The sequence below is a fragment of the Apium graveolens genome, chromosome 2 (genome assembly GCF_009905375.1).
Source record: "Apium graveolens cultivar Ventura chromosome 2, ASM990537v1, whole genome shotgun sequence".
NCBI lineage: Eukaryota > Viridiplantae > Streptophyta > Magnoliopsida > Apiales > Apiaceae > Apium > Apium graveolens.
In genome coordinates, this window is record NC_133648.1 from 315,239,661 (window position 1) to 315,311,749 (window position 72,089).

Sequence of the window (72,089 nt, forward strand, 5' to 3'; positions counted from 1 at the left end):
TCAACGAATGCAGTTAGACACTAAAGATCAAGAAACTCATGCAAACGGACATACCGCCAGAAACGTGGTGTGTGCAAATGTTTAACAGATATGCTTCGGAACTAGACCAATTACTATGACTGGACTATCCTCAAGGCAATCCTACGATTATACAAAGAATAAAAATTCTAGGCACAAAGTGATATACAACACTACAAGAACTTTGGAGCTTACTACGGAATCGTGCTTTTTATTTACAACGCAAATGCTTATTTGACCGTGCAGTGAGTGAGGTCCACAAAAGACTTATACAATGGTATCCATGTAACGAGCGTTAGGTTAGCGGATCCCACACTCTAAAAGCCTTAGGTCACTATGCACAAAGTCCCCTAAGAACTTAATAACTCGAATACCAAAGAGCCCACTCTTGATCAATTACGCAAATTTTTTTTTTTGTTAACTCTGAGCAAGTGCGTTTCGCTCCATCTTGCTCAACCCTAGACTACTCGCATAACATGTGAGCCGGCTACTAGCCATTTGACGCCTAGCCACAACTAGCAACAAATTACATTTTTACTCCATTTTTTTTCCTTTTTCATGCCTTTACCACTAAGAACCTATTATCAAATTCTAAGCATAATAAATAGATTATCCTCGAAAATAATCAGATCATAACAACAATCTAGTCCTTCAGCATTCTCTAAGACTTAGTGACAATACAAGTGCTTCTAGCATGCATATCAACCTACACAACTTAATATCACTTTAATGCTATCACTACACTCGCATCAATATCACAATTCAGTCGATAAATCATTGCAAAAGGGATCATGGTATATGCATGAGCTATATGATATAACAACAAATAAAGCTATATATAAAAAAAACTATATGGCAAAATTTATGCAACTATATGAACTAACTATCATGAATATGCAACTATATGACACACACAAAATATTCCTTAACTACCACCCCCAAACTTAAAATCTTCACTGTCCCCAGTGAAGGTAGTAGAAAGGAACACAGGGTATACCTACTCGGAGTCATCATCATCATCACCCTCAGTGGGTGGAGTATCAGGCGGCGGGTATGCATAGTCCTCACCAAAAACTGGCCACTGGATATCAGCTCCAAGGCCTAGAAAAGCAGTCCCTAACGCAAGGGTGAGCTCCTGAGCAAACCTGCTCTGCGTCTCATACATGGCATCCATCCGCCGTGAAAGCCTCCTATACTGGGCATCACCCATCCCAGCACCCTCCTGAGCTCTCGAAGAACTAGCCTCACCACGCCCTGGCCTGGCCATAGTAGCACCTCGTGCTGGACGCCCTCCTGGAAGATGATAACCCAACCCATGCTCCTCAGGCTCACCACCGGTCCACTCCTGCATCCCATTCAGAGTGCCAGAATCTATAGGAGTTGTTGGCAACTGCAACTGCTCATGAGCCGGCCAGTTCACTCCTACTACACGGCATAGCTTTGTAACCGTGGATGCATAAGGGATGTTCATATGCTTTGCTCCCCTCAAAAACTTCAGAATTCCTTGGTAGATAAACTCACCAAGGTCCACATAGTATTCCTCATTCAGAATTCCCCACAACAACTGTGCTCTCTCAACTGTGACCTCGTGTGCATGTGAAGAAGGCAAAATATTAGCACATATAAATGCGTTCCATGCACGGGCATACCTGTTCATGGCGATCGCCGGAAAGTGACGATACTCATTATTGGCTGGACTGCGGTTCCAAACTGTGCCCGGTCGACAGAGAGTCGCACAAATCAAATCCAAGTCAAAATCCTCAGCAGTCTTTTCATTCCAGTTCTCCTCCTCGGGCTTCCTCTCTCGCTGTCCAATCACTCGGCGAATCGCCGCAGGATGATAATCAACCGTCAGCCCCCGAACTACAGAAAACCCATTCTTTTCAACCTTCGTGTTCGCGTAGAACTCGCGAACAACACTCATCGGTATTGCTTCGGGTGACTCACAAAAAGCTATCCACCCCTTCTCTGCAATCATGGGCAACAACTCACCATCCCTCCCTGATGGTAAAAACCCCCTCTCCTTCAGAATCGGCTTCCCCAACAGCCTAGTGTACTCCTCCTCCGCGGCTCTGTCAGTTAACCGAGGCCTCGCAGCAGTACCCCTTGATGAATCAGCAGTAGGAATTGTGCTGCTGCTGTCAATAGTGCGTGCTCTCTTGGGTGCCATTGATTTGTGAATAAAAGTGTGTAAGAACTGATTTTTGATGTTTATGAGAGGGTTTAAGTGTAGGAAGTTGTGGGAGATATGTAGGATAGGTGTATGTATATATAGGGTGTGGAGTAGGTTAAATTAGATTAGGAGTGGGGTTGAGGGATAAAATCATGGGGTAATGGGAAAAGAATTCGTGGGTTTATGGGCTGTAATGGGTTTTTGTGTTTTTTTTTTTTTTCTGAACTGTAAAAAAAATTCTGGAACTCGACCCCTGCGCGGCCGCTCAGCATTTCTGCGCGGGCGCGCAGCAAGCTGCGCGGCCGCTCAGCATAGCTGCGCGGGCGCGCAGAGGGTCTCTGGAATTTTTTTTTTCAGCCCCTGTTTTCTGATTTTTTTTGTGTTTTTGGATAGGTTATTAACTTCTAAGGGTTCCTGTAACAACAATTCATGGGTTGCCTCCCACGCAGCGCTTCTTTTTCGTCATTAGCTTGACGTTCCGTTCCTTTCTCACGTAGTCAACAAAATGGCACTAACCACCTCTCGGTTTGCCATGTCCCCATAGTAGTGCTTCAATCGCTGACCGTTAACCTTGAATGCTTGGTCCGAATCATTCTCAAAAATTTCCACCGCTCCATGTGGAAACACAGTTTTGACAATAAAAGGTCCAGACCACCTTGATTTCAACTTCCCAGGAAAAAGTCGGAGCCGAGAGTTGAATAACAGAACTTGTTGCCCTGGCACAAACAACTTAGGATGTAGCTTTCTATCGTGCCACCTTTTCACCTTTTCTTTATACATTTTGTTATTCTCGTACGCTTGAAGTCGAAATTCATCAAGTTCATTAAGCTGAAGCATTCTTTTCTTACCAGCTGCATCTAAATCCAGGTTCAATTTCTTCAATGCCCAGTAGACCTTATGCTCAAGCTCCGCCGGTAGATGACATCCCTTACCGTACACCAACTGAAACGGTGACATCCCAAGTGGAGTTTTGTATGCTGTTCTGTAAGCCCAAACAGCTTCATCGAGCTTTAAAGACCAATCCTTCCTTGATGGACAAACAACCTTCTCTAGAATGCGCTTTATCTCTCTGTTAGACACTTCCGCTTGACCATTTGTTTGCGGATGATAGGCAGTAGCTACTCGATGATTCACATTATAACGCTGCATCATAGAAGTGAACTAACGGTTGCAAAAATGCGATCCTTCATCACTTATGATTACCCGAGGTGTTCCAAACCTTGTGAAAATTTGCTTATGAAGAAAATTTAGCACTGCCTTTGCATCATTTGTCGGTAAAGCTTTAACTTCGACCCATTTTGAGACATAATCGACTGCCAGCAAAATGTACTGATTATTGCAAGACGAGATAAAAGGCCCCATGAAATCGATTCCCCATACATCAAAGACCTCGACTTCAAGCATCACATTTAATGGCATATCATCCTTCCTTGACAAATTTCCCACTCTTTGGCAACAATCACACCTTAAAATAAACTGATGAGCATCCTTGAACAAGGTGGGCCAGAAAAAACCTGCTTGCAGAATACGAGCTGCCGTTTTCTCACCTCCATAGTGTCCACCATAAACCGTGGAATGGCAGTCTCGTAATATCCCCTCCGTCTCACAGAACGGGATACATCTCCTGATGATCTGGTCAGCTCCCTGTCTAAACAAATATGGTTCATCCCACATATACCACTTCACCTCATGCAGAAACTTCTTCTTTTGTGCGGATGTCAAATTGGGAGGCATTATATTACTGACAAGATAGTTTACAATATCTGCAAACCATGGTTCTTCCTCCTGAATTGCAAACAACTGCTCATCCAGAAAAGATTCATTGATTAACGTCCTATCTTGTGAAGTAGAATCGGGATTCTCCAACCTAGAGAGATGGTCAGCTACTTGATTCTCGGTACCTTTTCTATCTTTGATCTCTAACTCAAATTCCTGAAGTAAAAGCACCCAACGAATGAGTCTCGGCTTCGAATCCTTCTTAGAAACCAGATAGCGAATAGCTGCATGATCAGTGAATACTGTCACTTTCGTACCAAGCAGATAAGATCGAAATTTCTCAAAGCCAAAGACTATAGCCAAAAGATCCTTCTCAGTAGTGGTGTAGTTCAATTGGGCCCCATTTAAAGTCTTACTCGCATAGTAGACCACATGGAAGAGATTTTTCTTGCGCTGTCCCAGAACTGCACCTACCGCATAGTCACTCGCATCACACATCATCTCAAACGGTTCTGTCCAATCTGGTGCTGTAATAACTGGTGCCGTGATCAAACTCTCCTTGAGAGTCTCGAATGCTGCCAAACATTCATCATCAAATTTGAAAGGCACATCTTTCTCAAGTAAATTGCACAACGGCTTAGATATCTTTGAAAAGTCCTTGATGAATCGCCGATAAAAACCCGCATGACCAAGAAAACTACGGATTCCTTTCACTGAATTAGGTGGGGGAAGATTTTCAATGACTCCCACCTTGGCCTTGTCCACCTCCAGACCTTTGCTAGAGACCTTATGCCCAAGGATAATGCCTTCACGCACCATAAAATGACATTTCTCCCAATTAAGCACCAAATTAGTTTCCACGCATCTTTTGAGTACGGCGCGCAGATTATTCAAGCATTCATCATATGAGTGTCCAAAGACGGAGAAGTCATCCACGAACACTTCGACGTTATTTCCAATCATGTCAGAGAAAATAGCCATCATACATCTCTGAAAGGTGGCCGGGGTGCCACATAACCCAAACGAAACTCTACGAAAAGCAAATGTGCCAAATGGACAAGTGAAGGTAGTCTTTTCCTGATCCTCTGGTGCAATACAAATCTGATTATACCCGGAATACCCATCCAGAAGACAAAAATACTCATGTCCCACCAATCTGTCAAGCATTTGATCAATGAATGGGAGAGGGACGTGATCCTTTCTTGTGGCTTTGTTCAATTTTCTATAATCCATGCATACTCTCCATCCTGTAACTGTTCGAGTAGGGATGAGCTCATTCTTTTCATTTGCGACCACAGTGATACCTCCCTTCTTAGGAACACATTGTACAGGGCTCACCCACGAGCTGTCAGAAATAGGATAAATGATGCCTGCATCTAGCCATTTCAGAATTTCTTTCTTCACCACCTCCTTCATGATTGGGTTCAGTCTTCGCTGCTGTTCCACAGTTGGCTTACTACCTTCCTCTAACAGAATTTTATGCATACAATATGAGGGACTTATCCCCTTGATGTCTGCTATAATCCATCCTATAGCCGATTTAAATTCTCTCAAAATCCTTAAGAGCTTGTCTTCCTCACTACCTGAAAGGTCAGCTGAAATAATAACAGGTAACGTAGATGAATCACCTAAAAAGGCATACCTCAAGTGTTCAGGTAATGGTTTGAGCTCTAAGGTAGGCGCTTCCTCTATTGATGGTTTGAGCTTCCCTTCAGCGTTCTTGAGGTCAGAAGTACCAAGAGATTCAAATGGTATATCTAGCTTTCGCTTCCAGGGAGAAGCGTTCAGATATTGTAATTACTCGTTGCTATCTTCATCATCACTGTCAAATTCCCCCACTAAGGCCTTTTCCAATGCATCAGACATTAGCATGTGATCGAGTTCCGAAGTAACCGCAGAATCAATCACATCCACTTTTAAGCACTCCTCATCTTCTGTAGGGAATTTCATTGCCTTGAATACGTTGAAGGTCACATCCTGATCTTGAACCCGCATAGTAAGTTCTCCTTTTTGCACATCTATCAAGGTACGTCCAGTCGCCAAGAAAGGCCTCCCCAAGATTATGGGAATCTTTTTATCTTCCTCAAAATCCAGAATAACAAAATCAGCAGGAAAGAAGAGCCTATCCACCTTGACGAGCACATCCTCAACTATGCCCCTTGGGTAAGTAATGGAACGGTCCGCCAATTGTAGCGACATGTATGTGGGTTTTGGATCAGGTAGGTCCAGCTTTTTAAAGATCGACAACGGCATCAGATTAATGCTTGCTCCCAAATCATAAAGGCACTTGTCAAAAGTTAGATTGCCAATGGTGCAAGGAATGGTGAAGCTTCCTGGATCTTTCAGTTTTGGTGGTAACTTTTGTTGCAGAACCGCGCTGCATTCTTCCGTGAGAGCAACGGTTTCAAGGTCATCCAGTTTCACCTTTCTTGAAAGAATAGTCTTCATAAACTTCGCATAACTAGGCATTTGTTCCAGAGCCTCAGCGAAAGGTATATTGATGTGAAGTTTCTTGAACACCTCCAGAAACTTCCCGAACTGTCTATCCAGCTTTTGTTGCTGCAATCTCTTAGGAAAAGGTGGTGGAGGATAGAGCTGTTTCTCCCCTGTTTTAGCCTCAGGCAGAGTGTGTTCAACAGTAGTCTTCCTTGGTTCCGCCGCTTTCTCCCTTTGCTTAGATTCTTCATCTCGAACTTCAGCTTCGACTTCTTTTGCCTTTTCAGCATCAGCTACTTTTCCAGACCTTAAGGTAATAGCCTTGACTTGCTCTTTAGCTTCCTTCCTGCCTGGTACTTCCGTGTCACTGGGAAGAGTGCCAGGTTGACGATTGAGCACTGCATTGGCTAATTGACCGATTTGATTTTCCAAGGTCTTGATAGAAACCGCCTGACTCTTGCACAACAGCTCAAGTTCCTCAAAATCAGCACTAGTAGGTGCAACTGCACTTCCCTGTTGAGGATATGATTGTCTTGTAGCATACTGCTGTGGTTGCTGAAATCCAGGTGGGTTAAACTGTTTACTCACTCCTTGCTGATATGGTGGCTGAATAGCATTCTGATTATTTCCCCAGCTGAAATTTGGATGATTTCTGTTGTTAGGATGATAGGTCACTGGCACAGGCTGCTGTTGTCGCTGATAATTATTCACATACTGAACAGATTCGTTGACAAGGGAACACTGATCCGTAGCATGAGAACCTGCACAAAGCTCACAAACCATATCTAATTGATTAACTCCATACGTAGCCAAAGAATCAACCTTCATTGATAGCGCTTGGAGCTGGGCTGCAATAGCGGAGGCTGCATCAACTTCCAGAATACCTGCTACCTTGCCTGATGTCATCATCTGAGTTGGGTTTTGATGCTCATTTGCAGCCATCGTCTCAATAAGATTGTACGCCTCAGTATAGCTTTTAGCCCATAAGGCGCCTCCAGCTGCTGCATCGAGCATGGGCCGAGATTGAGCCCCCAAACCATTATAAAAACCAGCGATTACCATCCAATCCGGCATTCCATGATGTGGACATTTTCTCAACATTTCTTTGTAGCGTTCCCAAGCCTCGCACATAGATTCTGTAGGTTGCTGCGCAAACTGAGTAAGAGCACTCCTCATAGCAGCAGTCTTTGCCATTGGATAAAACTTCACCAGAAACTTTTGCGCAAGATCTTGCCACGTAGTGATTGACCCAGCTGGTTCAGAATGTAACCAGTCTTTAGCCTTATCCCTCAGTGAGAATGGGAAAAGCCTCAACTTGATAGCCTCATCAGTCACGCCATTATACTTAAAAGTGCTGCAGATCTCGACAAAATTCCTTATGTGCATGTTGGGGTCTTCAGTTGCCGCTCCTCCAAAAGAAACAGAATTCTGCACCATCTGAATAGTGCCCTGCTTGATTTCAAAGGTGTTAGCTTGAATAGCCGGATGAAGGATGCTTGACTGAATGTCATCAATTTTAGGCCGAGAAAAATCCATAAGAGCTGGATCAGCTTGAACAATATGATCTCCCATGTTTACTGGTTCTTTCTGCTCAGTTCCTGAATCCGAATCCTCAAAATCTAACTTCTCCGGTGTATCAAGAACTTCGTCTTTCTCCTCAGCTGTATCTAAGGTCCTCTTGCGAGCACGAGAACGAGTTTGCATAAACGTTTGCTAAAGTACCTGAAACACAACCGAAAAGAGTAATTAACTACTACGTCCTAATCACTGAGTCCTAATGACCAATGATGGTAAGTACATAAACTAAACAAATACACCGAGTCCCCGGCAGCGGCGCCAAAAACTTGTTAGGGAGAAATCACGCACTAATATTCACGCAAGTATACGCGTTCGCAAGTAATATATAATACTTTCTAGTTCGTTCCCTCAGAGACTCAGACTAATTTATTGTCTAATTTAACTCACTCACCAATGTATGATTACTTCTCAATGTTAAGATAATAACACTTAAAATTGTTGATTAAATATTAACTATAATTAACTACTTAATTAACCACTTAACTAACACTTCAATTTATCAATAATAAAACACTCATGAGATCACAACTTCATTATTACTTCCTTCTATAGCCATAGTTATTACCTTTAGCATGTGACAGTGATGATATTAATCGAATAACACAAAACTGATAAAAGCCAATTTTCATTGTACTAATACCATTCTACCAAACATCCACAATTAAGATAGAAATTGAATAGTCATCAATTATGTTGAGTTCCTATATGTCTACAGAAATTGACAACACAACGATTTAAGCACAAGTTATTCCTTTTGATTACATAGGGCAAATAAAACTGTTAGAGTTACCCACTAATCATGCACAATGTACACGAACCTATGCTAGCATGGCAAGTTCTAAATCTCAAGATCCACCGTCGCTTCACAAGAGATTAACACCCTATCTTATATGTTTGCGACGCACATAAGACGAATACGCACAACCAATACTAGATATCATCCAATCATCACACACTAAAGTATTAAACAATTAACTAAAGAATTCCATAGTAAATCCGTTGCAACCCCATGATCACGATTAGCCCATAATAGAACTTATCGCCATCATGGGTTCATATGAAATCATGATAAACGAACACAAGAAAATAACAACTAAACTAATTATATTAAAACAGAGTATGTCACAAGAGTAAATAAGTCAAAGCAAGAAAACTAGCATCCAACGTTACAACGAAACAAGAATCACAAGAATATATGCTTCCTCTTCGTTGCTGTGTGCTAAATCGGTCTTCTTCCTTATCTCCTTCGCTTCTTGCAAAACACAATCTAAAACATAATCCCCTCTTAATACTCTGTGAAAAACGTCTCAAATCTACTTATATAATAGTCCCATAAAACTCAGATTACATAGAAGTTGGAAGCCAAACAGAAGTAGAAGTCTAAAACAATATATTATTTTCCCCGACCCTGCGCGGCCGCTCAGCATTTCTGCGCGGGCGCGCAAGGCTGCTGCGCGACCGCTCAGCATTGCTGCGCGGGCGCGCAGGACCCTACTGGAAAATTTCCAGGGTTGCTCCATTTCTTCGCCGTAATCTGCCCGTTCTTGATTTCAAGACACCAATTTAAGCCATTTTAAGACATTTTAAGTGGTATAAAATGCCACTTATCACTTACCCTTCAGTGGTTGAGTAGATTTGCATTTGGACTTAATCACTTTCTCCCCCTTTTTTGCATCAGCAGGTAGTAGAAGAGAGACAAGCAATTCCACTGAGGATTGGATCTCATTGAGTTGAGTTTGCTGAGAAACTTGATTCTTTAGAATTTCAATAATCTGATCTTGTTGCTTCTCCTGAGTCTTTTCAATATACCCAATTCGGTCAAAGGCTGGCTTAAAGAATCTGTTCTTTTCCAATTATATATATATATATCTTGCTGGATCAGTGATTCTTGAATTTTGTTCATCTTGTCATGAGTTATTGAGTGTTGACCTTGAAGATGCCTAGTACTCATTGCAGTAACTCTCAGCTGTGCCTTGAAATCATCATTTATCAGCATTTTATCAGCCTTAGCCAGGTGCTCAGCAAGAATTTTTTCAGTAGGAACAAAACTAATTGAGTTCCATTCCTTAGTCCACTCCCTTCCTCTAGGAGTTTCACTCCAAGGTACTGGTGCATCCTCTCTAACAAACTTCTTGATCAAATGAGCTTTATTAACTGTTTGTTGAGGTGCATGTCCTGAAGGACCAGCCGCATCAATATCTAGATTAGTAGCAGCTTCACCAGTAGATTCAACATTATCAGCATCAGAACTTACAGAGCCTGCAGTATCAACATCCTCTGATAAAATAACAATATGTGAGGCTAGAGAGGCTTCAACATCATCCTCTAAATTCTGATCTGCAACTAGGTTCTGATCAACATCCAAATTTTGATGCCCACCTAAAATCTGATCATCATCATCTAGATTTAGAATTGGTGTAGTTGGAATATTGGCATTGAAATCAACATCCAAAATAGGTGTTGTTGGTGGAGCGAGTTGAGTTGGTGGAGCTTCCAAGTACAGAACCTCAGGCACAACTAAGTTATGAATATCAATTTCAGCACTTGTACCTGAGTCTTCAGCATGTACTAGATCAACTATAGGAGACACATGAACTCTGTCCTGAGAAGTTTCTTGAACTTGAGTTGGCGACAGTGGTGGTGTAGATTCAGTGGCTTCAGCAAATTCTGGTTGTACAGAAGGAAGAGATTTAATCACAATTGGTTCTGTTGGGATCAGAGATTCCTGACCCCCTTTCTTAGCTACTACTTCATCATCTTTTGAATCTGACTCAACTGTGTCCCTGTGAGCTCTTTTTTTCTTCACTTTCTTCAAGGAGGAGACACTGTGGGAGCTTTATCATCATAATTTATCTTTCTAAGCCTTTTGAGGGGCCTAGAACTCCCAGTTTCAGTATCTTTCTGAGAAGAGATCTTCTCAGCTTGTACAACAACAGGTTCTGATCTAGGAACCTGTTCCTCATTATCTGACTCATCTCCCAGAATAATTCTCCTTCTCTTCTGCTGAGACTGAGGTACAGTCTTTGTCCTCTTGGGTTTGGAAGATGAAGGCTTCACTGGATGTGCTGAAGGTTGAGGTTGAGATGACTGTGTTGGTTTGTAATATGTCCTGATAGATGGTTGAGTTGGTTGAGGTTGAGAAGTTTGAGGTGTTTGTATAGTTGTGGTAGGTGCGGATGGAGATTGGGTTGGTTGTGATGAGTTGGTGGGTTGGACATCAGGATAGACAGATGTATATATTTGGGATCAGCATTTACTAAGATTTGTTTTATAGACTGAGGTATCTGTAAAGGTCTCAGCTCTTGTTTCTTATTACCAGCCTTTAACAAATCATTAAAAGCCCTTTTTGCAAGCTTAAAGGGTGGAATTAAATCACTTACAGGTTTGGGTTCATCAGCACAACAGAAAGTATATATAAGCTGATAAAATCTAGCAAAGTATACTACATTCCTATCCTCTGTCATCCTATCCCCTATGAAACCTAGCACAATATTTGCAAAATCAAAATGAGTTTGATGGATAAGGGCATACCCGATTTGCTGACTCATGATGGGAATATCATCAAAGTTGGAACATTTATTGGCGAATGCCTTGGTGATACAATCAAAGAAAAAGCTCCATTCCTTTCTGATATTAGATCTTTTTAGTTGACCTAGCTTTCCCAAACTTTTCTCATAGCCCAGACTGGCCATAAGCTGCTGTAAAACAGGATCCTCCACAGTTGAGAATGTACAACCTTCAGGTAAGTGGAGAGCTTTACGAACTGCTTCAGGAGTAATGATGTGGATCTCTCCACAAATAAAGAAAGAAGAAGAAGAAAAGGGATAAGAGAAGAAGAGGATATTTCAAAAGAACACGATCAATCCAGAAACGTGAACTTTGAATCTCAAATTGCTTAGATCAATCCAGAAACTAAGTAATTCGAATCTAACCTTCAAAACAATCCAGTAATTGAAGTTTAGAGGGAAGAAAAACTACTCATAGTTTATCTCAAAACAAAAGTTTTATATCATCCATTGTCTCTCTTAAAAGATTACATTAGAAGGGTATTTATAGGGTTAGACAATAACCCAAACCCAATAGGATTTCGAGAGAAATTCAATATCAGCTTGAATTAGCCAATATCTGAATTCTTCTAGGAAACAAATTTAAAAACCAAATCCGAATAGAAAAAAAGACAAAAACCAAATCCAAATAGGAAAATAAAATCCTAAGTGCTTAAAACAAGAAAAACCCTTTCAAGTGAAAGGTAAAAACTTGCAAGCAAAATTCGAATTAATAATTATATAATAATCAGCTACTTGTCCAACTTCATGCATCGCTCCTTTATTCCTTGTTGTCCAAGTAAGCTGCATAACTCATGTTTGCATCCTCTCCAATTGAACATCACCACGAGCACACATAACCAAATCCAAATTAACATATTCATTCCTTGATCCTCATCAAGTAACAACATGCTCAACATCATTTGCTGTAAATACGATGCTTGGAGTCCCATGAGCACCACCATTATCAAAAAGCCCAGTACGCCAAAATGTCAGCACTTGTTGGCTTGGAATAGTTTGAGGTTGGGTCAAAGCATACCCAATTTCACTAGTAGCTAATAAATCTTGCACAAAGTGCAGATCTGATGGAGCTTCGGCCTTATTCAAGATTACAACATAGTTATTTGGTACAAACTTGGCTCCATCAACAATTAAATCCTTGGGCGCCATCAGAAGTAAGTGAGAAATTTGTTTGCCTGAAAAGTGTTTGATGAAATGTCTGTATAGAAAATCGTTAGAAAATGTGAGAGAATAAGAAAAGAGAGAGAGTAAGTAGAATAAAAATGAAAATAAAAGATTTGAAAATCTTTTATCTCTTTTACTTAGACACCCCACGTGACAACAGTTAATGAGAAGTGGAACAGACCTTTACACCTGTCAGCCATGCAGCAGTTAAGGCAAAAGTTAATAGGCACGGTAAATAAGTAATGATTACATTGCACGTTCAGTTTTTTTTAAAAAAAAACTGTTCCCACTAAATAAATGATTATTACTGCTTTATCTCACATAAACCAATATTCTGAAAAATATAACCGTTCAAGTATGACTTAAAAATAAATCAAGTAAATAAATACTGCCACGTTAGCATCAGAACTTGATTATTATTATCAGAATTTAAAAGTCATCAGAATATGGCTTCTTAACTCGAAAAGTGAATGTTTATTCCTGTAATTCTTCACAGAAAAACTGATTTGGTTTCATCAGAACTTAATCATCATAACTTCCATCAAAACTTGTCCTCAGAATTTATGCAACTGACAATTAAACTGTTCATCTAAAACAACATTTATCACCACAGTAATTTTCATCATTCATATGGAGTGTATGTATGTGCAATAAGCTAAATATCAGACAAAGAGTAAAGTCTGATTCACTTCAGTACATCTTAGAAATAAGGCATAACTAAGAACTTTGCTCAATCTGTCACTATTCTGAAATCTACTGTAGAATGAGTTCATGCATGAGTCCACCTCAACTGTTTTGTGCTCATTTTATGCACCTTTTGAAATTCCATTTTGTAGTGACTTCTCAGTGTAAGTGAGTCATGATTGCTTATAAGGATTTATGCTATTATCAGAGTATTTCTCCAGTAATCAGAGAATGTGAAAAGTCACCAAGAAAAATTTATTTTGCTTTTCTAATGCATATTACTTAATACCAGCAACGCACTTGGGTCTTCCCTTCCACATATATTTTTCTCTAGATCTCAAAGGAGTACTTGATATTTATTTCTTTTCTTTTTCTTTTTCTTTTTATAAGTGAGGCTTATCAGCACTTAGTACATTCATAAGATTTCAAACATCAGAATTTAACAGATAAGAAGCACTATTCTAGTTTTTGACTTAGTAATAAGATACACAAAGTAAACATAACTAAGCTCAGTATCAGAATTTGCTTGTGTCAAAAGATTTCCACATAAACAATTACTTCAAATATGGGATCTTTAGTATATTTAAAGACTACTAGGTCATCATCTAGCACAGTTATCCTCATTGAATTGAATAGTCACAGAAACATTCATATCACTATTAGAGTTTAGAAATTCACATCAGATAACAATCAGCACTTGGAAAATTTCAATTTAAGCATAGAATATACAAAGATAGTAATATATGTAAATACTGATCATAAAGTTTGATGTATCAGAACATAAACTAAGCAGATTTAGAGAAAGAACCTGAAACCATTCCAAGTTCATTTACTAATCTTATAAAAGTAGCTTCACACAGTGGTTTTGTGAAGATATCTGCTAGTTGTTGATCTGTTGGAACAAAATGCAATTCCACTGTACTTTCATCCACATGTTCCCTTATGAAGTGGTACCTTATGCTGATGTGCTTTGTCATTGAGTGTTGAACTGGATTACCTGTCATAGCAATAGCACTTTGATTATCACAGTAAATCGGGATTTTAGAATATGTTAACCCATAATCCAGTAATTGATTCTTCATCCAAAGAATCTGTGCACAACAGCTTCCTGCAGTAATGTATTATGCTTCTGCAGTTGATGTGGAAATTGACTTTTGTATCTTGCTAAACCAAGAAACCAATCTGCCTCCAAGAAATTGGAAGCTTCCACTTGTGCTTTTCCTGTCAATTTCGCATCCTGCAAAATCTGCATCTGAGTAACCTATTAGCTTAAAGTCTGATTCTCTAGGATACCACAATCCCAGATCAGTTGTACCCTTAAGGTACTTGAAAATTCTTTTCACAACTGTTAAGTGAGGTTCTCTTGGATCTGCTTAAAATCTTGCACAAAGACAGGTAGCATACATGATATCAGGTCTACTTACAGTTAGAAAGAGTAGTGAGCCAATCATACCTCTGTAATCAGTAATATCTACTGATGTACCAGTATCCTTATCCAATTTTGTTGCAGTGGCCATATGAGTGGATGCACTAGAACAATCTTGCATTCCAAACTTCTTCAACAAATTTATGGTGTACTTAGATTGACAAATACAAGTTTCTTCTTCATTCTGCTTGACTTGAAGGCCCAGAAAATAGCTAAGTTCTCCCATCATACTCATTTGATATCTTGACTGCATCAGCTTGGCAAACTTCTTACAAAGTCTGTCATTTGTAGAGCCAAAAATGATATCATCAACATATATCTGCACCAAAAGTAAGTCCTTTCCATGGTTGAGATAAAACAATGTTTTGTCAATGGTCCCTCTGTTAAATCCACTTTCCAGAAGAAACTGAGCTAATATCTCATACCATGCTCTTGGAGCTTGCTTAAGGCCATAAAGTGCTTTATCAAGTCTGTAGACATGATGAGGAAATTTTGAATCTACAAAACCTGGAGGTTGTTCAACATATACTTCTTCTTCCAATTCTCCATTAAGAAAAGCACTTTTTACATCCATTTGAAAGACTTTAAACTTTTTGTGAGCAGCATAAGCCAAAAATATCCTTATGGCTTCCAATCTAGCAACTGGTGCAAATATTTCATCATAATCAATTCCCTCATATTGAGAATATCCTTTTGCAACCAGCCTTGATTTATTCCTTGTAATTATGCCATCACTATCAGATTTGTTTCTGAACACCCATTTTGTACCAACAACTGATCTGTGCTTTGGTATTGGCACTAGGGTCCAGACTTTGTTTCTTTCAAATTCATTTAGCTCTTCCTGCATTGCTTGCACCCAATCAGCATCTTGAAGAGTTTCTTCCACTTTTTTTGGTTCAGCCTGAGAAAGAAAAGAGTGATAGAAACATTCATTTGATGTAGTTGTTCTAGTTCTGACACCTGCATCGGGATTTCCAATAATCAAGTCAGGTGTATGTGCTTTTGTCCACTTCCTTGCAGATGGAAGGTTATCTCTAGAACTGGATGCTCCCCCATGATCCATGCTGTCTCCATCAACATTTTCTGATGTTCCCCCTAAAATTATGCTCTCTGAGTTGGATCCTTCAGAATTTGAGTTTTCAGAATTAACAGAACTTGACCCATCAGAACTTGATGAATCAGAACTTGATGAGCCTGTTCTAGATTTTGATGCTTCTTGAGATGTGGTTGAATCTTCAATATGCCCCCCTGCACATGTGCATTTTCCTTTGGCGTAGTTACCACAATTTCAATGACATCAGAGTTTAATCCATCAGAATTTGTAGTATCAGTATTTAGACTGTCAGGATTTAGAGAATCAGAATTTAAAACTTCATTCTCAAATCTCAGCTGATCATGATCATTGAAATCTTCGAGTCCAGTAATCTTCTTATCATCAAAAGAGACATTGATAGATTCCATGACAACCCTTGTTCTTAAATTATAGACTTTGAAGGCTTTTGTGGAAAGTGGATATCCAACAAAAATTCCTTCATCAGCTTTTAGATCAAATTTGGATAACTGTTCAGGATGAGTTTTAAGAACAAAATACTTGCATCAAAATACATGAAAATACTTCAGATTTGGATTCTTTTTCTTCACCATCTTATATGGTGTCTTTCCATGCTTGTTGATAAGTGTTGCATTCTGAGTAAAACAAACAGTCTGCATAGCTTCAGCCCAAAAATAGGTTGGTAACTTTGCTTCATCAAGCATAGTTCGTGCAGCTTCAGTAAGAGTTCTATTCTTTCTTTCAATAACTCCATTTTGCTGTGGAGTTCCAGGAGCAGAGAATTCCTGCTTTATTCCATGGACTTTGCAGAACTCTTCCATAATTAAATTCTTGAACTCAGTGCCATTATCACTTCTTATGATTTTCACAGAGTCTTTAACCAATTTATCCAGTTGTTTGACATGATCAATCAAGATAGATGTAGTTTCACTTTTTGTGTGTAAGAAATACACCAATGTGTATCTGGTGAACTCATCCACTATGACCATAACATATTTCTTCTTTGCAATAGACATGACATTCACTGGACCAAATAGATCAATATGTAGTAGGTGATAAGGCTCAAGAATTGAAGATTCAGTCTTGCTCTTGAATGAAGATTTTCTTTATTTTGCCTTTTGACATGAATCACAAAGGCCATCAGGAGCAAATACTGATTTTGGCAGTCCTCTCACAAGATCTTTCATGACTAGTTCATTTATATTGTTGAAATTTAAATGAGAGAGTTTCTTGTGCCAATTCCAGCTTTCTTCAGTTGATGCTCTACTTAACAGACAGATTGCAGAACCATCAGTACTTGTTGAAAGCTTGGCTTCATAAATGTTACCATGCATGTATCCTTTCAAAACAACTTTGCCTATAGATTTGCTTACAACTTCACAGTGTTCTTCAAAGAAATCCACATGATAACATCTGTCATAGATTTGACTAACACTCAGCAAATTGTGTTTAAGTCCTGAGATTAGAGCTATTTTTTCAATGATGACATTCCCAATATTGATATTGCCATATCCCAGACTTTTTTCCGTGTTGCCATCTCCATAAGAAACACCTGGGTCAGCTTTCTCCACAAAGTCTGATAGCAGGGCTTTATTTCCAGTCATATGTCCTGAACATCCACTGTCCAGAACTATGATGTTTTTCCTGTTGCCCTGCAATCACAAAGACCACTAATGATTAGTTTTAAGGACCCAGACTTGCTTGGATCCTTTGGCCTTATTAAGTTTGTTAACATTTGCAGCGGATTTAACATCAGAGTTTATGTTTACAGTTTTCTTATCAGAATTTATAATATCAGACTTTGCATCAGAACTTACACTAGAAGGAATAATGATAACTTTCTTTAAAGAAGGTTTTATTTGATAATAATCATAGTACAAACTATGATATTCCTTACAATTATAAATGGAATGCCATAAACTACCATAATGAAAACAAGGATTTTGTGGCCTATATCTAACAGACTGACTCTTAACTTCTGATTTTGAAGGTAAGGAGTTTATGTTCTTATTCTTCCTGCAAAAAGAAGCCAGATGGTTAGAATTTCCACAATTATAACATTTCTTTCTAGGAGCATTAGGAACATGCTTATAATCATTGCTTTTATTCACACCTACCTTTCCATTCCTATTTTTCCTAGGTGGCTTTACCTTGTTTACATTCTTAACATCTTTCAGCTTATGTTTAAGCTGCTTCTTTGTCATTAAGCCTATGTTAACTTCAATTGTATTATCTTGTTTCAATTTGTCAGAAGTTGAGTTTGCCTTAACTTCTGTCTCAGTATCTTTCATCTTTTCAGAATCAGACTTTACAGATTTAGCTACAAACTTAACATGATTTAACTTTGGCTTTTGTTTAACAACTATAGGCTCAATTTCTACACTTCCTTTATTATTCTTATAATCTCCATAACCTAAGCCCTCTTTCCAATTTCCACTACTTAACAGATTCTGAGTTGTTCTGCCAGAGTTAGTCAAAGTCCTGATAATCTCTCTTTTCTTTTCTAACTCAGTTTTTAGAGATTCATTCATTTTAAGCACTTCATCTCTAACATAGAAAGCATCATCTCTATCTTTCTGAGTTTGATGGAACATAACTAACTCTTTTTCTAAATAATCATTCCTTTTTTTATAAGCAAGATTTTCAGAAGTTAATCTTTCACATGTTAAAGTTTGATCTCTATAACTAATGAACATGGTTTAAGATATCTTCTCAACTCAGTAATATCATCAGTATGAAAAGCATAAGTTGTTTGAGGTACCTTTAACTCAGCAGCATCAGAACTGCTATCAGCATTTGCCATCAAGGCATAGTTCACCTCACTTTCAGAATTTGAAGTGTATGTCCGGCTTTTCTTCTTTGTGATAAGAGCCTTACTTTTGTCACTCTTCACTTTCTTGCAATCAGGAGATATGTGGCCTTTCTCACCACGGTTATAGCATTTGACATTTGAGTAATCTCCTATGTCAGACTTTCCTCCTTTGCCTTCAGATTTTCTGAAACCTTTCTTATCAGAACTTGCACCTTTCCTGGAAAATTTCTTTCCCCTTCTGAATTTCCTGTATGCAATCTTTGTGATTCATTTCACCATAAGAGCCACAGCTTCATCATCTCTTCATTAGGGTCCATATCAGATAGACTTTCAGTTTCTGAATCCTCAACACTATCAGGACTTGATGACTCGGTATCAGACTTTGTGATGAGAGCCTTTCTTTTAGACAGCCACTTTAGGGGATTCCTCCTCAGCCTTAAGAGCAATTATTCTTGATTTTCTCCCATGTCTCTTGCTTCTTTGATCCATCTCAAGTTCATGAGTTTTGATCATACCATAAATTTCATCAATAGTAGTTTTATCAAGAGTATAGTTGTCTCTTATAGTAGTTGCCTTCAAATCCCAACTTTTAGGAAGAGCTAAAAGGAATTTAAGATTAGTATCTTCAAGATCATATTCCTTATCCACCAGTGACAGATCATTCAAGAGTTTGACACATCTGTCATATAAACCAGTTAATGACTCATCAGGTTTTGAGTCAAAGTGCTCATACTCTTGAGTGAGTATAGTCCTCCTATTCTTCTTAATTGAATCAGTTCCCTGGCATCCCATATCTCCTTTGCAGTCTTGCAGTTAATTACCCTGTTTGACATGACATTATCAATGGAACTATGCAGCAAATGTCTTACCTTTGCATCCTTTGCAATAGATGAGAAATCTTCAGCTATATATTCACTTTTCTCCTTTGGTACAGTCTGTGCTAGCTGATCTGCAACTACAACAGAGAGCTTGGTTGGCTTACGTGGTCCTTCATTGATTCTGTCAAGGTATTCTGGATCTGTAGCTTCCAGAAACATAGACATCCTCACCTTCCATTTGAGATACTCAGAAGGTTTCAGTATGGGAATCCTAATAGTCTCATATCGATTATGGATTTGAGTCTTTGGAGTTTCTTCAGTTTTAGTGGGCTTGGTTGGAGTTTGTGTTTCTTCAGACATGATTGTTTTTGGATCTTTACTGTATGTATGTTAACAGATTGCTCTGATACCACTTGTTAGGTCACACACACTGTAGAAGGGGGTTGAATACAATGTTTACTACACTCAAATCGAATATAAGAACTCAAGTAACATAACACATATTTTATTCAACACAATAAATTTGGTTACAAAGAACTGTTCTCTCTCAGTGATGAACAAATTATCACGAGAGCTGCGAGGGTTACAATAAATAATATTCTCGATTAAAAATAACACATATAGTGTAAACCCTATGTCTGTGTTTATATACTACACAATTACAAGATAATCTTCTAATTGATATCGAATATGATTATGCTTCCTAATATATATCAATCAGTTATCTTCTCTTCCAAGTATTATATTCTTCATAGAATTCTTCTCCATGCATATCTCTTCTTATGTTTGTCTCGATCTTCTTTTCTTCAATCAGCCGCCTCCCTTATCTGAAAGTCTCCTTAAGTCCTAATATTATCTCTTGATAAATATCTCATGATAACTTAAGTTCTGACAACTTAAGTTTTGATATCTTAAGTTCTGACTTCAGTATAAGTACTGATTTTCAGTTAAGTATTGATTTGTCCTGTTAAGTAAGATCTGAAAAACTAAACACAAATCATATTAGTCATGACATCAAAAATATATCTAATAGTTTTTACTCCCTAATTATAATAATTAGATCCCAAAAATAATAATTACGGGGAATAATTTTAAAAATGATAAAGTACAAAATTAATGTCAAAATTTCCCAAAAATTGTGAATAATTCGAAAATGCAAAGATATTGGGTATTTGAAATACGAATAATTTTATAAAAATAAAAACACAGATCTTGTGGGGTTTGAAGTCCCGGTGGGGTCCCGGTCCATTGATTTTTGAAACATAGAAACAATCCCTAAATTACCAGAAAATCCCGGAAACACATAAAATGCATTCAAACACACACAAAACGAGGTAAAATGAGTACCTCGATAAAGACGCAAGTAAAATACGAGTCCCGATTACAAATCGATTCATATAATTGCAGTTTAAACACATATTAATCAATCGAAAAAAATTCTAAACCGCACAGAAACACAAATAACATTTTAAAACAAGTAGTATCATAACAATAAACATTTTAATTTATATAACCACATTATGTTTATTTATTTAACACAAAATATTCACATAATTTTCCCGGATATTACAGAACTGGAGATATCGACAAGTCATAACATTTGTAGAGAAGTGGAGATATCGATAAGTCATTCTACATGTCGATGTGAGAGATCTCTATACAATGATGCAGATCCCGAAAATAGCTTAAATTACATAATACAACCAACTTGAAGTTTTAAGATTATCAGTCAACGAACTATTGTATCACTGAAATGGAAAGTCTATAAATGCAGTTTGAGGAGTGCAAGATCAAAATCTAAGATGAACTGGACAAAGGAGGGTCACAAACCTAGAAGATTATATGTAGATTTGCTGCACTTAAAATGGATATAGACAAAAGAACTTTAAAAAATATGTTAGTATATTTTAGTGCAAGTTCTGTAAACTATACATGTTGATCTATAAAACATGTCACATGTCCTTTTTTAGAGTAACAAAAATAGATCTATAATTCTTGTATTCTCTCAAGAAGTATCCGTGTTCTAACATTTTCAAGAACACATCTTTGTAGCACAACTAATTTAATTTTAATATAAATCAAGTGAGTTTTGATAATTGTGTTTCTGTCTTATATTTATTTGATCATCATTAAAATTATTTAGTCTGTCGAGTTCAAATAGCCAGACATTCGGCTTGATTATCTTGAAAACATTAAAACATAGTTTTTAAGTAAGTAAAATCAAGAAAACACATTCACCTCCCTCTGTGTGCATTTCATACATAACAAGTGGTATCAGGACAAAATCTGAAAGTAAACAGATTAGATCCTGAAAGTACGAGTGTACAAAAACTTAGCAGTATCAAGATCCTTGTCTTTGACAAAGTAAACTACACTCTATGGAAGAAGGAGAAGATGTTGTTCATCATGATGGCTCATCCACTATATCTTGAAATTCTTAAGCATGGACCCTTCATTTCCATGATAAGGGTACCCGAAGCAACTGAATGTGATGTAGTCATTCTTGGTCACTATGCTTCTAAAGATCCATCTACATATACTGAACCATAAAAAGAGAAAGTTTCACTTGACAATAACTTGTAATTCATTATAATCGAATCTATTGATAATGTCATGTATAACAATATTATTAAATGTGAGTCAGCCAAGCAAATATGGGAGAAAAAAAGATTATATGAGAAGGTACTAAGGAAGTGAGCTCGAACCAGAGAATCATTCTGATATCACAATATGAGGGTTTCATGGCTAAACCTAAAGAAGGCATAACTGAGGTTTTTGAAAAGTTTAACAAATTGATAATTGACTTAAAGCTGCATGACAGGTTCTATGAAGACGAGGAGGTCAATCTGAAATTCTTACTCACTCTTTTTAACCATCTGGAACAAAAGATCTCTCCAATAAGAGAAGAAAGCAATCTAGGGAGAATAAATTTGGACATTTTATTCGGTATTCTTAAAACCTATAAGCTGGAGATGATGCAGAGAAAGTCATTAAATCTGAGTCAAGGACATGTTCCGGATGTGTCAAGTGCCTTGATAACTAATGATCAAAAAATATTTGTAAATGAAACTGAACATCAGACTCAAGTTATACAACCTGTTGAGCAGAAGAACAAATCATTTCAAAAATAGGTCATTTTGAAGTTGAAAGAGGATAAATATTACACCCTTGATGAGTTGTATGAAATTGACCAGTTTAGCTTTCAAACATAAGAGTTAAAAAGCCCAAGTTTTTCAAGGGTAAAGGTCAATTATCCTACAATAGCAACCGGAATGACAAAACTCAGTCAAATACAACTGGAAAAGGTGGCTACAAATCAGGATATGTGGACAATTCCAAGGTTAGGTGCTATAACTGTGATGAACTTGGCCATTTTGTCACAAAATTGCAGAAAACCAAAAAGGGTGAAGAAAGATAAGGCATACTTGGAGCTCGAGGCTAATTATGAAACAATTCTGAAGAACTAACTGGGAAAAGCTTATATTGTTGAGGGAAAAAGTTGGGATGATGAATATGACAATGAGGAATATGGAAATTATGCTCCCATGACCTTGGAGGAAGGAGAATCATCTCCATTAAAGTTTGGGGTACCTATCCTAACCACCACTGATTTGAATGCTTCACAACATAAGGAAAGTGTTGAAAAGATGAGTATGGAAATGTTTCACATCCACACAAGTATGGTGGCTGCCACTGAGAAATGAATAGACTATCAAAAGTGAATGATAAACTGGAAATTGAGAAAAAAGAACTAGAGCTGCAGCTTGTGATCCCATAATCCGTTAGACAAGAAAATGAATATCTTAAAAACAATTATTAGCAGCAAGCATTTTTTCCTCTAGATTAAAACATAAATTTCATAAAAATCTCACTCGATCAAATGAAAGCTATATTTAATCCCAACCATGTCCGACCCAACAAAAATCGAGATTTTATTCAGATCTTTTATCCAATTTTTATCATATTAAATAGAATCTTGGATACAAGTTTTAATTTTTAATAAAATTACAAATGAAAACTTTTTTTTATAAAATTCAAAGAAAAATAAAAAAGTAAAAAAGGTACATTATTTTCAATGAAATTATTATTAATATTTTTTGAAATACTTGACCTGACCCGATTTGACCCAATCGGTATGATTAAATATTATAAATGAAATTCGACATGGTCTTTCTTGATTTAAAAAAAAACGGGTTCGACGAGTTTTTTGTGCATCTCTGATGTCAGGCGTGGTCGATGAACATGTACCCACGAGAAGCATGGACCTATCACCTACGTATCTCATTATTTATTATTTTGATTGTGTGGGAGATAACACAATTATTATTATTAGATATTATTAGACACTTTGTACTCGAGATTAAAATACACAAATATTTTATGCACCATCGGTGAGTAATTTTTTTTTTTTGAAAAATAGTATACCGGATCTCCAAATATGGATATTGGGCACTTTGAGACAATTTTGCAAGTAATTTTTATGTCTCATTACATGATAAATATAATTGTTTTATATTTAAAAAATGATTAAAACTGTCGGTCAATATATAGCACGGGTTAAATACGAGTTAATATTATTTAACACGTCATACTAGCGAGACGGAATGCATTTAACTCCTAAAAATAATTTAGTTCAGCTAAAAAATCGACAACTTTTTTTTTTTTTTTTTTGAATAAAAAATCGACAACTTTTATAACCAGTCACTTTGGTGCAAAAAAAATACATTATTGCTAAATGCAGTAAATTTTTCCTCCGTGCAGTAATCTGAAGTTACAATATTAGCCCTGACTCTTTTTCTGTGCATCATAGGAAGTCTTGCGATATTAATGCATTATGCTAACCACGACACACTGTTGAACAAATAAATATAGCAACCCCTTTTAAATTTTTTAATTTTTACTGGCTCCTTTTAAATTTTTTAGCATTTTCATAGAATATTTTAGAAAGTATGTGTAACAAACATAAAAAAATACATAATAATATTTTAATTTAAATAAAATTTATGCCTATATAAAATTCAGAATATATGCTTGAAGTAAGTCCTTTTCACACTAATTATTATAATATAGACATAAATATTTTAAAATTATATTCTTTAACTCTCAAGCACAAAAAAAGATGATTACTAAATTTTTATTAAATGTATACGAATATTTTTTATAATATACTTGGCAAATTTGGCTACGTTTTATTAATTTTTTTTAATTTCCAAGTATTCATATATTTATTTTATATACGCAAGTATATATGGGGTATAAACGAGCCAAATTGTTTGTGAACTATTTGAGCTCGACTAGTAAAAAATACGAATTCGGCTCGAAAATAATCGAACCGAGATCGAGCTCGAACTTTTCGAATTTTTAACGGAGCTGAGCTCAAGTTTCAAATTACTCGGCTCACGGTTCGCGAGTCTTATCGAGCGTATATTATTTTAACTTTTCTATTATAAATATATATTATATAAATATTAATATTTTTTATATATTATATATTTTTATCGAATCGAACTCGAGTCGAACCGATCATATTTTTAGTTTTTTTAATATTTAGTAAAATTAATTTGAGTCTTCGAGCCGAACTCGAGTCTACCGAACTTTTTACGAGCTGAGTTTCAAACTTGAAATTAAAGATTCTGTCGAGCTCGAGACCGGACTATTTTAATCGAGTTTGAGCTGAGCATGACACTGTTAAGCTCGGCTCGGTTCGGCCCGATTACATCCCCAAGTATACCTAACATATAATACCATCTAAAATATAAGTTATTTTTACTTGAGATTATTAAACTCGAAAATATATTTTTTGTCCGTTATGTTTTTAATACTTTTGTTGGCCGATTTTAAAAAAACTGATTTTCGGCATCTGAATATTTGGTCAAATATTGTAGTAAATCTCAATGAGTTCGCATGCAATTGTTAAGTATAATATTAAATCTATCATTTTCTAGAACTTTTATTGCGTCAACATACTCTTTACTTAGTTAAAATCTATTATTACTTATTTAATATTATTTAAAGATATTATGGCTTAAAATCATAATATATTGAAGTTCTTTTTAAAATATTTTTTTTACATAACTACTTTTATATCAAGTTATTAGAGTATTAATTTTTTTTAGGTGTACTTCATTTTTTAAGTCAATATTTTAAGAGTCAATTTGGAATAAGATTATTATTAAAATTATCAGGGAAATAAAGTTGGTGGTCAACGGAGAATCTGCGAGCAGGCGACAGCTCGTATATATTAGCATTAATACTAGCAGATAGTCATAATACATTTAATTACTAGATTAAGACATTTTATTGGTACAATGATGTTATTGTAATTTCTTGTAACTGATCAAAATTTAACAGCATTTAGCACCACCCAAAAAATAAAGTTGAGTCCATTGTAATACAATTAAGGCAAAAAAAAAAAACCTAAAGTTAAAAAGTAACCAGGGTTAGCTTAACCAACCCATCTCTCTCTCTCTCTGTTACACACACATTTTTCATCTCCATCGCTACGCTGCTTCTTAAAATATCTACCAGATCTGATCATTTTCATGCTACATCCTAATACACATAATCAAATTGATCTAAAATGTTTAATATCAACTAATTGTATGTATAGTTATATATAAATGGAGACACAAAGAATGTTAGATTTTCCTCATAACATGGACAATCGTCCTAGGAAACGTCAGAGATTAACATGGGACATGCCTCCTCCTTCTCTTCCTTATCCAAAGGTTGTTTCTTTATGTCTCAGATCTTGTTTGTATCTATATCTCAGTTTGTATGTATATTTCTTGTTTTTGTTATGTATTTTAGTCTTAAAATTAGGTATTTGTGTTTTTTTTATGTTTTTGTGTTTGAATTGGTGTTTTATTGTTAGATGTTTTCGGAATATAAGTTGAGAATTATGTACTCAGCTGATTTATGTTTAGTTGTTATTTTTATCGATTGATTATATAGTCGTAATGTTCGTTTGATGGATGTACTGGTACTTGTAGATGTTTATTATTCGGGGAGAGTAAAATTGGAATCGAGTAATAAACTACACTGTAGAGAGAGTTTTTTCCCCAATTTTTTTCGTGTTTTGTTGAATATGTCAAGAAGTTACAGTATGGTAAATGAAAGAATTGCTATAAGCGCTATCTACGAGAATTGTATAGTCACATGTAGTATGATGAAATAGATGATTTCTATATGTCCGATCTACGGGAATGTTGTTGGAACATGTAGGTATTGAATGTCTCATTGATTTGGTCTAATGCTTCCCCTTACATTTTGTAGTTGTAATTATCTTCGACAAGCAATTGTTCCTGTTTAGTTGTTTAGATTGACTGGCAGAGGATACATGTTTTCTTGTTTTGTTGAATATGTCGAGAAGTTACAGCATGATAAATGAAAAATTGCTGGAAGCCCTTTCCATGAAAATCAAATAGTCACATGTGGTGTGATGAAATAGATGATTTCTATTTTCCCGATCTATGGGTTTCTTGTGGTAACATGTAGTTATTGAGTTTCTTATTGATCTGGTCTTAATGCTTCCCCTTGCAATATATTTTGTAGTTGAAATGGTTATTGATTACAAGGCAGAAATATTTTTGTTTATCTTCGATGAGCAATTGTTCCTGGTTAGTTTTTAAGATTGATTGTCAGAGGATATAAGTTTTTGAACTTGTTATATTCTATTGTCATTCAGGTGTTTCCGGCACTACATAATGGACAAGACTTTGCAAATGGTTGCATTCCGAATTATGCCTTCTCTTCTATATATTACAAGGATTTGCCTCCTCGAGGATCCCCTCCTTGGAGACCGGATGATAAAGATGGGCATTATGTTTTCGCTGTTGGTGATAGTTTGACTCCTCGTTGTAAGTACTCAATTACTTACTGAAATTGTTTTGTTTTTTTAGTGATCATTATGTCAATATTTGTAGTTTGTAAATTTTTGTGAGTATGTCTTAACAATAGTCTAAAGGCCAAAGATGCTGGGTAGGTGTAATTGCTTGGAAGCAAGAGAACGATGATATTCGGAAAAGCAGATACTAAGTGTTTAGTGCAGCTATATTTATAAGCATCAATGTTATAGTACATTGCATATCTCTTGTTGAGTTTTATTAATTTGTAAAATATGTGGGAGAAAATTGACCCAGTGGTAAAAAGTAGCAGTACATTAGAGGTGAAGTCTTGTCAACCACTGAAGGTTGCTGTGGTTTTGGGGAATTAGTTGGTAGATTACTTAAGTTGGCATATAATGTCAAACAGCAAAAAGAAGTTTTATCAAAATGTAAAACATGTTAAAAATAACGGGCAAGTCCATGATGGAATGAAGACTTTTTAGTTTAACACTTTAGATTCCTAACTTTCATATGTCTAGACAGAGTTGTGAGGAAAAATTATCTGTTAGGTTGTGCTTATGTGGACATAATACCTGCGATCCTTTCTATATATTATTTTTCGTTTCTTCATGTACTAATATTGATTATATACCACTCTTTCTCTCATTTCTTGCAGACAGAATTCTGAGCAAGATGGGTGAAGGTTAGTTGTTTACTTCACACTGATTTTAACAGTTTAGGATGGATTAGCCTCATCTCAAAGTTTTACTTTTCTCTGCATCCGTCTTTATTTGAAAAGATCAACACATATTGCAGGGACTTTTGGGAAAGTTTTGGAATGTTTGGACAATGAAAAGAAAGAGATTGTAGCAATAAAAATTGTTCGGTCAATACACAAGTATCGTGAAGCTGCTCTGATTGAAATAGATGTTCTACAAAAGCTTTGCAGGCATGATATTGGTGGCCAACGGTAAGAGTCTTATTTATATAGGTCTTCCAATTTTAATGTAGATTGTAAGTGACTTTTGGTATAAGTGATTTCATTCCTTGCAGTTGTGTGCAAATACGGAATTGGTTTGACTATCGTAATCATATATGTATTGTAAGTGTTTATTGATGCACACTTTTTGATTGATTTTGGAGGGCAAAAATATTTTGTAGGCCCAATATTCTGTAAGTTAAAAACTTGCGGATGGATTTAAATGGTGTTAACAGGTTTTTGAGAGGCTAGGGCCAAGCTTATACGATTTTCTCCGGAAAAACAGCTACCGTTCATTTCCTATTGATCTTGTCCGGGAGTTTGGCAGACAACTTTTGGAATCTGTAGCATGTGTGTAGACATATCTTGAACCAATTTACTTAGTGTTGTTTATATCTTGAATATGTGTTATTATTTAAAAACTAAATTGTGGGCGTAAATTGTACGTCAGTTGCAACCTGCTAAAATAAAATTTACTCGTACATGGCTTTAATAACACCTCGACGAGTTAAAATTATGTTTTATTTCATGATAATGGTCACTAATACACATTTTACCCTCTCTGCAGTTATGCATGATCTTCGACTGATTCACACTGATCTGAAACCAGAAAATATTCTTCTCGTTTCCTCTGAATATATTAAAGTTCCAGATCACAAGGTATTGCTTCTTTAGCAGGATATCTGTTTTCAATTAAATGCCCATCTAATTGCGTTCATCTTCGTTACATGCATGTATTCATGATTCTACAAGTCTACAACTGATAAGATTAAAGTTGTGGTACTCAATCAGTTACATATGGAGTAAAATTTTTACACTAGATCTATAAGTAACTTACAAGATTTATTTGCAGTTTTTGTCTTTTAGTCAGTGTCTACGCTATTAAGGTCGGGGAAATTCTTATGCGAGCTTGTACATAAAAGCACTACTTGCGCCTGACATTATGATTTTTTTCCTCTTGTACAGTTTCTTTCTCGAGGCCCTAGAGAAGGTTCCTATTTCAAAAATCTACCAAAGACAAGCTCCATTAAGCTTATTGACTTCGGGAGTACTACATTTGAACATCAAGATCATAACTATATAGTGTCAACACGTCATTACCGTGCGCCAGAAGTTATTCTGGGCAAGTTTTCTTCTCTTGTGACATTTTCCTCTCTTATAGAAGTTTTAACTGCATAGTTGTTAAGACATCGCCTAGGCGACTAGGCGGTAAAAAATGGGTAGGCGTCCGACCTGTCTTCATTTTTAGTGGATAGGCGATGCATAGGGGCGCCTAGGCGGCTAGATGACGTCGAATTCCGCCTAGGTCCGTCTTATTTTAACAAGGGCTAGCCCAGTCTATCTTTGACCAAGTCCAACCCAGTATCCTTTTATATGAGCGAACCTATATTCAAGTTTAAACAATTATAAACACGACTAACTAACTATCTACAGCCGTCACACTTAACCCTAATTAACCAGCAAGCAAGACACAAACAAGCATCCTGGCAGCGATCTATTAAGTAATATTCTTATTTTTCTTCTTATCTGTTAGATACATACATACATACAGACAGACATATATATATATACGTGCATGTATATGTATTATATATGCGCAAACTACAAACATATAACATATATCATTGGGTATAACATTTATGTATGTACTTTGATATGCAATCATAGTATTTACTCTTCGGTAGTGTATGTAATGGCTAAATCTATACATTTATAACATATAAATGTGTGTGTGTATATATATATATATTAAATATACCCAATTTATATAGTGAAATGTATAATCTGCCTAATAACCGTCTAGGCGGGTGCCTAACCGTCTATGCGGTTAGGCGGTACAGGGTTTTCTTGCCTCGTCTTTACAAGTATGTTTAACTGTTAACGCTTATAGGTCCTTTTAGCTCAGATCCTTATCGACGACTTTACTTGATTTTTTTGAGTTAGTCTCATGATGTGTGATCTGATACTACGGTAGAGATACAATATTGATAGTCTCTTATTGGATGTACATCGATTTGGTTTCTTATCATACCACTGAAGTTTACAACCGTTTGGAAGTGTCTTTTAATTGATGCACATTATTTTATGATTACAATAATATATGTAAAGATCTTCCATTAAATTATGTAAACACTAGTCTGGAGTTGGGGTGTACCGGGAAGCCAGTTTTGTTCAGATAGTCTTAATTTTATTCTAGGCATCCTGTCTTAATTTAGTCCATATTGTATATTTTTTACTTTGCAGGTCTTGGGTGGAACTATCCTTGTGACATGTGGAGTGTTGGCTGCATACTTGTTGAACTTTGCTCTGTAAGTCAAGTGTTAATGTGCTACTTGCATCTCTTTGTTTTCTGTCAATTGACTGGACAATTCTTCTAATGTATCTTTTAATTGCACTTTGTTTTGGAGAGTTCTAATTGGAAAATCTTGTTTGTGAACAAGATATTCACTGAATGGCCTCACTTTGAGCGCTTAAGTCCTGCCTGGCTATTCTGATTATCTTCTGTTTAGAACTAGAGTTGTATTTTTTTTAGTAATGGATGATGTATTACATTTTGTGTTACTAAATAATGTTTAAAATCATAGTCATTCTTATAGGTTCTTCAGGGTTTAAAAATATCAATCTTCGTCAATTTCTATCCTAAACATATTCTTAGTCAAGTATCAAATTTGAGTCCTATTTGAATTTCTCTTACAATTAAGTGTTGACCTTTATATCTATACAGGGCGAGGCCCTTTTCCAAACACACGAGAACTTGGAACATCTTGCAATGATGGAAAGGGTTTTAGGACCACTGCCCCAACATATGATTATCAGATCCGAGTGAGTTACAGTTGGTTTTGAATTTTAATTTTATTTTTCGGATCTCACCAGACAGCTGACCACATAGACTTATACAGTCGTCGTGCTGACAAGTACTTCAGAAGAGGTGTACGGTTGGATTGGCCAGAGGGGGCTACTTCAAGAGAAAGTATGAGGTCTGTCTGGAAATTGCCACGTCTCCAGGTAATTAATGTACACAGTTTATATGCCAATTTGTTACATTCATGGTTTATACATTTGTAAATTTTTTGCTAGATCGTTTTTGTACTAATTTGCTCATCTGATTCACATGTTCATACCTGTTTTTTTGGCAGAATCTTGTCATGCAGCATGTAGACCACTCCGCTGGTGATTTAATTGATCTATTGCAAGGACTACTACGATATGATCCAACAGAGCGACTTACAGCAAGGGAAGCTTTAAAACACCCCTTCTTTACTAGGGATATGAGAAGGTTTGGCTTTCCTATATGAACTTGCCATGATCCGGTGGTGAAATTGTTTGAAGGGAAAAAAAGGTTATATAATGCATTAATGAGAAGAAAAAGAAATTAAATCTTGATAATCTGTCTCTGTTTTTCTTTAATTTCCATTTTAGTTTCTGCTGCTTGTGTCGTGTGGGTGTTGATTAATAGCTGCTTGTGTTTTTCCTGGCCCCAAAATTTTCTCAAATCTTTATGTTCTTTGATCATGTTTAAATCTGTAAATTTGATATTGTGTTTGTTTTTATTGCACCGAAATGAAATAGCACATGAATTTTAAAAATATAGTGCAGTCTCATCTGAACGATGAGCATAAATTTGCTTTTTCCTCGTTCCAACGCACAGCTCAACATTTTACAATACAAATTTCTGTGTGTAAGTTTTCCACATTTCAATCTCACCGTGGGAGAACCAGCATGCTCTCATTGCTTTCGAGCTCCTTGTTTTCCATGTCAATACATGTATTGTAAAAATCAGCTGATTACCAATTAAGGGGGAGGTCTGTCTTATAAGTGACAGGGGGATGTGATGCACTAACATCTACTCTATAATTTAATTTATCGTCTGGTGGATCTGGGTGATAATAGCTGCTCGGCATCCCAAAGTGCGGGCCTGTCGCGACCCGTCTTTTATATCCGTTTATATTTTAAATTTATTTTGGTTCAACTTCTTCTAGCTCCCATTAAAACTGGTGGAATGCAGCTTTACTGCTTTGGGTAGTTTCTTAAGCTATAGCCTATAAGTTGAAGGAAAATACATAACCCTGTTGGTGATTTCTTTCTTGTTTTTATGTAATTCGATACTTCTATTATTGCTTAGGATGCTGCTAAATATGGGTAAATATCAGTGTTCTAAAAATTCCCGATTCAACCAATTAATCCCCTGCAAAGTATCTGATTGTTTCGATTTTTGAAATCTAGTTAATCTTTATGAATTTTCCTTTATCGGAGTATATATAATTATTTATTAAAATTAAAATTCTATATTAATTTGAATATGAATAAATTTAGAAATTATGATATAATAAATATATATATATATATATGTTAATAAATAAGTAATATAATCATAATAATATATTAAATATAATTTAATATTATAATATATCTGAATTTTATTCCGATTACTTTCCAATTTTCCATTAATTCTAATTCGGTAGCTTGATCGATCTTTCCGATTCCCGATTTTTACAGGTGAATGCAGAGTTAAATTCTCAATTTATTCCTGTCATACAAAGCCACGTGATGGATTTGAAAGCATTATCTAATTTTTAATTTAATAAAGAATACGAGTAGTACATTGAAAAACCGCTCAAATCGTTCTCCATCTGATTACACCATTACTAGCTGTAATCGCACTGAACTTTCAACTGTTGTATTATCCAGTATTAAAACTACAGGAACGCAGTACGCTAAAGCAATTTACTCCCTCTGTCCCATTGAATTCTATACGTTACTTTTCAGCACGTTTTTCAATGCTCATTTAAAACATAATTCCACAATATTTTTTTTTTAAAAAAAAATTCTGAAAAAAAGTTTCATGTTTAAACTTTTATTCAAAAAAAAAAATTTTGAAAAAAACATTACGGACCTATATTTTATAGAGACCTATATTTTATAAAGACCTCAAAATACGTGCAAATAGTAAACGTATAGAAATCTAACGGGACAGAGGGAGTAATAGTTTCTCACGCATTACCCATCTCTTTTATTTTAAATACGACTAGCTGCAATTTTAACTAGTGTATACGGCCGAGTCGATACGATTTAACAGTTTTCGGTGTTCGGTTCAAATAAGTTTGGATCGAGTTCGGTTTATTTTATAAATGAATCAAACATAAATATAATTTTAAGGTCCGATTTAGCTAAAATTTCAACACAATATAATTCGACATGAAAGATTGCCAACAAGTTATATTAAAATGTTATCCAAATGTTGGTGTTTATTAACTACTAGTTATGCATACTCGTATATATGTTTTATAAACACGCACACACGATCATGTATTAGGCCATCTCCAACAGTTGTGATCCAAAAATTTAAATTTGGATCACCAACTAATCCAAATTTCTGATCAATTCCAACAGTGTGATCCAAATATCTGATCCAAATTACTTTTTACATATAATAATATATAAATATCATATTAAGCAATTTTATCTTAAATTTATCATTTAATCATTATTAACAATTTATATAACATTTCATAAATTAATTAAATCAAAAAAAGATTAATACACATTAAAATATTAAAATTGTGCACTTAATTCACGAAAAACACATTTATTGCAATAAATAACATAAACACGCTGATTTTCTGAATTAGTATATTCTTTCCACAAATGCTCAATTAATGTATCTCTAAGTGTAATATGTGTCTCTTTATTTTTTATTTTAAATTTTAAAAAAATTATTTTTTCTCATTATTTTAATTTTTATTTAAAAAATAAATTTTGTTAACTATTAATTATATTATGTTATTAATTATATAATTAAATAATCAAAAATCAGTTTAAAATCACATAAACTACAAATAATAAAATCATTATTTTATATTAAATCAAGTGATCCAAATTTGGATCAGTGAATAGCAGTGATCCAAATTTGGATCACTACTTGTAATGGAATTTGGGGTAACTTTGGATCACTGTTGGATTTGCCCTTAGTGAATAGTTCTGTATATATTTGTCTATGTTAATTTACCAATTTATTTAATCAATTTATTATTTCTTATTTGATTTGTATTTATTTATACTTATAGAATTTAAATTGTAATACATGCTGCTATATAGTAAATAACTAGATATAGAACTACTTTGTAAAGTTTCAATGTTCAGGTAATCAAATCAGTGTGTGTGTCAATACTAAAATAGAACCAGTATAATTTAATCAAATCAAATGTCAAACACTCAAATTTATTTATTATGTTTGTAAAGTATTTAGAATTTTAATGTGATATTTTTGTGTTTATTTAAAAAAAGGACAGAGCGAAATTCATAAAATTTTTGTGGATCTGGACAACGAGTTTGTGAATAATATTCATGAGTTACTCGTAAATTATAGTTCATAAAATATATTCGCGAGTTATCCGTGAAAATGTTTGCAAATAATTTTTTTTCTTAACAAGTCAGTATATGAACAAAATTTAGACTTGATAAAATTTGAGCTCAAGTTTGAATCCAATAATTTTTAATGAATTGAAACATAAATACTTAAATGTTCGGCTTGATTCAGCTTATTTACTGCTCTGTTTGTGTGCTGAATTTGAATACTTGTCTCTCATTTATTCTCCAGATTCAAACTCCTACCCTGGATCGGAACATGGTTGAGACTAACAAGTGTGCCCAGGCACTGTGACTCTATAGTCTATACCTGGGCTGGTGGCTTAAAAGATTCGAGATCGAAATTTGTAACTATAGAACCGAAGTTAGTACCTAACTGCCTGCTTGTATCAAATTTGAGAAATCGGAACTATTCGGTTGAGATACCGATTTACGATTTATCGGACGATTTTTAAAAAATCAGATGATTAATCGGTGATTTATCAGAAATCGGTCAAATCGGACAAATATTTTTGACCGATTTTTAAGCGAAAAATCGGTCGATTTCTATAACAGAGGCTTGGATCATAAAATTTCAACCTAGATAATGTTAATAAAAATAAAATTTTAATATAAAAATCTATTAGAATCACACTATGACTCCCGTTAATTTGGTTGAAATGTAGAAATTCAAACGACTTATTAATATTTAATATTTAAGGATAACTGTAATCAAATAAAAAATATTACTCTCTCCATCCCAGTCCTTTATATACAAATGTTTTGGGCATGGAGGACAAGAAACACATTAAAATAACATTATTTTTGATAAAGTAGTGGGATGATAAAGAAAGAAAAAATTTAATTTAGTAAGAAAAATATAAAGTTGGGTAAAATGGTGGTATCAATTAATATTTAATAAATAAAGTGAGTGTAGTGGGAGAGAGTTGGAGATTTGATTAATTTTTATGTTATTAAATTCTTATTATTTTTGATAAGTTTTGAAATATATAAAATTAAATACGACATCCAAAAAAGAAAAGTATATAAAAATGGACGAGCAGATAGAGTAGTTTTTTAATAAATAAATTTATTATAAAAAGAAAAATGGCTCCATCTGATATCTCCTCCCATCCAATAAGAAGAAGAAGCCCACGTGGGAATTCAAGCCCCACCATCATTATGACATCACCTGATCACTCCCCAGTTTAATAATAAAAAAGTCATAATATTTTATTAATTTACGTAAAATCAGATACCTGTAGTCGGTGCTATTTCACTATCCCTGCTCGTTTTATTCATTCGTCCTATATGCCGCCTATATATCAACCTACCCATGACCTATAGGCTATAGGAACCATTTTGTTTCTTGTTTTGCTAGACCATATTCATTTAGCGTACACGATAAAAATATTATTATTTCATACCGAAATATAACAAGAATACAACGTTATCATGACTGATTCATCTTCCGCTGCTGCTACTTCATACATCCGCATGGTAAGTTAATGTACTGATCTATTGCACTTCCGTGTGCTTTCGTTTTCGTGTTTGCTACCGTTTGTTTGAGTTTTTGGACATGTATTTTTTGTTATATTCAAATGAGACAGAAGGACGGTACAAGTTATAAATGGTGTGTGTGTTGTTAGGTGCAACACTTGATAGAGGAGTGCATATTGTTTAACATGAGCAAGGAAGAATGCATGGAAGCTCTCGCCAAACATGCCAACATCTTACCAGTCATTACTTCCACAGGTAAAGCAGACTTAATATTGTTTTTCTCGTTATTGTGTTTTTGTCAAAACATTATTGATGCTGTTCGGATTGTGATTAGGTTGTGTCATGCTTGTATGACAATTTGAGATTTTGGAGACCATAGTCGAAATCAGTTTAGGGAGCCTTATCGTACATACATGCTGCATATCATGCTTTTATGCATACGATTACTTGAAAATTTCAGGGTGTATGGGGTCCTATGTGCAAAGACTATTTCACCTATAGTCAGGGCCACCCTGGTGCTTGTATCATGCGAAATGTATGAAAGGTAGGCTTAATATGTATTGATGAGTTGAAAAATTTATAATTGCAGTGTGGAAGGAGCTGGAGAAAGAGAACAAAGAGTTCTTTGAGGCTTACTCCATGAATACAGAAGAAATACAAGGTTTGGTAAAGGAAAAACCAGCAGTTACTGATTATGAGTTGGAAACAATGAAGCGAAGGATCCACAAGATGCTAAGTGATCTTAATTCTAGGGCTAATGGATCAAGTTGTTAGCGTTATGCAACGCAATGAAGAAGCTTCACTCCTTTGTAACTCGAAGATTCACAGCAACTTCTGCAAGTTTGTTAAAAATGAGACTGTTATTTCTGTTTTAGGATAGCACTAACGGATGCATCTCTCATCTTGCTAATAAGACATTCGGGGTTAAAAACATAATGAAAGCACGGCGTTTTAGTATTTAAATTTCTGTAATTTACCATTTCCGCCAATATATAGACCGAAATAGTTTTAGCAGTATAACAACCTGCTTCTGGACTCTTATGCTCAAAATTTGGTATAAACAATATTCAGAATAAGATTGATAAAATAGGCAAAATCGAAGGAGAAATGCCTAAAATCTAGAAAAAGATAAGATTAACTTTCCATAAAAAAGAAGGCACGCCCTAGGGACGCACCCCATTGATTGAGTAGCTGATTAACAGTTGTGGTTATTATCCTCGAAGGCGCGCCCTCAAACGTAATAAAGAGGCGCGTCCAATGATTGAAAAAGGGGAGAGGAATTCCTTGATTGGAATCTGTCCTACGGAGAGCTTTAGGGCGCGCCCTAAGTAAGAAAGGCTCCTTGGACGGATTGTTTTGACAGACTTACACCTTGGCTTGGACAGAGTTAGAGCAAGCCTTAACGATGAATAATTTAGGGCGCGCCCTATGATGTAGAATGATATAGGAAGAGATCAAAGGCTGATGACACAGGGCGGCGCCAACATACAGGAATGTAAGGGTGCGCCCTTAACTTCTACTTGACATATAAATGCAACTTTGATATGCTACTTGGATGGACTCTCTGGAAGATTCAAGGAAGATGGAGAATGTTATTACTAACCTATTTGATGCAGGTACTCTATTGAAGAACTCCTTCCTGTAGCATATCTACAGGAAAGGCGGTGTCCGTGGTCAGAGACCTCTAGGGGTATGCCTGGACTGAAGGCCTCCTCCTGTAGTCAATGGGTGTCCTCATTGGGGATGTGGGGTGAAATCTGGTGTGTGCTTTGGGAGCTCTGTCTCTGTAGTCAACGGGTGTCCTCGTTGGGAGACTTTGGAGTATCCTGCACTTTGCACCCAAAAGTTTAGGATCACTTGTCCTGCAATCTGGTAGGGGCTCCTTATCGGGGAACAAGGATGCGTCCAATATTTGGGGTGAACCACGGCTATACCTGCGTCCGCGGACTAGAGAAACAGCTGGTAGCGGAGGGTTATCCTTGGCCAGGGAGATGCCTTATCCGTGAAGTCTCGAAGCCGCGGACGAGCCTTGGGCCTTTGTGGTCGGGCCTCATCGGCGGACATTCCTAAGCTAGTAGAAGACGGTTTCCAGTGGGTTTCCTACTGGGCCTCGGGATAAGAAATCTAAGCCCATTAGGTTTCTTGTTCCCCAAGAACTACGTGGGCTTGATTCCCTATAAATAGGGATACGTAGGCAAATTGTAAGGGGTCAGAAGCGAGAGCGCAAAGGGGCCACCACTAACCCTAAGCAATCTCAGCCCCCAATAATCATCACCACCAAACATTGTTCATCTTTTTCGACGAATACTGTTCATCGGATTCATCGATTACTGTTCACGTTTCCGACGAAGAACTGCCATCACAGATCTTGTTTCCGGCTACTAACCTCAAGTTTTGTTGTTCCCAAATTCCTCCGTCAACAAATTGGCGCTAGAAGGAGGGCTAATCAAGATCTACATATGGGAGGAAGGATGTCTCAATATCATGATGGAAGTTTTTATGATGGAAGTTCTGAAGAAGATTCTGATCATGGCTATGAATATGAACCCTACGTTCCGCAAATGACTGATCGTCCCACGGCGGACGTTGGAGGACAACCACCTGTGCTCATCAGCAACGCCGACTTGTTGGAACAACTGTATCGCATGGGCGATGCTTTGAATGGTTTCGATTCAAGGTTGAGCACTGTGGAACGGCGCAAGGCCAGGAGGGGTCTTCGCCACATCCGAGCGACTCATGCACTTGGAAAAGCACCCATGACTGATAGGGATGTCTCAGCCGGCCATGGCCGCACTGAAGGAGGGCGTGTGGCGATAACCCCGCGACGTCTGGACTATTCTAATGACACGTCCCCAATCATCGAGCTAGTGGAAGAAGATGCTGATGGACGGGAAATTCTGCGGACAGACACCCGGGGAGCCACCCATCCGCACCGGTCTGGACGTAGTCTCGAGGAACGCCGACAGGCGGAGTCGATGCCGGAGAATCAGCAACGGGGCTTCGCAGCTTTGAAAGATTGCTTGGGGATTCGCTTGGGCGATGATGATTTGAGAATGGTGTTACTTGAATGGCAGAAATAAGCTGATCGTGGAGATGTGACACCCCATGATACAACGCGTGTGCCCCTGAATTCCCAGGAAAATTGGGAGCGGCACCGCGATCCAACGCGTGTGCCCCTGAATTCCCAGGAAAATCGGGAGCGGCACCACGATCCAACGCGTGTGCCCCTGAATTCCCAGGAAAATCGGGAGCGGCACCGCGATCATGAGAGAGCTCCTCCCCGCAGATCGCTGGATAGATATGGGCGTGGGTATGGAAACGATCGTTGGAGAAGGCCTCAATGGAGAGGAAGAGGTGGAGGTCGAGGTAGATATTTAGAGGGATACCGTCGCGACAATTACCGCGGTCACCTTGATTCCCGTCGGAATAACCAAGCAGATGGCTATGATTATGCGAAACATGATGATCACAGAAATATAGGAAACTATGATCGCGGTACGGCTCGGGGCCGCGGCCAAGGTGGAGAAGAGAATCAAGGACAAAATCCTGAAGTAATTGTGATACCCGAAGACGTCCAGAATACGAACCAGCAGCAAGCCCTTCCCGGAGGGAATCGAGTGGAGGTACCTCCATTACAGCCCCAAGGTCCGCAACCTCAAATGCAGACCATCCCAGGCGTGGGAACTTTCAATGTGGGAGACTTAAAAAGGCTACTTAACCAACTGGAAGGCAGGGTGACGGCCACAGCCGAAATCCCTTCCCCATTTTCGGTGGCAGTAAGAGAGGCACAGTTGCCGGCCGGATATCGCAACACTACTAGCGATCTCCGTTTCCACGGAAACTCAGATCCGGTGGAATTCCTGGGTCGTTTTAATATATAGATGGATGTGTACCAAGTCCCGGACTTGGCTTGATGTCGTCTCTTGGTGGCAACCTTTAGAGAAAGTGCCCAGCAGTGGTTTCAAAAGCTCGGGCCAGGAGTGATCACCTCATGGGATCAGATGAAGACTCTGTTCTTAACCAAGTTTCAAGCCGCGGTGAGATACGCGCCCTTTGTCACAACTCTTTCCAATGTTAGGCAAAAGGAAAATGAAAGCTTGACATCGTACTTCAAAAGGTTCAACGCTGAATCTACTAGCGTGAGGGGAGCATCAGACGAAGCCCTGAAAAGCTTCTTGATCGCAGGATTAAGGGTTGGTTCGGATTTTTGGAAGCACTTGCAAGGGAAAGATCCAGCCACTCTAGCAGATGTCTTCGCTTTGGCAGAATCTTTTAAAGCCATAGAACAATCTTTGGTAGAAGTACAACCGACTTCACAATCGAGTCAAAGAAATAAAGGAAGGAAGAGGGATAGGTCTCCAAGCCCAAGGTACCGAAGAGATAGTCGAAGCCCGGACCGGGTGAATACAACAAGCACAAGGAGGGGATGGAGTCCTCCCTCAAACTATGAGATCTGGCAAATGGAAGTAAAAACGGCCTTCCTCAATGGAAAACTTGAAGAGGAAGTGTATATGACATAGCCAGAGGGTTTTCTTTCTAAGGGAAATGAACACCTAGTGTGTAAGCTGCTGCGAACCATATATGGTTTAAAGCAAGCTTCTCGTAGATGGAACATCCATTTTGATGAGACAATCAAAGAGTTTGGTTTTATCAAAAACATAGATGAACCATGTGTCTACAAGAAGGTTAGTGGAAGCGCGGTAACATTTCTTGTATTGTATGTGGATGACATACTTCTTATAGGAAATGATATACCGATGCTGCAATCAGTCAAAGTGTGGCTATCGAAGAACTTCACTATGAAGGACTTGGGAGAAGCATCCTACATTCTCAGTATGAAGATCTATAGAGATAGATCTAGAAGAATGATAGGTCTTACCCAGGGTACATACATCCAGAAAGTGCTTAAAACGTTTAGCATGGAAAACTCCAAAAGAGGTCTCATACCGATGAGCCATGGAGTGTCCCTTTCCGAAAAGATGTCTTCTAAGACACCTGAGGAAAGAGAGCGTATGAGTAAGATTCCTTATGCTTCAGCAATAGGATCTATCATGTACGCAATGTTATGTACTAGACCTGATGTTACTTATTCAATCAGTGTGACGAGCAGATATCAGTCCAATCCAGGTGAAGACCACTGGAAAGCAGTGAAGAACATCCTTAAGTACTTGCGAAGGACTAAGGATATTTTTCTTGTTTTTGGTGGCGGATCTGAGTTGAAAATAGAGGGTTATACTGACTCTAGCTTTCAATCAGAAAGTGATGATAGCAAATCCATGTCAGGGTACGTGTTTACTCTGAACGATGGTGCGATTAGTTGGAAGAGTTCCAAACAGTCTACAACGGCTGACTCCACAGCGGAAGCAGAATATATAGCTGCAAGTGAGGCTGCAAAAGAAGCTGTTTTGATGAGGAAATTTGTTTCTGAGTTGGGAGTTGTTCCTAGCATTGAGGAGCCTATTGTGTTGTATTGTGATAACAATGCAGCAATAGCACAAGCCAAGGAACCTAGGTCTCATAAAAATTTCAAACATGTTTTGCGACGCTTTCATTTGATTAGGGAAATCATTGAAAGAGGAGATGTCAAGATTGAGAGAGTTGACACACATAACAATGTAGCAGACCCACTCACAAAGTCATTGTCTCAGATTCACTTTGATCGTCATAAAGAGAAGATGGGTATTAGATACCAGGGTGATTGGCTTTAGTTCAAGTGGGAGATTGAAAGTGTTTGTCCTAAATCCAATCATGTATGATGAGTTAGGAAGAACTTTCTTGTATTCCTATTTGATTTCATTTGAATTAATAAAAGAATTGTTATATTTTTATGGGCTTTATCTATTTAAAGTGTATTAAATAAGATGTTCCATAGTTTAGAGTAAAGCTTCTAGAATTATAATGAGATTATAATAGTGAGATCTAGAAGACGACAACTCTGGACTTAAACAGTTCCTGATCATAGGATAACTAATCGGATGTTAGTGGATCCACAAAGATTGGTACATACTATGCTTGCTCCCTTCAGGAGGATGTCTGTTCTCATAGGCATTTGTGTGGTGACACTATAGCTAGTATGTAGGTGCTTATTAGGGAATCAGTTCACTGAACATGACTCGATAAGTTGAACAACTAATGGAGATTACTCACATGTCAATAGTTATTCACTGAGTGATAGTTGTACAAGTGTCCTTAGACTCGAGATCGTTAAAGGTATCTTATATATAATGAACTGTGCTTTGGTTTAGTCCTTAGTCTCAAGGACATCCATTAGGTCTATTCTGGGCATAGGAATTTGTGTATAGAGATAGTTAACGTCAATAGAGGATCTACCCCTTCCAGTATAGGAAGAGAATATCCTATGTTATTCTTAGTATGCGAGTTCTGGAATCTCTGGCCAGAGTGTATGAAATTAGAAAGCAGTTTCTAATTTGCATTAATATGAACTTTGCATTATGAATAAGAAATCATATGATTAAATTTGATAGGCCTGACACGAGATCCATGCCTTGTATTTATTCGGGATATTATAAGGGTAGAAGTAATTCATTGTACGGTAACTAGTCACTGACAGGTTCTTGATATTCTAAGCAGTGAATTCATATTATCCGGATAGTCGCGATATGTTGAGAAGCATCACTCACGATGTAGAATAAATATAATTAATCAGGTAATTATATTTAGTGAATTTTAGTATTCATGTAAATAATTAATAAAAGTTTATTATTATTTATTTCTACTACCGGCATAATATTGAACCTACAGGGTCACACCATAAAAAAATATTTTCTTTGATGAAATAATGAGAGAGAGAATTATTTTCTAAATAGTTAAGAAAAAAGAAATAATGATTAAAATAGTTTTAATTATTATTAAAGCATTTTATAAAGATAAAATTTGGGGGTTAATATATATAAAGATATATTATAAAACCCTAGGAGAGCCCTATAAATAGAATGAGATGACTCATTCTATTTACATAATTTTGGTTTTGTGAAAACCCTAGCCTCCATCTTCTTCCTCTCTCTCTCTCTCTCTCTAAAAAAACAACATTTTATAAAAGCTCGGTTTTATAAAAGGTTCATCGAAGAGGATCGTTTTTGGTGGATACCGGTAGAGTGCTTCACACACTGAGGAGCAACTGCTAGCACTCCAATTTTATAAAGCTTCGATCCACAAGGTATGGTTTCGATTCCTTAGTTTTTCCTTTTTATACGTTTTTTCTATATGTGCGGTATATGGTTTTTACGGAATAAATGTTATTTCACGCTTCCACTCATCCGTAAATTCCTTCAATGGTATCAGAGCTAGGTTCTGCATATAGAGATTCATATAAAAAAATTCAGATTTTTTATGCATGTATGAATTTATTATCATATAAAAAATTTCAGATTTTTTATGCATGTATGGATTTATTATGATTTTTGCAAGTTTATTTGGATTTAATTATGAATTAATTCGAAATAATTTTTGCATGAGATTTTGACTACTGATCTGGGTTCTACAAGTGTTGTAGATTGTCTAGGTATTTTTTTCATAATTTTGTGATGTGTAGATTATTTGTTATGATTTTTTAAAAATTGTTTTAATTAAAATTCATGGAATAATTATGCATGTGAATAAATATGATTAAAATTTGCACTAGGACCCATGGCTGATTTGGTAATTTTCTACTATTCCCTGATTTAAGAAATCATATTATTTTGATTTTTATTAATTTATTAATTAAATGTTAATTGATTTATTAATAATAAAATTAAAATAATAAATTAATAAGGAGTTATTAAGGAAGGGAGTAAAAGGAAAGGGGGTTACATTTTTTTTAAACGGCTGGCAGACAAATGGGCAGACGACTGACAGAAAAAAAACTGCTGCTGTAACGGTCGGCTGTGTCAGGCGCGTGCGCTGCACGCGGGGAAGGGGTGTGTTGCACATTCCGTGAATGCGTTACACACTGTTGCGCATTTACGGAATGCGTTACACGTGTAAATGGCTCAACAGTGTTGTAACGCATTACGTACATGCGTTACAGCCCGTCTGTCCACATTAAATTTGATCTTTTGGGAGTTTCGTAAATCTGTTTTGGGCGTGCAATATATCGTTGGATTCCTTTTTCCGAGACGGATCTGATGGAGTGGTCAAATATTTTTTATATAAAAGTTTTGAACTGTTTATATTCCCGAAAGTGTTTTAAAGCATGTTTTAATTATTTTAATTGCTTTTAAATGCTATAATAAATCCATACATCATTATATCAATGTGTGACATGATATTACTTGCATGCTTACTTGTTTATTTATTTTTATATATGAGATATATGCCTGTGTTTACCATGCGATGATAGATTTAGGTGAACTTAAATCAATATAAGGCGTGCTCTAGAAAATTTAGAATAAGAATCGTTTCTTGCCTTGACAATAATATTATGAATACAATTATGAGATTTTTGTGTTTATGAAACACGTAATTAAATATGAATTTTCAATTTTGAGAGAAAGGATGATTCTGTCAACAACAGATTTCTATCTGTAAGAAAGGGTTATTAAGTGACGCCTCTTGACAATGCTCCACCCGATCTGGAAATCATCTGATTATCGATTATTGATTTGAAATATTTAATTTAAAAGGAAGAATCTCTTTATAATATGATTATGATTGTAACGTAATATAATCCCTCTAAAATTAAATAATATCAAGTAGTAATTGGCCAATGACACAACTGGCTTGTGTCGGTCATAGCCTTCCAACATGATAGAAAGTGGTTCTTATTTTTAAATCATTGTCGTTTCGTGCTACAGCCGAGGGCTTTGATTTTGAAATAAGAAATACTTGTCTATTACATAGAGATGTGTACATTGAATTAGAATCTAAAGGTCGTTACGTGCTACAGCCGTGGGTCGTTGGAGACTGATTCAAATGTACGAAATGTTGGGTTAGACTTGACTTAGAATATTGAGTTTGTCGTGCTACAGCCGTGACTCAATTATTCAAGAGGCTAAAATTATATTAGGGAATAACATAAGATGTAATTGACAAGAGTTGTCTGCCTATTGAACATCACATGACGTTTCATGCTACAGCCGAGGTTGTGTAATGGAATGTAGGATCCCTATTCCCACTAGCATTATGAATGCTTAATTTTCACTCAGGGGTTGTATAAATTAGATAAACTAGTGGGAGCCACTTATGAATAAAGACCCGATTCATATAGTGTTTTGAAATAAAATTGAATATTTGATAAGTGTTGTTATGTGTTTATCATTTACAGATTTACTATATTCGTTATGTCTTCTGCACTATCACTCCGGAGTATACTAGATGCTCACAAGTTGACTGGTCCTAATTTTGCTGACTGGCTTCGAAACTTGAGAATTGTTCTCAGGGTGGAGAAGCTGGAATATGTGCTTGACTCACCTAAGCCTACTGAACCTGCTAATGATGCACATAATGATGAACATGTTGTGTATCGTAAGTGGATAGATGATGAAAATGTTGCTCAATGCATCATGCTAGCTTCCATGAACATTGAGCTACAGAAGCAGCATGAGCATATGGATGCTCACACTATCCTTATGCATCTACAAGAGTTGTATGATGTGGCAGGGAGGACAGCTCAATATGAGATATCGAAGGAGCTGTTCGGTGGTAGGATGTCTGAGGGATCATCCGTGAATGACCATGTACTTAAGATGATCAATTTGATTGAACGTCTTAGACAACTTGGTTTTGCCATGGATGGGGAGCTGAGCCAAGACTTGGTCTTGCAATCACTTTCGGGTTCGTTTTCGCAATTTGTTGTGAACTTTCACATGAATAAGCTGGATGTCAGCCTGGCTGAACTCCATAACATGTTGAAGACTGCGAAATCGAATTTTCCCCCTAAGAAGAGCTCTGTTCTTCTAATTGGTGAAGGTTCCAATCCTAAGAAATGGAAGAAGAACCCTTCCAAGAAGAAGATAGTAGATGAGAAAAAGCCTGTTCCACCAAAAGCTGAAGACCCCAAGAGCAAAGCTGTTTGCTTTCACTGTAACAAGGTGGGGCACTGGAAGAGGAACTGCAAGGTTTACCTTGCAGAATTGAAGAAGAAGAAGGGTAGTGAGACTACCACTTCTGCTTCAGGTATGTTCATGATTGAAGTGAATATGTCATTAAATCGAATTTCTACTTGGGTATTAGATACCGCCTGTGGTTCTCATATTTGCAATTCGTTGCAGGGACTAAGGAGAAGTAGGACTCTTGAGGAAGAGGAGGTGATTCTACGGATGGGAAATGAAGCAAGAGTTGCTGCTGAAGCTGTAGGATCATTTCATTTACATATGCCTACGGGCAAGACTATTGTTTTAAATAATTGTTATTTTGTTCCTTCGATTGTGAGGAATATTATTTCTATTCCCATGTTAGACTTGGATGGATTTTCGTTTGTTATTCAGAATAATAAATGTTCAATTCTTAGAGATAACGTTCTTTATGGAAGTGGTATTTTAAATAATGGTTTGTATGTATGTGACGTAGAGCATGATTTACTACAAATTGAACATACTAATAAAAGAAAAAGGGATGATGAAAATCTCACCTTTTTGTGGCACTGCAGACTTGGTCATATTTGTGAAAATAGACTGCGGACATTGCATAAGGAAGGGTTATTGACCCCTTTGATTTTGAATCATATCCTACATGCAAGTCTTGTCTATTGGGTAAAATGACCAAATCTCCATTTAGTGGACATGGAGAGAGGGCTGCAACTTTGCTAGGATTGGTACACACAGATGTATGTGGACCAATGTCTACGCAAGCCATGGGTGGATTTTCATACTTCATTACTTTCATAGATGATCGATCTAGATTCGGATATGTGTATTTGATGAAACACAAGTCTGAAGCCTTTGAAATGTTCAAAAAATATAAGCATGAAGTGGAGAAACAAACCAAACATAGTATTATAACTCTTCGATCAGATCGAGGTGGTGAATACTTGAATGGAGAATTTCTAGATTATCTCAAAGAAAATGGTATAGTCTCCCAGTGGACTCCTCCATATACTCCACAGTTGAATGGGGTATCTGAAAGGAGAAATCGAACTTTGTTAGACATGGTTCGGTCCATGATGAGCTATGCGAATCTTCCAGTATTCCTGTGGGGTTATGCATTGGAAACCTCAGCATATTTACTGAATAAGGTGCCTTCCAAATCTGTTCCTCAAACTCCATATGAGATATGGAAATACAGGAAACCGAGTCTTAAACACGTTAAGATTTGGGGATGTCCAGCTTATGTCAAGAAAGTTGACCCAGATAAGCTGGAATCTTGATCCGTAAAATGTAGTTTTGTGGGATATCCTAAAGAGACTTTAGGGTATTCCTTTTACACCGATCATAGGGTGTTTGTCTCCAGACATGCTACATTCTTGGAAAAGCAGTTTATCCTTGAAGGAAAAAGTGGGAGCAAAATTGAACTTGATGAAGTTCAAGAAGCACAAACTACTACGAATCAAGTGGAAACACCTGTTCAGACTGAACAACCTTCTGTGGAACAGCCCATTTGTAGGTCAGGGAGAGTGTCTCGCCAACCTGAGAGGTATTATGGCCTTATCATTGAGAATGACAATGAGTTGTCAATCATTGATGATGACGACCCTATGACCTATAATGAGTAGTGTTGACTCGGAAAAATGGAAAAGTGCCATGAAATTCGAAATGGAATCTATGTATACCAACCAAGTATGGAATTTGGTTGAAGCACCTGAGGGTGTGAAGCCTATTGAGTGCAAATGGGTATACAAAAGAAAGATTGGAGCAGATGGCCATGTGGAGACCTATAAGGCCAGGCTCGTGGCAAAAGGATTCAGACAAAGGCAAGGGATTGACTTTGATGAAACTTTTTCGCCTGTAGCCCTGTTAAAATCAATTCGGATTTTGCTTGCGATTGCTGCTTACTACGACTACGAGATCTAGCAAATGGACGTGAAAACGGCCTTCCTCAATGGGAAACTTGAAGAGGAAGTGTATATGACACAACCAGAGGGTTTTCTTTCTAAGGGAAATGAACACCTAGTGTATAAGCTGCTGCGAACCATATATGGTTTAAAGCAAGCTTCTCGTAGATGGAACATCCGTTTTGATGAGACAATCAAAGAGTTTGGTTTTATCAAAAACATAGATGAACCATGTGTCTACAAGAAGGTTAGTAGGAGCGCGGTAACATTTCTTGTATTGTATGTGGATGACATACTTCTTATAGGAAATGATATACCGATGCTGCAATCAGTCAAAGTGTGGCTATCGAAGAACTTCACTATGAAGGACTTGGGAGAAGCATCCTGCATTCTCAGTATGAAGATCTATAGAGATAGATCTAGAAGAATTATAGGTCTTACCCAGGGTACATACATCCAGAAAGTGCTTAAAAGGTTTAGCATGGAAAACTCCAAAAGAGGTCTCATACCGATGAGCCATGGAGTGTCCCTTTTCAAAAAGATGTCTCCTAAGACACCTGAGGAAAGAGAGCGTATGAGTAAGATTCCTTATACTTCAGCAATAGGATCTATCATGTACGCGATGTTATGTACTAGGCCTGATGTTGCTTATTCAATCAGTGTGATGAGCAGATATCAGTCCAATCCAGGTGAAGACCACTGGAAAGCAGTGAAGAACATCCTTAAGTACTTGCGAAGGACTAAGGATATTTTTCTTGTTTTTGGCGGCGGATCTGAGTTGAAAATAGAGGGTTATACTGACTCTAGTTTTCAATCAGAAAGTGATGATAGCAAATCCATGTCAGGGTACGTGTTTACTCTGAACGGTGGTGTGATTAGTTGGAAGAGTTCCAAACAGTCTATAACGGCTGACTCCACAGCGGAAGCAGAATATATAGCTGCAAGTGAGGCTGCAAAAGAAGCCGTTTGAATGAGGAAATTTGTTTCTGAGTTGGGAGTTATTCCTAGCATTGAGGAGCCTATTATGTTGTATTGTGATAACAACGCAGCAATAGCACAAGCCAAGGAACCTAGGTCTCATAAAAATTCCAAACATGTTTTGCGACACTTTCATTTGATTAGGAAAATCATTGAAAGAGGAGATGTCAAGATTGAGAGAGTTGACACACATAACAACGTAGCAGACCCACTCACAAAGTCATTGTCTCAGATTCACTTTGATCGTCATAAAGAGAAGATGGGTATTAGATACCAGGGTGATTGGCTTTAGTTCAAGTGGGAGATTGAAAGTATTTGTCCTAAATCCAATCATGTATGATGAGTTAGGAAGAACTTTCTTGTATTTCTATTTGATTTCATTTGAATTAATAAAAGACTTGTTATATTTTTATAGGCTTTATCTATTTAAAGTGTATTAAATAAGATGTTCCATAGTTTAGAGTAAAGCTTCTAGAATTATAATGAGATTATAATAGTGAGATCTAGAAGACGACAACTCTGGACTTAAACAGTTCCTGATCATAGGATAACTAATCGGATGTTAGTGTATCCGCAAAGATTGGTACATACTATGCTTTCTCCCTTCAGGAGGATGTCTGTTCTCATAGGCATTTGTGTGGTGACACTATAGCTAGTATGTAGGTGCTTATTAGGGAATAAGTTCACTGAACATGACTCGATAAGTTGAACAACTAATGGAGATTACTCACGTGTCAATAGTTATTCACTGAGTGATAGTTGTACAAGTGTCCTTAGACTTGAGATCGTTAAAGGTATCTTATATATAATGAACTGTGCTTTGGTTTAGTCCTTAGTCTCAAGGACATCCATTAGGTCTATTCTGGGCATAGGGATTTGTGTATAGAGATAGTTAACGTCAATAGAGGATCTACCCCTTCCAAATAGGAAAAGAATATCCTATGTTATTCTTAGTATGCGAGTTCTGGAATCTCTGGCCAGAGTGCATGAAATTAGAAAGGAGTTTCTAATTTGCATTAATATGAACTTTGCATTATAAATAAGAAATCATATGATTAAATTTGATAGGCCTGACACGAGATCCATGCCTTGTATTTATTCGGGATATTATAAGGGTAGAAGGAATTCATTGTACGGTAACTAGTAACTGACAGGCTCTTGATATTCTAAGCTGGTGAATTCATATTATGAGATGTGCGCAACGCCTACTGAATTTTTTTTCAAACGTCAGGCAAGAAAGTGTTCCGCGAGAAGAAAATAGTAATGCAGATGCTTTGGCTAAGATGGGTTCACAGATGGACAGCGTTCAACTTGGGCAAATCCCTTTGGGAATCCAGGAAATTCCAAGTATTCCGGAGGTAGAGGTGCTTCAAATGCAAGAAATCCCAGAAGAAAACTGGATGACCCCAATCCATAACTATATTCAGACAGGAGTTGTACCAGAAGACAAATTACAAGCTCGACGTCTTCGGTACCAGGCTACAAAGTATGTGGAATACGATGGGATATTATACAAAAGGGGGTTTAATCAGCCACTGTTACATTGTGTGGATATGGAAGAAGGAAATTATATTCTCAGAGAGGTGCACGAAGGGATTTGTGGCAATCACTCGGGGGGTGGTTCCTTGGCATTAAAAGTGCTCAGACAAGGATATTACTGGCTGACTATGAGGGAAGACGCCTTCAATTTTGTCCGGGCTTGTGATCGTTGCCAGCGATTCGCCAACTATTCCAACGCCCCGGCATCCACCATTACCTCGTTGGCGAACCCCTGGCCGTTTGCCATGTGGGGAATTGATCTCATTGGAGAATTGCCCAAAGCTAAGGGGGTGTGAAATATGCCGTGGTGGCTGTGGACTACTTCACCAAATGGGCAGAGGCTATGCCACTAGCCACGATCACGGCAAAGAAGATAAGGGATTTCGTGTTCAATTATATAGTATGCAGGTTCGGTATCCCTTACAAACTCATCTCAGACAATGGAAAGCAATTTGATAGTAAAGAGTTAAGGAAACTGTGTGAGGACTTAAAGATTAAAAAAGACTTCACCGCGGTTTATCATCTGCAGAGTAATGGTCAGACAGAAGCCATAAACAAAATCATAAAACACACCTTGAAGGCAAATTTAGAAGAGAAAAAAGGAGATTGGCCAGAAGAGATGCCCATGGTCCTTTGGTCTTACAATACGACCCCTAGATCGACCACAGGAGAAACCCCCTTTCTGCTGACTTATGGGTATGAGGCCATGGTTCCCGTGGAGGTAGGAGCAGGATCCCTACGGAGAGACGTGTTTGTCGAGGAAGATGCAGAAGTTAACCAGAGGCTCCACTTGGATCTGTTAGACGAAGCCCGAACAAACGCTCAATTGAAGCTTGCTGCATATCAGCAGAGGGTCGCAAGATATTTCAATAAAAGGGTAAAATCCGTACCGTTTAAGGTTGGAGATCTTGTGTTGCGAAAGGTTATACCTAACACTAAGATAGCTCAGCACGGGGTGCTTGGAGCTAATTGGGAAGGACCGTACAAAGTTAAAGCTATACTCTGGAAGGGAACCTATCGCTTAGAAGATCTGGATGGTAAACTTATTCCTCGAGCATGGAATGCAGAACATTTACGGAAGTACTATCAGTAGGGTGTGGCTGTGTCCCCCTTATTTTCTTATTTTGATTCTTATATAATAGGCTAGTAGCAAATAAATTCCTCCCAGCCTAGGGGGGTAGTACATGTGACTGCGAACCTTGGAACTAGTAGAAGGAAGAAAAATTTTTCTAATGATTTCTCCATAGAGCATAATAGCCATGGGACTGGTGTAATATATACACTAGAGCGCTTTATCAATAAAAGAAAAGTTACCTCAAATTACTTTATTTGCTTGACATGAAAATTCTCATTTGAAAAACATCAGAGGCGCGCCCTATGTTGAGGCGCGCCCTATCTGATAACTTCTACTTCATAATCAAGATAAACATAGTAGACAAGGATGAAAGGAATAAATGCACATGGCCGGCAAAATAAGCTAAGGCAAAAGCTCCCCAAATTAAGGTGCGCCTTTGGACTAATAAGTAAGTAAAATATTGCAAAGGTACTACTGGTAAGAAAAAGTACGTATCATTTGCAATATGGCGCGCCCTCATATCTAAGCGCTAGAATAAAAAGGACGATAACAACTTCGAGATCACGTAAAAAGAAATCACCCACAAAACATGATAAATAAATAAGCTCTGATATCAAAAGGCGCGCCTTGTAGCAACATCAGACATAATGAACTGACAAGATTTATAGTGATGCGAGGGCGCGCCATCGTGAAAATATAAGTCATGGCCAAGGAAAATATCAAAGTGCTCTAACAAATTTTTATGAGTACGAGGAAAGATAAAACTAACGTTGAGCCATACATGTAAAAGTCAAAAAGTAGCAGAAAAGTAAGTCATACAACTTTGCACAACATCAAAAGAGGGCTGGCTCCTCAGAAGTATTTGAAATTTAAGCTAAATTAAATCAAGGCACTAGTCTGTTGGAGGAATAGCTTGAAGATGGATAGTGGGATCAGCTTCAGGCGCGTCCTTGGGGATTTCCTCTTGTGGCGCGCCCTCACCTTCTTCCTCCTCCAACCCAAGTTCTATCCTCTTCGCCTTGATTTCAGCAGTATGCTCTTTCTTAAACTCCACCATCTCGGCAACTGTCTCCTCCCCAAACTTCTCGAAGGTATAATCAGGGTCATTGGCCACAAAACCAACCCTGTAGAAGTGGAAGCCATTGGCAAATACCTCATCAGTCATTTCCCTCTTCTCATCAGGCCATCCCAGTTTCTGCTGCTCCTCTAAATACTCAATCCTCAAGTTGGCTACACCAAGCTCCGTATGGAGAGAGGTAGCCTTTTTGTTGGCAATTTCTAGCTGAGAAGTGAGATTGGCTACCTCATCCTTGAGGAATGAAATCTCAGAATCCTTGGCCTTAATATCCTTAGCGTGCAAAAAGTCCTTGTCCTTGAGGGTGTTTCTCAGAATATTGTTGTCGCCAATGGATATATTTTTTTGTCAATTTATGGAAATGTCATTTTTACCTATGGTCTCAGCCGGGACGGGTCTGTATAAACCAATTATATAATCATTCCCTAGCTCTATAAGATGTGTACGAACGAGATATCCAACAACAAGAAGAAGGAAAAGGATTGAATAGAGGAACTCCCGAACATTTGGCGATCTCAGGTCCACCACTCGAGTGGAGTGGATGAACAATTGGCAAGATGCCTTTATTGAAGCACGAGTGACATCTCCCAAATCCATGGCTTGCCACTGCTCCACTTCTTCATCCGAAACATGAAGGGAACCCATGGGGCCAAGAGCGTTCAAGGCAGCCAAAGGTCCATAAGGCGCGCCCTCTGCTCTATGCCTCTTAGGCGCGCCCTGTTTCTCTGTGAGGTCAATTATGGGCCTTTTTGGAACAGGTGCTGTTTGAGGAATGGGGGCAGAAGTTGGAACAGACGTCTGTGCTGCAGGAGCATCCTTCTTTGGCTTAGGCCTAGGCTTGTCACCAGGGCGAGCCCCAAAAGACTTAGGAATTCTTGGAGGAGCCATTTCTGCACAAAATATAGAACATGTTAGTTAAGCGTGACAGTTAAGTATGTTGAACAGAGCAATAAATAAAAGCAATTGATAAAGGCAGTATCGATAAACATGTGTAAAATGCTGCGCCTAGAGTAAAAGGGCGCGCCCTAAAGACGTGGAAAGATTAAATAAACAGAAGTTTTTATCCAATATGACAACAAAAAGTTGACAGAAGAGAAGAAGGACGCGCCAATAGTAAAAGGGCGCGCCTTTAGATTCTACAATTAATGAACCTGAAGGATCTTGGCCTTGTAAGGAGCCATCCTCTGTTTCTTCTTCTTCTTCTTCAGCTTCTTCTTCACTGTCTAAGTCAATAACACGAGAAACAGGAGCACCCTTCCTAAATTTTACATATTTACACTTCATTCCTACTTGGTCAGAAAGATTTCCTACTCGCATCAAGTTGGTCCGGGTGACTAAGGTTTTTAAGTTCCACCTGTCAGCAGCCACTCTAAGGAGGGCTTCAACTCGTTTTTTGGGCTCACCTTTAAGAGGTTTGGACGCTGGTCTGTCTGAAAAAGTATAAGGATGAGAAAAGAAAGAAAGAACATAGAAATAACGCAAGGAAAGAAACGAAAGGGCGCGCCCTTACTTGGTGACTTGTTAAATCTTATCCTTATTCTGGGAACGTCGTACAGGTAAAAGAAGTTTTCCTTCCAACCTTTTTCATGGCTAAGCTTGCCAGAGGAAAAACCCTTCTTGTTGTGCTGCTTGTCCACCACCAAATAGTAGTACCCATGGTTAGATTTTCTTAGATTGAAAAAATAAGCAACTTCTGCCATTGACGGTTGAGGGAAACCCAAGTCCATATAGAGGATGAACAGAGCCAGGATAAACTTGTAGCTGTTGGGAGAAAGTTGAAGTGGAGCCACGTCGTACAGTTCTATCACTTCCCTAAGGTAGGGATGTAAGGGCGCGCCTATACCCAAAGATACCAGCTTGGGGCTGGTCACCATTCTCGGAATTTTAAAGTTTCTCCCATAATTGAAGATATGGGGCCGCATCATGCTTAAAGGGCGCGCCCATATGCCCTCCATGTCATAAAATTCCATGAGCCATCCCAGTTGCTCAGCTGAACAAGCTGAGTACAGGCCCACGCAGAAAAGTTTCCCGTGCTCCTTCCTGAAATGTTTCTTCACAGCTTCATTGCATGGCTCGAATTCGTCCCAATCAAAGTCTAATTCACTATCAGAAACTTCCCAGTGTTGGAAGGGAATTGGAGAAGGCTCAGGAGAGGTAGAAAATTGGAAGGAGTCCTCGTCAAAGAAATTTTCCTCATCACGTAGAGGTGACACACTTACTTCAGGCGCGCCCTCAGGGACGGGAGAAGTAGGCGCGCCTTCTGCTTGTTGAGGAGATGGGCTTGGGGATACAACCTTGTAGGATACTTTAGAAGGTCCTGCACCTACGTTGACACCCCTCTCAACACCCCTATACCTATCAGCATTCAAACTCTCAAACCAGTCATCGTCGTCCAATTCTGTCCTATCTGGGGCTGGGGATCTGTCCTTTTGGACCAGCTTCTGCTTCCCATGTCTACGAGACAAAGGAATGTTGTCCGTAGAAGAACTACCTGAGGAATCTGCCATTAAAGTACCCTTTTTGGAGTCTTGAAGAAGGCGCGCCACCCGGTTCAGAAAGTCAGGAGTATGGTGGGCGTTTGGGGGTTGAGGATCGAAGTATTTGGAGGCGAATAGATCCCCAAATTTGTGAGGAAATTCTTGAAAGGGTGAAAAGGAGAGGACGCGCCCTCGTCTTCCAGCTGTCAAGAAAACCAAAAGAAATTTTAAGGGCGCGCCCCATGCGAAAGAATGAGATACGAAAGTATGAAGGAAATAGAGAAAATAAGGGGAGGCTTAAGAAAATGATGTTTCCTATTATCTATGACAGTTTACTTTGAGACGGATCGTACGCTAAGAAGGCGCGTCCTAACATTTAAAGGATCCATAGAGACTGCTATGAGCGATAAGCTATCGGATAAGTAGATGACGACGGCGTGCCCAGTATAAATGTAAAGGCGCGCCTTATCATAAAATATATGCTTTTGAATTTAGGGATAAACGATTAGGCTTCCTATAAACATGAAATTAGAAATTAGACCTAATAAATTTAGATCTAAAACAGCAAGAAGTCAGAATTAAACATATACATACACAGATATATACATCATTTTATGCATATCATCAAGAACAGTGAAGGAAGTTGAAAAGACAATGTATCATGCAATGTGATTTATGCAATGAAATTCAAAAAAGAAAGAAGCTTTACATACCTTTTCGAATGGAGAAGAGAATGATCGGAAAAAATTGGAGAAATGGTGGCTGAGAGAGAGGATTCCGAGCAGAAGGATAGTGCCGCCGGTGGTGGTGCTCTAAAAAGGAAAGGGGGTGAAGTAAGAGAGAGGGTAAAAGTAAAAGAAAAAAATGACTGATTGTGACTAGTATTTATAGTAAAAAAGAAGACAGCTGTCAAATCAGTCACATCAATCATGAATCCCTAAGGGGGACTATTTTTAAACCGTTTGAACTTCTAAGACGCGCCCTCTTGAAGGCGCGCCTTATTTGGTTATTATGGCATCATTGAAACTGTAAAGAAAAATTGGAAGGCACGCCCTGTTTAAGGCGCGCCCTGTAAAAAGTATTGGAAGATTTGTTTATACAGATTTTGATAAGGATGAGAAAAATTCCAATCCCATTTTCAATGACATATGGAATTTGGGGGGTAGTTGTTATGCCCAAAAATTGATATAAACAATATTCAGAATGAGATTGATAAAATAGGCAAAATCGAAGGAGAAATGCCTAAAATCTAGGAAAAGATAAGATTAACTTTCCATAAAAAAGAAGGTGCGCCCTAGGGACGCGCCCCATTGATTGAGTAGCTGATTAACGGTTGTGGTTATTATCCCCAAAGGCGCGCCCTCAAACGTAATAAGGAGGCGCGTCCAATGATTGAAAAAGGGGAGAGGAATTCCTTGATTGGAATCTGTCCTACGGAGAGCTTTAGGGCGCGCCCTAAGTAAGAAAGGCTCCTTGGACTGATTGCTTTGACAGACTCACACCTTGGCTTGGACAGAGTTAGAGCAAGCCTTAACGATGAATAATTTAGGGCGCGCCCTATGATGTAGAATGATATAGGAAGAGATCAAAGGCTGATTGCACATGGCGGCGCCAACATACAGGAATGTAAGGGCGCACCCTTAACTTCTACTTGACATATAAATGCAACTTTGATATGCTACTTGGATGGACTCTCTGGAAGATTCAAGGAAGATGGAGAATGTTATTACTAACCTATTTGATGCAGGTACTCTATTGAAGAACTCCTTCCTGTAGCATATTTACAGGAAAGGCGGTGTCCGTGGTCAGAGACCTCCAGGGGTATGCCTGGACTGAAGGCCTCCTCCTGTAGTCAATGGGTGTCCTCATTGGGGATGTGGGGTGAAATCTGGTGTGTGCTTTGGGAGCTCTGTCTCTGTAGTTAACGGGTGTCCTCGTTGGGAGACTTTGGAGTATCCTGCACTTTGCACCCAAAAGCTTGGGATCACTTGTCCTGCAATCTGGTAGGGGCTCCTTATCGGGGGACAAGGATGCGTCCAATATTTGGGGTGAACCACGGCTATACCTGCGTCCGCGGACTAGAGAAACAGCTGGTAGCGGAGGGTTATCCTTGGTCAGGGAGATGCCTTATTCGTGAAGTCTCGAAGCTGCGGACGAGCCTTGGGCCTTTGTGGTTGGGCCTCATCGGCGGACATTCCTAAAGCTAGTAGAAGACGGTTTCCAGTGGGTTTCCTACTGGGCCTCGGGATAAGAAATCTAAGCCCATTAGGTTTCTTGTTCCCCAAGAACTACGTGGGCTTGATTCCCTATAAATAGGGATACGTAGGCAAATTGTAAGGGGTCAGAAGCGAGAGCGCAAAGGAGCCACCACTAACCCTAAGCAATCTCAGCCCCCAATAATCATCACCACCAAAAACTGTTCATCTTTTCCGACGAATACTGTTCATCGGATTCATCGGTTACTGTTCACGTTTCCGACGAAGAACTGTCATCACAGATCTTGTTTCCGGCTACTAGGCTCAAGTTTTGTTGTTCCCAAATTCCTCTGTCAACATGGACATCTAGAGAAATCTTATTTTATAAGTAACTTGTAAGTTAAAAATTGAATGTATTTCTAACTTATAAGTGAGGAACAAAGGATATCATAATAAAATTTTCGCAAACAAGTCAACCACCAAGGAAAAGAGAAAAAAATGGTGCTTGTCTGTAATCATAAAAGCAAGAATTATCCTTTAATAAACAATATGCAATAAACAAGCACTCTTAATATTATATCATCCAGATTGTGCATAGCAAACCAGTGAATTCATTGACAGGCCTTGATGTTTGATCTTATCAGTCTTATATTACAGAATACAGATTCTCAGTATCTGAGATCAGGTGGTCTCCATCATTTTGTGTGTCACAACCTCCACACACAAATTAGAATCTAAAGATTGGATTTAGATTCTGGTGCAACAAATGATATCACTCTTTATTTATATCTTGTACTGATGCTCAATGGAAGAATTTAACATTACATATGTTCATAGTGGTAACACTGCAGTCACCTGTGCTGGACAATGTACTATAATTTGATGTCCATACCTAAACTCGTGACACGATATGAAAGTGTGTTGTATCTTCCCCTGCAGATTCCTGTGTTGAACTAACTGAATATATGAGGAAGATCAAAGAGATTGGTAGAGGGTATAAATTTGCTGGATCGAATGGATCTAACTTAGTTTACTGATTCATCTATGTTCCCTTTTTTATTGCTAAATAAAAATTGTCTGAACTCAACAACAACAACATACAAATAGCAGGGCTGCAGCAAGCTCCAGTTCTATAAAACAAACAGCGAAAGAGTTAGGACATACCCCGATCCAACTCAACTAGCTAAGCTTAAACCTTAAACAAGGCTGCAGCAAGCTAAAGCTAAAACAAACTCAGTACAGAATAGTTGGAAGCGTGGGATCCTTCGTCTGTTCAAGAGAAAGCATGAAGTTGATCCTTGGTCAATCACCCCTCTTATACTCCTCTATCAAGAGAGGTCACGAGTCTGATCCCTGGTCACGAGCCTGTTCTTCAAGCCTAACCAAAAGATGCAAAAGCATAGAGGAATATGAAGACTGAAGAGAATGCCAGACAATAGGAAACCAATTTAAACTTACACTCGTTATCTCCCGTCTTAACCCCGTATATCTCAATTGATCATATGTTCATAACACTTCTATTGTGACTGCTCTAAGAGCATATGCAACCATGAAGGGCATTAATTCATCATTGAATTGATAGAGTTAATTGCTATTCACTGCAAATCTACTATTTTTGTTAATTTTTATGCACTCACGAAACTCCATCAATTCATCACTTACTATTCAGTATTCATCAAATAAAATAATTACATAATATATGGGAAATTCTGGAATAAAGCCCTTGTAGTGCATGAAAAGCGATAAATCTGTGGAACCTGCTGAATTGTCAGCTGCTGTTAGTTCCCTTAATTTTCAAAATTCTTATTGATGAAGTGATGGTACTTCAATTATCGATGTATATGCTCTAGTAGTCTCCTCAGGGATCCCCATCGTCTCTACTCTCTACGACTCTACAGATACCAGTTAAATCTACGCCATATTAGAGATTAGCTAAGACCATTTTTCTAGCTTTTTACTCTTTTGATTATACAGAGGATTGCTTCAGCATGATATGATTGCAAGCCATCTTCACAGTGTTCCAGTTCCATGGTGTCTGGCACACTCTACAACATTTCAACAACACATATTCTAAGTTCCAACCTTTACTTGTGACAAGTTTAAAGTTCCCTATGTTCATTTTATGTAACAACACAATGAGTTGCAGACATAGTAGTTGGCTGCAGAGGGTTGTACAACGTCGAATAAGATACACATGAAACTGTCGAAAGGTAAAGCTAGACAAATACTTTGGCTAGAGCCTAGAGGGTTCAACAAAGGTCGAATGCGATTTAGATGAAACTGTCGAATGATAAAAATACACAAATACGGTGGCTAGAGGGATCATTCTGACTCTGACATATTTTTCATTTTATTGGCTAATATATTTCATATTTGACATTTCCTTTTACTGCTCTTTTTATTTTTACCGAAACTTCAAGTATCAATCTCTTGCTAACCCTCGAAACTCAAGTTCATAAATTTTTTCATAAAACCTTCTTCTCATCTCTCTCCAAACCAATGGCTACTACAATCTCTCGCAAACTAAACCTTAATTTTCTCAAACACACTCCTTCTCTCTCCACATTGTTCTCTCTACCCAAAACCCATATCTCAAATCTCACTTCTCCCCAAACCCCACTAAACCCTAATTTCAAATTTTCAATTCTTGCCCAATTTCATGTCAAATCAGCCCCATCTCAAGAACCCATTTTTATCAATCACAATATCATCAATTCTTACGCGAATTATACCCCAAAAAACTTTACTAATCAATCACAATCAAGAAGCATAAACCCTAAAACTCTGAACTATCAAAAAATGAATATTTACCCAATTGGAAGCCCTAGATTCTTGTCAACTAAGCCCCTGCAAAACCCAGATCAAGAATCTGATGAAACTCAAAACCCCGTTCAGGATTTTAATAATAAGCAAAACCCTGATCAGGATTTTAAAAACACGCAAAACCCTGATGAGAATTTTGAAAATGCACAAAACCCTGATCAGGTTTTAGATGATTTTTCTGGATTCAAGCACCAGGAGATTACTGGTCCAACCGTTGAGCGCGACGTGTCAGCTTTAGCGAATGAAACCCGAGAAGTTCTTGAAACAATGATGAAGACTATTTATAGTTTGAGTAAGGTTTTAGCTGGTTTGGGTTTGTTTAATCTTGGTTTGGGAGCTTGGATTTCGTATATTACTCGAGAATCGGCTATTGCAGAGGTTTCGATACAGAGTTTTTTGGGGTTTGGGCTTCCGTTCTCACTGGCATTTATGTTGAGGAGGTCTTTAAAGCCGATGAATTTCTTTAGGAAGATGGAGGATCAAGGTAGGCTTCAAATTTTGACTCTGACTCTTCAAATTGCTAAGAATTTGAATGTGTTTTTTGTGAGGGTTCGTGGGGTTTCATATATGTGTGTCGCTGGTGCTTCGATTGGTTTGGTTTTTGCTGCGCTTTATAGATGATTATAGTTTTAAATCTTTGTCGTATTGTATTTGAAGAATAAACATTGAGTTCAATTTATTTCAAGAATGACTGATTTGGTTTCTCATTATATGAGATGTTGAAAGTTTTACAATATGATTATGGTGTTTGTTCTGCCTTGATTTACTATACGTTGAATAACAAAATTAAACCTTCCTGCTTAGTGTTGCATTTTAGGAGCTTTCTGTTAAGTCTTGGAGACTACTTTTTTTCTATAATACTTGCATTTGAATAGCAGATGGTAAACCCCTTGTGACATATCTATTGATTGTGATGTAAAACATTGTAAGTTTATTCACCACTGTTTTTACCTTCCGAACCCCTATCTGCACTCCAATATTGCTGTAGAAATCAACCATTTTTATTGTTGGTAACCCGACTAATTTAGAACAGAGAGCCCAACACGCTGTTGCTAAGAGTGAGGAGCATGTAGGCGGCAGAGTAGATGGTGAACTGGGGCTGACAATCTCGCAGTGCTGTTGCAGAGAGAAAAGATGGCAATTGTGGGACTAATACTCCACAACGGTGTTTAAAAGGGAGTCATTTGGATCATGCAGATAGCTACCACAAAATAACATTCCGAGCTCCGACAAAATGAAAAATGAACTTATACAGTCGTCGCGCTGACAAATACTTCAGAAGAGGTGTACAGTTGGATTGGCAAGAGGGGGCTACTTTAAGAGAATGTTTTAGGCCTGTCTGGAAATTGCCACGCCTGCAGGTAATTACTGTACCCAGTTTTCTGACCGTTTAGAGAATGAAATGCCCGGAAATAGTTACCTATATCATGTGATAGTTTTTTGCATTCATGCTTTATACATGTATGAAGAGAATGCTAAACAATAGGAAGCCAATATAACCTATACTCATTCTCCTGATAGTTTGCCAAATACTGGAAGTTCTCATCCCATTACAACCTCCAGAGATAGTATCACGGGAATTAATACTCTCTCAGCCCACCTCATGCTTAAAATCAACAGCCATAGCAATTATTAGATGTGTGGATCTTCAACCTATCATTGTTTAAACTGGTGCTGATTGATGCAGAAGAATGAGAATTTATAATTGAGACAAGACACGGGTGAAATTAGAACAGAGCTGGCTTCATGTTAAACTATGGGTCCGCACCAAGCAATTGTACTACTAAAACAATTTTACGTATAATAGTGCATAACAAGGTGGTTATTTGATATAGCGCTTGTTTCTAAACAGAACACCCGATTATTTACTTCATTAGCTATCAGCTGACCCTTTGTGAAATTATTAAAAAAAGAGCCTTCATACTGCTTTCTAAATGTCTTTGGTTCACTTTGGTTTTTCTATAATCTTAGCACTCGTAACGATAAATGTCCTCCAACGCAATCAATATTTCTTTTACTGCCGGCCAGAGTCATATACATAGAAATTATAAACCATCAGCATTTATGGGGTTTGGGCTTCCGTTCTCACTGGCATTTATGTTGAGGTCTTTGAAGCGGATGAATTTTTTTAGGGAGAAGGAGGATCAAGGTAGGCTTCAAATTTTGAGTTTGATTCTTTAGATTGCTAAGAATTTGAATGTGTTTTTTGTGAGGGTTCGTGGGGTTTCGTATATGTGTGTTGCTGGTGCTTCGATTGGGTTGGTTTTGTTGCGTTATGTAGATGATGATGGTTTTAAATATTTGTCATATTGGTATGTGTATTCGAAGAATAAACACGAGGTCCAATTAATTTCAAGAACAATTGATTTGGTTTCAGTATATGAGATTTTTAAAGTTTTACTTAATGAGTATATGTCTATGTTATTTAGTCTGCCTTGCTTTACTATATTTGTCCAAATATATGATTTTGAGCTCTTTATACTGCATGTTGAATCGCAAAACTAAACCTTCCTGCGTATTCTTGCATTTTAAGAGCTTTCTGTTAAGTCGTGGAGACTACAGTTTTGCTATAATACTTGTTGAATTTGAATAGCATAAGGTAACCCCCTGTGACATATCTATTGATTGTGATGTTAACATCGTAAGTTTATTCACCATTGTTTTTACCTTCTGAATCCCGATGTGCATTCCAATATTGCTGTAGAAATCGGCCATTATTATTGTTGGTAATTAAATCGTCTAATTCAGAACAAACATAAAAATTCCAACTTTCTAATTTAGTAGTATCGTCTCTGAGGAATATCTTTGGGGTACTCTGGCATCTTCTGATTTCAGCAATGGAGCGTGCTATGGTCATTTTGTGAGCCTAACACGCTGTTGCTAAGAGTGAGGAGCATGTAGGCGGCAAAGTATATGGTGAATTGGGGCTGAAAATCTCGCTGTGCTGTTGCACAGAGAAACGGTAGAAGTTGTGGGACTGGTACTCCACAACAGTGTTTTAAAGGGAGTCATTTAGATCATGTAGACAGCTACCACAAAGTTTACAGTCCGAGCTTCAACGAAATGAACACTCAATTTATGCAGTCGTCATGCTGACAAGTACTTCAGAAGAGGTGTACAGATGGATTCGCAAGAGAGGGATACTTTAAGGAAAAGTTTGTCTGTCTGGAAATTGCCAGGCCTCCAGGTTATTACTGTATTAGATGGGTGAATCTTCAACCTATCATTGTGCAAACTGGTGCTGATTGTTGCAGAAGAATGAGAGTTTATAATTGAGACAAGACACGGGTGAAATTAGGACAGAGCCGGCTTTCTTGTTAAACCACGGGTGCAATGGTACTTCTAAACGATTTTACTTTTTTACGATATAGTGCTTATGTTAATATTTTCTAAACAGATAACCTACTCAGTTACTTCATTAGCTCCTGACCCCTTATGGATTATTATTAGAAAAGAGAGCCTTCTTACAGCCTTCTAAATGTCTTTGGTTCACTTTGGTTTGCCTATAATCTTAGCACTTGTAAGTTGTACCGATAAATTTCTTCCAACGCTGTCGTCCCTGAGTCATAAACATAGAAACCAGAATTTTTTTATTATACATAGATCTATTTTTTCATGGAACTTACATTTCATCGCACAAATGCATTGTAGCCTTTTAATGCCGACTTAGTCACCTTTAATGTATGATGATGCTCTGTCTATGCCGAGTAGAGATACTAATATCATGTTATCACCAGTCTTGCCCAGTTACTCCATATATCTCTATTAATCATAAGTTCATAACACGTCTATGGTGACCGCTGTAGTGGTCTGCTCAGACATCCCCATATTCTATACGATACCCGTTGAAGCTACACCATTTACGAACAAAAAGTTATCTTTACACTCGTTTTAAGTTTCGATTATACAGAGGATTGCTTCAGCATCATATGACCGGAACTCTGCAAACCAACTTTCATCAACACTCTACAACTATTCAACAACACATGGTATAAGTTCTAACCTAGAATTGTTACAAGTTTTAAGCTCCATATACTCGTGCATGCAACAACACACTGCTACATGGAAGAAAAGGTAGTGAGCTGCAAATGGTTGTACAAGGTCCAGTCGAGTACGATGCTGATGAAACTGTCGAAAGTGTGTAGAACTAGACAGACACTCATTCGGACTGAGGACTTGTTTTATCTTCAAAAGATCAAAACGATCACATGCTAAACTTGCTTCACTTAATGCCTAACTTTTGGTACATGTTTTGGGCTATCATCTCTTGGAGCTTGCACAAAGTCCAGAAACTTTCAAAAAAGAGATCTTACAAGATTATTTTTACATAAGCCTTATAACATGGTAAAAACAATTAGAGCTGTAATTCAAGTCGGGCGGCTTACGACCTCGCCCGATTCGAGCTCGCCCGGGACTTAAATGAGTTGTCTTGACTCGACTCGTGAAAATAAACGAGCTGAGTTTAGGTAGAGGTTTAGGCTCAATTAAGTGTAAAATTAAATGAGTTGGCTGGTTAAAACCGGCTGGAATTACAACTCCAAAGACAAATATAAGGGGGGAGCAATTTCCGGAAATTTAGGTTTACATATGAATCACTAGTGTGCCATTCAGTTTTTTTGTTATTTCCTGGCAAGAAAGTTTTCAAATTTAACTAGTTTCAGCAATATTGACTTGACAGATTCTTGGTTTTATTTGCCCATATTCAAATTTGACATTTCCTTTTACTGCTCTTTTATCCAAAAACAAAATTACAGGGTTGAAGTCTTGAAGATGTGAAATATTATGACACTCTTTTGTCAATGTTTGATACAATTTCAAACTAGCCTCTCCCTTCTAACAAAAGTAGCTTTATCATTCTCTCCATTGATTCCATTTCATTATTTATGTGCCTTTTATCGAACAATAATCAAACGAAATGTTAAAGTTTTTTATTCTCGAAAGCGTTCCCAAATATAAAATCGGGCACGATATGAACCCGAAAAGAATCCATATATATACGCTTCACGAATTAAAACACCGTATTTAACATTTCGGAACAATTTTGCCATTCCAAAATAGATTACTAACATTTTTTTTGTTAATCTTTGTTAATCTGGTGTTTGGGTCAGTTTTCGCGTAACTCAACTAATCACGCAGCTCAACTAATCCGGAGGACTGCTAGCACCATCGTAGACACGAGTATGACATGGATTACTAATGTTGCTTCTTGTATTGTTGTATCATTTGATCATGAATAAAAGCGGGCTCAATTGCAGAGTTCACAGTAGCACATTTGGATCGAATCATACATTAAAGAAGACGATCTAGTAATTTAACATGTTCCCACCAAACAAACAACCTTTAGAGACTTGTGTCAAAATCAAACAATACTTGTATAACATAGAGAACTAATAAATTATGGAGTAGCATGTAGATTGTAGGGTATGTTTGGCAGGAAACAATATCTTGCCCTATTCCATAAATAATAGAGTTTTGTATCACTTAAATTGAGCTCAAAGTATGAACAAAACTTTATAAAAATAATTGTAAAATGAATAAATAAATCTACTTGCAGAATATTTGCATTTTATGCTTTCGAACAACAAGAATTATAGTAATTTCTAATCAATTGTTTGTACAATAATTTACATGTTCGAATTTCCCCTCCGATCAAAAATATTAATATAAGATTCTCTAACGGGTCTTTATCTAACGTAATAAGATTTTAGTGAGACGGGTTTCTTAACAGAATATCACGACATACTTAGGTTGATTCCTAGACATCTCATTTTGGTCCTTTTTTTTATTTAATTTGTACAGTTTTTCAGGCTCATTTTCATCCGGAAAATCTCTCGTCAGTATGTACTTCAATAACTTGCAATTTCTTTATAATTCAACTGACGTTAAAAAAGTTACATTTGACAGTTTTATGTAGTGTTTTAAAAATTCTCAATAAATCTTTGATTCAACTGATTAATCCTCTACAAAGTATTCGATCGATTCAATTTTTATAATCCGATTAATTCTTACGAATTTTTCTTTATTGGAGTATATATATAATTATTTATTAAAATTAAAATACTATATTAATTTAAATATGAATAAATATAGAAATTATGATGTAATAAATATATATTAGTTAATAAATAACTAATATAATGATAATAATATACTCCCTCTGTCTTTTTCATTTCTTTACGCTTTCCATTTTTGGATGTCTCATTCATTTTTTTATATTTCAAAACTTATCAAAAATAGTCGTCCTCTTATTTCCCCACTTTTTCTTCCTTTTCACACTACTTTTACCTCAGTACTCATTATTTCTCTTTTATACATTAAAAATCAATGGATCCCGCCACTTCCCCTACTTTTTATTATCTTTTTCACTACTTACCGTGTTCAATCATTTTGATAACAATATTTTGATAACAAATCAAAAAGACGGAGGGAGTATTAAATATAATTTAATATTATAATACATCCGATTTTTACTACGATTAATCCCTGATTTTCAATTAATCCTAAATCGGTAAATCGACCAATCATCCTCGATTTCCGATTTTTACAACACTTTTTATGGATAAATTAGCTATTTTTTTTAATAGAAGTGTATGCTTGACTAGGCATTGTTGAGTTGTTAATGGTGTTGATAGGTATACCTGTACAAAATGCAAATTTAACAGAGTGTCCTTGTGAGTTGTGAGTAGGTTATAAACATAGAAAACTGGTACCACAATTCACAAACTTTGTAATCGTGTAAGGTCACTTTCCTCCAGCAATCTACACCCTATACAAACAAATATCATATTTCATCTTTTCAGCATTCTTCCTTTGTTTACGCCCTGCTGGTCTTTTTCGTGCCAGCTTCATGATGGCAAGTTATAAAAGTTTGTCGGTTTTTGAAATTAAATTTCTACAATCAAAATAGGAATAGGTAAAGAAAAATATATGTCACCCATGATCACAGTTCTAAAAGAGAGGAATCCGAATTAGTCGCTAAGTACATCTTATAGTAACTAGCTTAAATCCGTGCGATCGCACGAGTTCTCGATATTATTTAAAGATTTTATTTATTTTTTTATATTATAAATTTAAAATATTTATATAAGTATATAATAATTATAAATTTATAATAAAAATAATAGGATAACATGTTAATTAGTAGGATAACTAGAGTATATTCAGTAGTTTGAAAATTTAGTAGTTTGACGGATACATATCGCTATTTATTTATTTTTTAATAATAAATTAATTTCTAGTCGTATTATTATTTATTATTTTGTTTATTGTAGGTAACCGTAGCCGCTATACTTCGGGTACGCACTCGGGCGGAGCGCGCACTGGGTAAACCCTACGGGCTCATGCTGCAAAATTCAGGAGACATAATCATAAATTCTCCTCCAGTGGGATTCGAACCTGTGACACTGGTCAACTTTTGCGGGCTCGTATTTTAGTAGTATAAGTACTTTAAGTCTAGTAGTTTAACAATTTAGTAGTTTAGCGGATATATAATACTATTTATTTTTTAAGTTTTCTTTTTTAGAATAAAAATTTAAATTAAAAGAAAATTTTGATGAACGAAGATATGTGGTGAATGGTCAATACATTTTGTAAAAGTAAAAATAGAAAAATAAATTGGGTCCCGGAGTATAAAAGTAGATAATCTACAAGATGCATTGGATTCATTATAATAATCATATATTTTCCTAAACAGCTGAAGCATAAACAAGCAAACAGCGATGGAAAAGAGTTGTCGTTCATTGCTAAAACCCAAATATGCTATATGGGAAACTAATACTCAGATGTTGTATTCTTTGACAAGCACACAAGTTCAAATTTCTCGATTGTTTTAACAAATCGCGGATTTCGAAACCTGCACATTTCATTGTGCCCGGGTGAATCCAACTGGCCAGAGTTTAAAAATTTTAAGTACATTTGTAACAAAAAATTATGAAAATAGAGAATAACACAGGTACTTAAGGGTTTTCTTTTTCCCAGATTCCGGGTTCAATTCTGATTCACTAGGTAATTATTTAAAACTAATGCTCATTTATAAAATTACAAAGTCATATTTGTCAAAACAAATATAAAAATAAATTCTCATCGTTCTTGATGTAATGATATAAACCGTTTTATTTTTGCACATATTTATGTAGTTTGAATACATAGTTAAGATATGAATTGTTTAATTTTTTTTCAAAATTAAATTTTGTATGTTACTTTTTAATTTAGAAAAGAAAATTTAAAAATCATTAATTTTTACTATATTTTTTAAACTTTTAGAAGTATGTGAAAAAAGTTAGACGTCTGTATTATTTATATTTTTTCACGTAACTTAAAGTAATTTGACTGGATAGTTAAATAAATTATTTTCAAAAGCATTTGTTTGTGAATTTTAGTATAACTTATACTCCACATTAAAATTTTAGTTAAAAAATTTAGCATATTTTTTATTCAGAAAAATATAATTTTAAAAATATATTTGAGATGCGTGTTCAACATAAATTATAAAAAAATAAAAGGAGTATAATGGAAGCGGAGTAATCAGTTGTTAAACTACACCAAAAAGATCTATTAAAATCCAAGTTATATTTAAATTTTTAATAATTACTTATTAATATGATTATTTAAGGAGTATTTTAATATATACACGTAGGGCTGTCAAACGGATAATTCGGATCCGTATCCGCATCCGCAATCATCGGATTCGAATACGGATAATATCGGTTTTATTTCGGATACGGATAATATTCTTTTTTTCGGATATGAATGTGAATATTTCGAACGAATATCGGATTTTTTGAATTTTTTTGTTACCCCTACCGTTTTGACGATAATTATAGAACATATTTTACGATTAAATACAAATAATATATTTATATATGTATAAAGTATGTGTACAATTATATAAAATTTGTATAAACGTATTATTTAATACATTTACACACACTATAAACTAAAAAAATAAAATTTAAATTATATACAATTATATATTTATATAATTTAAATATTATATATGTATTTAGTTTCCGATTCGAATATCCAGAATTCGGATACGGATAATATCCGCTTATTCTCGGATACAGATAATATCCGTTTTTTCTCGGATACGGATAATATCCGTTTTTTCTCGAATACGGATATGGATTTTTTGGACAAATATCAGATTTTTCGAATTTTTTTGACAGGGATATATACACTTACTTTGAATTGAACAAAAAACAATTGACAAATTTCAAGGCGTGTGAATAAAGAAATTGAAAACCGAGGATAACTCCAACTACCCGTACAGGGTAAATTCCAACTGCCCGTACAGTAAAAAAGAGTAGCAAGTGGGGGGCTACGTGGTGATGGGCTGACTGTAAAGGAGAGGCCCACTAACAATCAAGTGGACCCATCCCCAAGTTGCCCGCTTTCATAGGTTTATAAATATTTAATGCAGCTCCACTCCACCTATTTTATTTAATTTATTAATTATAACAATAATAATTTTTTTTACTCCCTTCACTTTCCTATCTACTAGACTAGACTTACCCCCACCATTTTCAAACTTCAAATACTTCTTCTACTAACCTTCACCTTCTTCTCACCCTCTCTCTCTTCTCTCTTCTGCATTTAGTTATGTGTGTGTGTAATTGCTTGTGTATCTATATGTTGTGTTTCTATGGATAAGTCACATTAGTCTTCTTCATTCATTCTCTTTCTCTCTCGAGATCTAAAGCTCTCTCTCTCTCTCTCTCTCCATCTCCCTCTCCATCTCTCCCTGCATCTCTCTATCTCTCTCCCTCTCCATCTCTCCCTGCATCTCTCTCCCTCTCCATCTCTCCCTGCATCTCTCTCCCTCTCCATCTCTCTCTCTCTCTCCCTCCCTCCCTCCCTCTCCATCTCTCCCTGCATCTCTCTCTCTCTCTAGAAATGGACAGGATTAGAGAACTACACAAGTCCAGAAGCTCCACCAATAAAATTGGAGGTATCCTCTCTCTCTCTCTCTCTCTCTCCCCCTGCATATTACAAATCACGTGTAAACATAATTCTAGCTTCAGATATTTTGGGAAATTTCTACTGTATGTTTGCTGAATCCAGTATATGCAAATTTGCAATGTCCTCACACTGTTAAATTTATAATTTAAATGTATAAGCTGAGAAATTAAATCACTACATAATTTGTGTGTATAAATAAATGGATTAAAAAGTGCTTCACAGTTCACACTCAGTTTGACAGTTACAAAACTCTGGATATAAGTAATTTACTCCTTAGTATATGCTCAAACTGTTTGTAGAATGCTAATGCTATGTATTATCGTTTAGATGTATTGGTATTTTACATAGCTTGGCTTTCGTTTACTCGAATTCTATGATGTGTAAATTGTAATTATGTACTTAACTACTTATATCCTGAAATAATGCATATGCTTCCTATTTAGACATCGACTTTATTTTTATATAAAAATTATTGTTGGGAAGTGTTATTTCCGGAGCAAATTTCTTATAATTATCGCGTTTCTGTGTGTTTTGTGTAATAAATTCATTACAACCGGAAAGTATAGTGTTTGGATGTAGTGATATCTTACATAATCTTGGTTTTATCTTTATTGAGTATTATGATGAGTGGATTCCTGTATATAAAGCACAATTGATGCCTTTGGATTCTTTCCAGAAATGTAGCTACTTTATTAGTGTGTTTTAAATTATATTGATGCGTAAAACCTTAGTTTTAAATTTTCTTTTGTGTCTTGGTTGATCTTTTAGGTAGGTTAAGTTTGCAATAGCTTCATATTTGATAAATTGTTAAAAATCGATTTCATGGGGTTCAGTGGTTCCATTGGTTACTGGTTAGTGACTTAGTGTAACTTAGACTGAGGGCAGGCATTTTAAATATATTCTTTCATTTTGTGAGGATAGATTGCCTTCTTCAACCTGTGGGAATGCACATTCTAATGTTAGTAATCCAAATTATGCCAGAAAACCATAAGGAAAAAGGCACGTCAAGGTTGGCATCACCGAATGTAGTTGCTAGATTGATGGGTCTCGAAGGTTTACCATCACCGGTGGTGATTCATAGATCACAAAATGCACATGCTGACAATAATGGGACGACTGCTTTATCAAAGATGTCACAAAGAGATGCTCATTGGCGTGAGCCCCGGTCTTATACGAAGAGCTATGTGGCGCAGTCAGAGTTCAAGGATGTGTTTGAAGACACAATCAACAAATCAGGCTCCAACAGAGACTCGGCAATGAAAGTTCTTCACCAATCAGAGTCTCAGTTTCTAGAGCATCTGCATATGCAAAAATCTCCTTCTAGTTACGGATACAATCGCATAGCAGTTTTGAAGCCATCAAATTCCGCAAATCAAAAAACTAAGGCTAAGGGCTGGAAAGACGAAAGGGGGAGTCCAATAAAGGATGGTTATTTGAGGCACTCATGCAATAATTATGCCTCTCAAAGCATAATTGAAGCATCAATCTGTACCCCAGACAGAAAAGGTGAGTCTGACATTACGGCTAAAAGGATTGTTATTCTGAAGCCAAACTATGTGAAGACACAGAGTGCTTTCAACTCTTATCCATCGCCTGATTCTTCGCAATTTGATTTCTCTGTCGTTAGTGAACGTGAACAATATAGAGATAGTATGAGGGAAGAATACTATAGAAATATGGATATTTACAAAGATGTAGACTTCTCAAGGCACAAGTCCAGAGAAATAACAGAAACTGTCAAGAAAGCTACTAGGGAAATGAGAGACACTTACACTTACAGTTGCATGAAGAATAAGAGAGACACTGCTAAAGAATTTAAAGGGGAAATGGTCGAGAGTTTTGGTTTCAACATGAATAATTTTCCGTCCCCATTTAGTGGAAGTCCTGCTATCAAAGGTCTTTATGATTTCTCTGAAAAAAATTCTGCGAGTGAATTAGAGGAGAAG

General features: G+C 37.0%; 4 protein-coding genes and 1 non-coding gene across 5 annotated transcripts in view; all 5 read left to right on the forward strand.

Moving 5' to 3' along the window:
• Nucleotides 1-7,415: 7,415 nt before the first annotated feature.
• On the forward strand, nt 7,416-7,522 carry LOC141709743 (small nucleolar RNA R71). Its single transcript, XR_012570306.1, has one exon. It is a non-coding gene; the product is annotated as a small nucleolar RNA R71 (small nucleolar RNA).
• Nucleotides 7,523-25,861: 18,339 nt separating this feature from the next.
• On the forward strand, nt 25,862-31,849 carry LOC141708832 (serine/threonine-protein kinase AFC1). Its single transcript, XM_074512641.1, has 12 exons — nt 25,862-26,170; nt 27,130-27,301; nt 27,945-27,971; nt 28,085-28,238; nt 28,322-28,370; nt 28,484-28,598; nt 28,816-28,907; nt 29,214-29,370; nt 30,492-30,556; nt 30,973-31,070; nt 31,148-31,253; nt 31,385-31,849. The coding sequence occupies exons 1-12, from the start codon at nt 26,063-26,065 to the stop codon at nt 31,541-31,543; spliced, it is 1,302 nt and encodes a 433-aa protein (XP_074368742.1). The 5' UTR covers nt 25,862-26,062; the 3' UTR covers nt 31,544-31,849.
• Nucleotides 31,850-35,749: 3,900 nt separating this feature from the next.
• LOC141706424 (uncharacterized) lies at nt 35,750-37,062 on the forward strand. Its single transcript, XM_074509184.1, has 3 exons — nt 35,750-36,092; nt 36,242-36,347; nt 36,682-37,062. The coding sequence occupies exons 1-3, from the start codon at nt 36,048-36,050 to the stop codon at nt 36,864-36,866; spliced, it is 336 nt and encodes a 111-aa protein (XP_074365285.1). The 5' UTR covers nt 35,750-36,047; the 3' UTR covers nt 36,867-37,062.
• A 22,719-nt stretch (nt 37,063-59,781) lies between these two features.
• LOC141708833 (uncharacterized) lies at nt 59,782-60,893 on the forward strand. The gene has a single exon (XM_074512642.1). The coding sequence runs from the start codon at nt 59,860-59,862 to the stop codon at nt 60,802-60,804; it is 945 nt and encodes a 314-aa protein (XP_074368743.1). The 5' UTR covers nt 59,782-59,859; the 3' UTR covers nt 60,805-60,893.
• An 8,792-nt stretch (nt 60,894-69,685) lies between these two features.
• LOC141708834 (uncharacterized) overlaps nt 69,686-72,089 on the forward strand; it is a 4,923-nt gene continuing 2,519 nt past the window's right edge. Inside the window, exons 1-2 of the mRNA XM_074512643.1 lie at nt 69,686-70,132; nt 71,125-72,089. The exon at nt 71,125-72,089 is cut by the window's right edge and continues 765 nt beyond it. Of these exons, the coding sequence (XP_074368744.1) occupies nt 70,078-70,132; nt 71,125-72,089 (1,020 nt within the window). The 5' untranslated portion in view covers nt 69,686-70,077. The remainder of the gene's footprint in view (nt 70,133-71,124) is intronic.

Coding starts and splice junctions, on each gene's coding strand:
- LOC141708832 (XM_074512641.1), top strand. CDS start 26,063: ATGGAGACACAAAGAATGTTAGATTTTCCTCATAACATGGACAATCGT. Junction 27,972..28,084: donor TCTGAGCAAGATGGGTGAAG/GTTAGTTGTTTA, acceptor CACATATTGCAG/GGACTTTTGGGAAAGTTTTG. Junction 28,908..29,213: donor TTAAAGTTCCAGATCACAAG/GTATTGCTTCTT, acceptor CCTCTTGTACAG/TTTCTTTCTCGAGGCCCTAG.
- LOC141706424 (XM_074509184.1), top strand. CDS start 36,048: ATGACTGATTCATCTTCCGCTGCTGCTACTTCATACATCCGCATG. Junction 36,093..36,241: donor CTACTTCATACATCCGCATG/GTAAGTTAATGT, acceptor GTGTGTTGTTAG/GTGCAACACTTGATAGAGGA. Junction 36,348..36,681: donor ACCAGTCATTACTTCCACAG/GTAAAGCAGACT, acceptor TTATAATTGCAG/TGTGGAAGGAGCTGGAGAAA.
- LOC141708833 (XM_074512642.1), top strand. CDS start 59,860: ATGGCTACTACAATCTCTCGCAAACTAAACCTTAATTTTCTCAAACAC.